This window comes from Dermacentor variabilis, chromosome 11 (assembly GCF_050947875.1).
Source record: "Dermacentor variabilis isolate Ectoservices chromosome 11, ASM5094787v1, whole genome shotgun sequence".
NCBI classification, from domain to species: domain Eukaryota; kingdom Metazoa; phylum Arthropoda; class Arachnida; order Ixodida; family Ixodidae; genus Dermacentor; species Dermacentor variabilis.
In genome coordinates this window covers 112,203,971-112,276,059 of record NC_134578.1, presented here as the reverse complement: position 1 = coordinate 112,276,059, position 72,089 = coordinate 112,203,971, and the positions used below count along the sequence as shown (strand labels likewise).

The following is a 72,089-nucleotide window of genomic DNA, read 5'->3' as shown; positions in this document are numbered from 1 at the left end:
CATTATCCCTCAAGAGAAAAGTGTATAATAGCTCTGTCTTACCAGTACTCACCTACGGGGCAGAAACCTGGAGGCCTACGAAAAGGGTTCTACTCAAATTGAGGACGACGCAACGAGCTATGGAAAGAAGAATGATAGGTGTAACGTTAAGGGATAAGAAAAGAGCAGATTGGGTGAAGGAACAAACGCGAGTTAATGACATCTTAGTTGAAATCAAGAAAAAGAAATGGGCATGGGCAGGACATGTAATGAGGAGGGAAGATAACCGATGGTCATTAAGGGTTACGGACTGGACCCCAAGGGAAGGGAAGCGTAGCAGGGGGCGGCAGAAAGTTAGGTGGGTAGATGAGATTAAGAAGTTTGCAGGGACGGCATGGCCGCAATTAGCACATGACCGGGGTTGTTGGAGAAGTATGGGAGAGGCCTTTGCCCTGCAGTGGGCGTAACCAGGCTGATGATGATGATGATGATGATGATGATGATGATGATGATGATGATGATGAATGTTTGGAAGGCGTACCGTGCGCGCGGCAGCGAGAATGGCAAGGCTGACAAGTGAGTGAAAGAACCTTATTGGAGTTCCGGTGAGGACGCGAACTCATCGCGCACCCGGCTAGTCCTACGTCGGCACTGGCAGGTCTAGCCCACCGCCCGGTGACGGGCACCGCGGACAGCCAGGATTTGCTTGCCTAGAGCGGGGCTACGCAAACGCGAGTACCACTCCTAGCTGAACTTGGGGTTTCTCGACCCGCACTCGAGCATCATGTGCGCTAATGTGGAGGTCTGACCACTGGACGGGCAGGCCTCGTCGCGATATACATCGGATCAAACCGAGTAGAACGGCAAGACACAGATATGTGCCGGTCTTTAAGAGTGTAATAGAATAGGCTGGCGCTTTATTACACTGAAAAGTGCAGCGCCTTCCAATGCAGTACTCCACTCACTCGGAGGAGAGAGTCGAGTACGGTCAAGCGCCTGCCAAATTGCCTCGGTCCTCAGCCACTAAGGCGCTGCGCATGCGCAATTCGACGTCGCAAAGTGCGGTTTGACCTTAATCATCTCGCTCACGTCGTGCGTGGGTAAGGTGGCGCAGCATGTCGTGCTCAACAGAGTCGGCCGGTATCTCGAAGGCCGGGACTGTTACACACACCACATGATCGGCTTCCGACCCGGGCTCTCGACTCAGGATACGATGCCTCTCCTGAAACACCAGATCATAGACGCCGGGGCTACTTGGGGCACCCGCGCCATACTCGACCTTGACCTGGAGAAGGCTTTCGATAACATCCAGCACTCGGCAATACTAAAGGCGATCGCGGCCTTAGGGCTCGGGCGCCGGTTCTACGAGTTCGTCCGCTCCTTCCGAACCCGTCGCAAGGCCGTGCTCCGTGCCGGAGACCTCACATCGGAAGAAGTCGAGCTCGGACAGCGTGACAACCCCCAATGCTCCGTCCTCTCGCCGACGCTGTTCAACCTGGTGATGATCGGACTCTCCGAACGCCTGTCGAAGATATAAGGCCTCAACCATACGGTATACGCGGACGACATCACCATCTGGTGCTCCGCGGGGTCGGACGGCTTTATCGAATCCACTCTGCAGGAGGCAGTCGAAACTTCCAGATCCTACCTCGACCACACGGGCCTCAAGTGCTCCTCCGCCAAATCGGAGCTGTTGTTGTGCAGCCCGAAACGACAAGGCAAAAGGCCTAAGGGATGGAAACCACCGACCGAGCGCAACATCACTGTCCGCACCAGAGACGGTCGCCCAATCCCCAGGGTCGACTGCATCCGAGTACTGGGAATGATTATCGAGGCGGGCGGATCAAACATCCGAACGGTCCACAAGCTGACGAAAAAGACGGACAACGCAATACGACTTGTACGCAGGGTGGCCAACCATCACCACGGCCTCAAAGAAGACAATCTGCTGCGTCTCGTACACGCGTTCGTCCTATGTCACTTCATCTACGTCACAGCAATGTATAAGTGGAAACAATCGGCGCGTGACAAGCTCAATACACTCATCCGAAAGGTAGTGAAGCGGGCCCTTGGGCTCCCGATCACGACGCCGACGTATCGACTCCTCGAGCTCGGAGTGCACAATACCGTCGAAGAGATCGCTGAGGCTCAAGAGAGAGCGCAGATGATACGACTGACGATGACGAAGACCGGGAGTCACATCTTGCGCGAGCTCGGGTACTTCCCACCGAACACCCACGATCCACCGGAGCTTACGCCGGTTCCCCGCGAGCTCCGCGACCTGATCATGATCGCACCCATTCCGCGAAACGTCCATCCGGAACACAATCGAGGCAGGCGCATAGCCCGGGCCACCATGTTCCTCAAACGAATAAACAAGAAAGCGGACGATGTCGCTTTCATGGACGCGACCGCCTACCGATGCAACCGAGCCTTCGCCGCGGTGGCGGTCTCGTGCTCGCAACGGACTTTAAACGCCGCCACGGTACGCACACTTAATCCCGAGGTGGCGAAGCAAGTGATCATAGCCCTGGAAATGCTCGGCGACAAACAAACGACAATATCCAGCGACTCGAGACCGGCCATCAAAGCGTTCGAGAGAAGAGTCGTCTCCGTCAAGGCGTTACGCGTCCTCCGCGGCGCTGATCCAAGCACCCTCAAACACCACACGGTCATCTGGTTTCCCGGCCACCTGGGTCGGATCCCGGGTGCCCCGCCCAACCTCAACGAGACAGCCCACGACGCTGCACGCGCGCTTACCGACCGCGCCGTCACCCCGGGCAACCACGTCTCGATGAGTTGGAGGCGAACAGGGACTCCCCAGTAACCTACAGTGAAATAACCAAACACCTTTACTCGTGACGACGTCTCTTTCCGCCCCCACATCCCAAACTAAACAGGCCGCAGGCGCTAAAGCTACGCTTATTACAGACAGATACCTATCCAAACCCCGCCACCTTACACATCATCTACCCGGACGTCTACCCAGACGATGCGTGTCCCTCGTGCGGGGTCACGGCGACAGTCGCACACGTGCTCTGGGAGTGCAGAAACGCTCCTCCCGACTCTACCTCCGACAAGTGGGAGAAGACCATACGAAGCCCGCTCCTACAAGACCAGCAATGGGCCGTCCAGCAGGCTCGCGCAGCGGCCGCCAGGTACTCCCTGCCAGTACCTGGGTGGGAGACGCCCACTGCGCGCTGACGTGCGTCCTGCAGGACTTTCATTAAAGTTTTTCCAATCCAATCCAATCCTTAATCAACCTACATCGGGACAATTTTTAATACCGTAACCGCAGGGTAAATATTGGGATACATCGTGTTCTGGAAAGCGAGAACGAACACTTCGTAATGAAGGAAAACAAAATTGCGAGACCAACTGCGCTTTCACTGCTGCACAAGAGTGACGTCGCGGCAATAAACAGACTTCCGGCTAAACAGACAGAACACGGGGCGTTATTATTCGTTTTGCTCGGCAGGAACTTCCCGATTCCTAGCGTGCAAACAAGAATCAACTATAGGACCATGAACACGTGTTTTTCTCTTAAAATATGGGACGACTATCATGCGCTATCTTATGAAAGCCTGCGGAATGGGCCCGGACCTAATTTTACGCATATGTCTGACATTCAAACAGTGATTCGCACTCAAAATGTATTGCTGCAAAGAAATAGTGGCCTTGCTGTGGCGATAGGTGACGACGGGTATCTGGTCAGTCTTGCAGCTTTGAAGTGAGAGCAGCATACGTCATATTAATCCATGCGTTGTGTCTACAAAAGCGTGATGGCGACCCTGGAATTCCAATTTTCTCGTGATTCTGCATCACTAATGAACCAGCGTCCACTTTCGATTTTTAATTTTAATGTGCGCAGTTTAGGCAATAAGTTCGACTAAGTAAGTTTCTATCTATAACAACTGAAACACTTTTTTGACCTACTTTGCTTTAGCGAAACATGGTTTATATCAGGGGATGAATGTGCTTCTATGATTAGGTATGGCTTAACCTCTCTTGATTCAACGAACAAAAACGGTGGGGGGATTGTTGTTTTGCGCGTTATGGTTTGCCGTATTATATTCCCGACCTGTTAACGAATGGTATGAATGCATTGGTCTTCAGTGCATGAACACTTTCATTTTGCTTGAGTATCGCCCGCCGTCAGGGTGCATGTGCAAGTTCTTGGTATTTACTGCAAAGTTATTTGAACTCAGCATTGCGCTCAAACTCGAAACAGTTTTCATGTGCGATTTGAATATAGATGCGTGCCAAGAAAACCAAGAATGCACGCGTTTTCAGAAAATTTTGGAGTCATATAGGTGCTGAAACGTTATTGACGTGCTTACTCGCTTTACGCCTACAGCGCAGGCAATGCTTGACCTCAATTCCGATTTTATTGATGTTGTTACGGTCCTTACAAAATGACGCACAAGCGCCTTGCACGGATTATATATGAAATCGATGTTCTTCTACAGTGTTCGCGGCGGCTGCATCAGCGCCAGATGCAGAATATACTCTTATCGTTAAAAGAAAGTTCTGCTCCTGGTGCATGTGCATGGATGGACGCAAAACTTTAACGAAGGTCCTGAGGTACGTGACTCAGCGCACTGCGGGCCGCTCCCACTTTGGGACAGTCAGGCCATGCCGCAGCGTGGGCCCTCTGGAAAGCCCATAGCAGCGCCCCGGCATCAGGGCTCTTGATAGCGGAGAGCCACTTGTCCTCATTTATTTGTCCCGTGCGTCGCAACGAGGGGCAACGCTATATGGTCTTGACTGGCGAAGTCATTGCAGCGCCTGCAAGAACTACTGGAATAAGTGTCAGGATAAAGTTTGTGGAATAAAGCCGCGCTGGCATAATCTGCGCGTCAATGCTGAGAACGAGGTCGCGGGATCGAATCGCTGCTACGGCGGCCGCATTTCGATGGGGGCGAAATGCGAAAACACCCGTGTGCTTAGACTTAGGTGCACGTTAAAGAATGAACCACAGGTGGTCGAAATTTCCGGAGCCCTCCACTACGACGTGCCTCATAATCAGAAAGTGGTTTTGGCACGTAAAACCCCATAATTTTTTTTACCCTCCCAGTGATGACATCTAGATATTCCGGGACGCCGCCTCAGCCGCCGGGGGATTATGCTAGATGCGTGTGGTATTTGACTGTTTGAACGAGGCGCGTGGGCGCCATCACTCAAGAAAAGAGGAGGAAGAAGGAACTGGGCTTGCGCTGTGAACATAACCGGTCAGCGCTGCAAACGCTGTTGTAAATATAACCTGTAAATAGTTGCTCGTCGTACTGACTTGTCCTTCGCGTAACAATATCAAGAATGGCCCCGCTGATAAGCGCTAAAGGTCAAAAAGGTTCAAATAACCCTGTTTCTGCGCATCACGAAACTTAGTTGTTATAGGTGGGAAGTGGCACTGATAGCTTTTCAATACTCTCCCTCTCAGAACTGTTTACTAACGTTAGAAGTGTGCTGAATAAGGGAGATCAACTGAACTCGGCGGCGTGCGCTTGTGGTTCCCACCTTATCATATACTAACGGAAACGTGGTTGAGCTCGCAAGTGTTAAATAACGAAATCTTTAACAATGGTGAAGTTTGCGGTGTGTATCGTAGTGATCGAAAGGGCAGATCATGTGGTCGAACGTTGATTGCTGTATTGAAACAACTTGCATCGTTTTAAGTACACGTAGTGTCGTATTTGGAAATAGTCTGTGTGGGCGTTTCTCAGAAATAAAAGGATGAAGCTAGGAGCATGGTACTGCCCTCCTAACGCCCCAGCTACATTTGTTGATGACTTGCATGACGTCACTGCTGATATTATTTTTCGGTATCTTTCCTGCCCAGTCATTCTGTTAGCTGACTTGAATTTTGCAGTTATGGCGTGGTCCGGAGTTTTTTCCTACAGTGGAGCCGAGCTTCAACCGAGTATAATCATTTCTTAGACATGTCCAATTGCTTCCACTTCACGCAGCTTGTGAGAGAACTGACAAAGACTACGCCTGAATCCTCGGATACATTGGACCTAATTTTTTCTACACACCCCGAATTGATATCTCTTATAACTTACCTCCCTGGTCTCAGTGATCATCCGCTCTTGCGCTTTAACATCAACATATCCTCTCATTGAGTCCAGCCCAAATATAAAAAAAATTCGGCACTATGAAAGCGCTAATCTTGGCCTTATCAATAATAAACTGAATAAGTTCCTGGACATTTAAACCTTCAGAACTTTGATCCTCGATATGTTCAAGAAAACTGGAATATATTTACTGCGAAAACAAACTAACTCATTGACAAGTATGTACCTTCTAGAGAAGTGGTATTGAACAGTAATGTACCATGGTTTACTAATACGCTTAAACGTCTCTGTAATAAAAAGCAGCAGCTGTTTCGTTTGGCAAAGCTGCGGAACACTGCTGAATGCTGGGAAGTCTACTTTAAAGCCGAACGAGATTACTTAAATTCTGTTCACCCTAATAAGATATCTTGCTATGACTCTACGACTCTATGACTCTACTTTTCCTAACTTACTGTGTAATAACCCTAAGAAATTCTGGAGGATTGTTAAAGACATTGAAAGTTACCTGATATCTGTTAATGATGATTGAGGCGAACCCATACCATCAGCTCATTGCCCTCACATATTTAATAGAGCTATCACTAGTAATCTTTAATCTCATTATCCAGACGAGGTTCGCACTTTTTCTCACAGCACTCTTGCCCCTATATGTCTTGTTACGATAGAATATGCTGGTATAGTAAAGGTACTCAACTCTCTAAAATGACCGTCCTCTTGTTGCGCAGATAGCATCAACTCAACATTTCTAAAACAAACAAAGGTATGCTCAGTTGTTTTCCTTACTAAGATTTTTTCAACAAATACTTGATCATGGTTTCTTACCGTCGGACTAGAAGATAGGAAAAGTGGTTCCTATTCTATAGTCTGGTAGCACCCCCTGCCCTCTTAACAACCGCGCACTTTAAATAACGAGCATTCCTTGCAAAATTATGGAGCATACTGTCTTCCTACATATTTAACTTCTTACACTCAAATAACTTTTTCACGTGTGCTTTATACGACTTCCGCCGATCTTACTCACGTGACATACAACTAGTACTATCCACACATCGCTTGCACACCATACAGGACAGAAGTTATCAAGCCGATTGCATATATTGAGACTTCGCCAAATCGTTCGATAAAGTTCGCCACACGCTTCTTATGGTAAAACTTTCAGCGTTGATCTTAGATCAAAAATTACTAACATGGCTAGAATACTTTCTTCCCAACCGACTTCAGTATGTCACGATTAACGATCATGATCGTTCACCATTATATTTTTCCATCTGGCCTGCCTCAGGGCTCAGTTTTCTGTCAATCGCTTTTCCTAATTTACATTAATGATCTGCCAAGTTGCGTTTCTTCTAATATTCACCTTTACGCCGATGATTGTGTTAAATATCGCGAAATTAGTAGTGAGCACGATGAACGCATATCAAAATCTGACTTAATTACAAAATGGCTTGCTGCGATAAGCGGCTTATGGAATTAAACATTAATAAATGCAAATAATGCGTGTCTCTCGACAAATGAACGCCGCTCAGTTTATAAACTCAAAATCACTATGATTAATTGAAAAAGTTTCATGCTATTGATACCTGGGATTCACTATAACGGCTGATCTTAGACGGGAAAATCACGTCACCGTAATAATTATTAACACAAATCAAATGCTAGGATACTTACGCAGCAATCTTAGTAAGTCTCCAACAGAACTAAAATTGCTTGTTTATAAGACCGCTGTGCACCCAAAATTAGAATATGCCGCTGCTCTTTGAAATCCTGACCCTGATAACTGTATTAATGCACTTGCTGTGATTCAGAATACCTCCACACGCTTCATACTAGCCAATTATTTTCGTACATCCAGCATAACAGCAGTGAAAGCCAGTTTAGCGTTGTCTCAGTTATCGCTACACGTAAAAGTGTTTCGCTTGTGCTTATTTTAGAAAGTCTATCATTATCATCCTCCTATATGAACACAACAATCAAACCCCGGCCCTCAGTCCCCAGCAGCTGCGAAGCAACTGACCACGGCGGCGGTCAGACCTGCGACGCAGCAGAGGGTGCTAAGAAACCCTGGCTCCTGACAGGCCGCCATTGGAATATGAACCTGGCAACGTTTAACGCTAGAACGTTATCTAGTGAGGCGAGTCTAGCAGTGCTATTAGAGGAATTAGAGGGCAGTAAATGGGATATAATAGGGCTCGGTCAAGTTAGGAGGACAAAAGAAGCATATAGAGTGCGCAAAAGCGGGCACATCCTGTGCTACCGGGGCTTATCTGAGAAACGAGAAGTAGGAGTCGCATTTCTGATTAATAAGAATATAGCTAGTAACATACAGGAATTCCATAGCATTAACGAGAGGGTGGCAGGTCTTGTTGTGAAACTTAATAAGAGGTACAAAATGAAGGTTGTACAGGTCTATGCCCCTACATCCAGTCATGATGAACAGGAAGTCGAAAGCTCCTATGAAGACGTGGAATCGGCGATGGGTAGAGTGAAAACAAAATACACTATACTAATGGGCGACTTTAATTCCAAAGTAGGCAAGAAGCAGGCTGCGGAAGAGGCAGTAGGGGATATGGCATAGGCAATAGGAATAGCAGGGGAGAGTTGTTAGTAGAGTTTGCGGAACAGAATAAAATGCGGATAATGAACACCTTCTTCCGCAAGCGGGATAGCAGAAAGTGGACGTGGAGGAGCCCGAACGGTGAGACTAGAAATGAAATAGACTTCATAATCTACGCTAACCCTGGTATCATACAAGATGTGGACGTGCTCAGCAAGGTGCGCTGCAGTGACCATAGGATGGTAAGAACTCGAATTAACCTAGGCTTGAGGAGGGAACGGAAGAAACTGGCACATAAGAAGCCGATCAATGAGTTAGCGGTAAGAGGGAAAATTGAGAAGTTCCAGATGAAGCTACAGAACAAGTATTCGGCTTTAACTCAGGAAGAGGACCTTAGTGTAGAAGCAATGAACGACAATCTTGTGGGCATCATTAAGGAGTGTGCAATGGAGGTTGGTGCTAACTCCGTTAGGCAGGATACCAGTAAACTATCGCAGGAGACGAAAGATCTGATCAAGAAACGCCAATGTATGAAAGCCTCTAACCCTACAGCTAGCTAGAATAGAACTGGCAGAACTTTCGAAGTTATTCAACAAGCGTAAGACAGCTGACATAAGGAAGTATAATATGGTTGGAATTGAACATGCTCTCAGGAACGGAGGAAGCCTAAAAGCAGTGAAGAAGAAAGAAGGAGTTGGCAAGTATCAGATGTATGCATTAAGAGACAAAGCCGGCAATATCATTACTAATATGGATGAGATAGTTCAAGTGGCTGAGGAGTTCTATAGAGATTTATACAGTACCAGTGGTACCCACGACGATAATGGAAGAGAAAATAGTCTAGAGGAATTCGAAATCCCACAGGTAACGCCGGAAGAAGTAAAGAAAGCCTTGGGAGATATGCAAAGGGGGAAGGCAGCTGGGGAGGATCAGGTAACACCAGATTTGTTGAAGGATGGTGGGCACATTGTTCTAGAGAAACTGGCCACACTGTATACGCATTGCCTCATGACCTCGAGCGTACCGGTATCTTGGAAGAACGCTAACATAATCCTAATCCATAAGAAAGGGGACACCAAAGACTTGAAAAATTATAGACCGATCAGCTTACTGTCAGTTGCCTACAAACTCTTTACTAAGGTAATCGCAAATAGAATCAGGAACACCTTAGACTTACGTCAACCAAAGGACCAGGCAGGATTCCGTAAAGGCTACTCTAGAATAGACCATATTCACACTATCAATCAGGTGATAGAGAAATGTGCGGTATATATATATATACATATAGCTTTCATTGGTTACGAGAAAGCATTTGATTCTGTCGAAACCTCAGCAGTCATGGAGGCATTACGGAATCAGGGTGTAGACGAGCCGTATGTAGAAATACTGAAAGATATATATAGCGGCTCCACAGCCACCATAGTCCTCCATAAGCAAACCAACAAAATCCCATTAAAGAAAGGTGTCAGGCAGGGAGATACGATCTCTCCAATGCTATTCACATCGTGTTTACAGGAGCTATTCAGAGACCTGGATTGGGAAGATTTGGGGATAAAAGTTAACGGGGAATACCTTAGTAACTTGAGATTCGCTGATGATATTGCCTTGCTTAGTAACTCAGGGGACCAATTGCAATGCATGCTCACTGACCCGGAGAGGCAAAGCAGAAGAGTGGGTCTAAAAATTAATCTGCAGAAAACTAAAGCAATGTTTAACAGTCTCGGAAGAGAACAGCAATTTCCAATAGGTAGCGAGGAACTGGAAGTGGTAAGGAAATACATCTACTTAGGGCAGGTAGTGACGGTGAATCCGGATCATGAGACGGAAATAATCAGAAGAATAAGAATGGGCTGGGGGGGCGTTTGGCAGGCATTCTCAGATCATGAACAGTAGGTTGCCATTATCCCTCAAGAGAAAAGTGTATAATAGCTGCGTCTTACCAGTACTCACGTACGGGGCAGAAACCTGGGGGCTTACGAGAGGGTTCTACTTAAATTGAGGACGACGCAACGAGCTATGGAAAGAAGAATGATGGGTGTAACGTTAAGGGATAAGAAAAGAGCAGATTGGGTGAGGGAACGAACGCGAGTTAACGACATCTTAGTTGAAATCAAGAAGAAGAAATGGGCGGGCATGGGCAGGACATGTAATGAGGAGGGAAGATAACCGATGGTCATTAACGGTTACGGACTGGATTCCAAGGGAAGGGAAGCGTAGCAGGGGGCGGCAGAAAGTTAGGTGGGCGGATGAGATTAAGAAGTTTGCAGGGACGACGTGGCCACAATTAGCACATGACCGGGGTTGTTGGAGAAGTATGGGAGAGGCCTTTGCCCTGCAGTGGGTGTAACCAGGCTGATGATGATGATTATGATGATGATGATGATCATTATCATCATCTACACGCTCAGCTCATGCCTCCACGCACGTACCTCTCATTGCGGGTTGACCATATTAGTAAAGTAGGGTGTGCATCCTCTCGAACAAACGCATTTCTACACTCTTTCTGTAATTGAAACTCAAACGGTGCTGTAGTAAGGCTATGTCATTTGAACGCAAGTCTTTAATTTATATAGCTATGCGCACGGCCTTGGTGCAATTATTTTCATTTCTCAATATGGTCTAGATTCCAGCCGGTTTAATGCTGTCCGAAGAGGTTCGCGCTCGACGTCATACTGGGCATGAGACAAAATGTGTTCAGTAGTTTCCGTTCTTCTGTCCCAGAGGACAAGGCATGGTTTATTGCACTTTGTCAGGCGGTTGGCTCGTCTCTTTGAGCGCTTCTAGGCTGGGTGCTTATATTCAAATGTGCGCGAAACTGGGCTCTCTCTTTCTTTGTCACCTCTCCTTCACTTTTCTTACTTCTTTATTCGCTTCCTTCTGTGCTGAGTAGTAAAGTGTACATGCGTCTGGTTAACCTTCGGACCTTTCCTCTCCTCTCATTGTCTCTCTCTCTCCTCAGTGTACAAGTCTCCACTCTCAGAATTCATTTTCAAGAAAATAAATTATTTACAGAATGCTTCGAATATATATAAATAACAGTAAGTGCAGCGTAATTATTTAACAGTATTTGTGAAACTTTTTCAATGCGGCGCTTGTACACTGCAGTTTGTTATTCATGCAGTGCACCCCTTTTCAAGTAGATAGAGTGAAGGAGCGAACTTCATTCAGCTGTGTGCGGAAAATGATTGGGCAGAATATTTCGCCAGACCCTTTCCCCACTTACTCAAATATAAAAGTAAATAGACGTGGCAATATACGTTAAGCCGGTTGTCAAATTCCAATATGAAATGAATGGATCCTGTAATAGCTACTACTTTGTGGGAACTTACGAGACAGGATATCTGTTGCGGCCAAGTCACCACTATAAGAGCACTACTACGGGCTTTTTACGGTAGCATGGCTTCCTGTGCATTTATTATATTTAACGGCAGAAATTTCAGAGTCATAATATGTATATCTGTTCCCCACTGAGCAAAGAACGAATAAAGCGTATGGGTCATTTCAACACCTCCAGGACGTGTTCAAACATTTATTTTTACAACAGAAGCAATGCACGTGTTCCTTTGTATTCATATTTTTCCATTGAATGCAAAGAGTAAGGGAAAAATTCTTTGGTCGGTTTGATAGAGAAGTGAGTGAGTGAGTGAAAACTTTTAATGAGTCTTTTAAGAGTTTGAACTTGATCGCTGTTTTTCAAGCACAATGTGTTGAGAATATTGAAGTGTGGTCGACATTAGTAGTTTGTCACAGCTGAAAAAAATTACCCATTCTTAATTATTTCTGCGTTCGTGACAGAGAGCTTATTCAATGTGATCACAAATGAATATAACTTTTCCTGATTTAGTAACAAAAATGCATGAGTATTGGAAACTCCGTGTGTGAACTACCTCCAATACATTTTTTCTTTCGTGAGCTGTCACACAGGCGTGCTCAAGTTTCAGCGCATTAGCGTAAAAAACACTCGTGATTAAGGCTTATTTCTCTCACGCGCGCTTGTCATGCCTTACGAGCAGAGTAACCATATCGCTCTTGCATTAGATGCTTGCCGTGGCGAAGCTGTCTCCTTTGTCGACTACTCCACAAAGTTTACAGCCTCCGAAGGGTTGAACGTCTCGTCTGGGCTGGGAGACTTGGTCGTCGAGAGCAAGTATTGCAACAAGCTTGCAGCACGTGCGCACCCGTCTTGCAGGAGAGGGTGATGTCCCTCTCTCGCACCGATTCTGCCGGCTTTCCCGAAGCAGTCGCTCATTTCCTCTTCAGACCTGCGGCGGTGAGCGACCGCGCCGCATAGCCTCGCCTTCCACGAGTTGACGCCACGAAAAGCAACATCCCTCGCAGAAAACGTTCTGCGGGGACGCAGTTTGTCAGTCCTTGTAGTCTGTAAAGCTGCCTGTAAAGTGTGACTTGTGTTTCGTCGGTCATCGGTGAGTCCTTCGGAACACGCCTACCAGGCATTCCTTGTTATTCATTAACGATAATGTTTTCCAGCGTGCCATGGTAATTATGTATTGCAAGCCCGCAGTGAATATTAGAATTGTCGCACAATCTCGTAGTTGTTCTTTATCGGCGCGAAATGCTTCTTTTGACTATTTTAGATTTCCTTACGACTGCAATAATAGTGCATCACGCAAAAAAAAAAAAGAAAAGACGCCCAGCCCGGCAGAAAATTTCGAGAGCTCAATAAACTGTGCTGCAGGTTTCTCCACACAGTCTTTCGAATGGCGAAAGCCCCAGGTGCCCGCTGAATCTCTTCAGCAAGAGGCTCCGGCGGCGCTCCGGTCCCGCTTTCTCGGTTGACGTAATGGCTTCATTTATAGCACTGCCGTTGAGTACTACTGGCGCGATTCATGACGTCAGAATCGCACTGGCATTTATATGGTTTCGCTTCAAATCTATGCAAATATTTCCTGACGCATTCTCGTTTTCCACCTGTTCAGCTCGGTAACAGAATTCGTCCACCACTGCTGATACCTCGAATGAATTAAACGTCTCTTTCTATGCATCAAGGTCGTGTGCATCGGCTGCTTATGTTGTGCAGGCTTGAACTTATTGATGGCGTACGATTACACCTATTAACGACAGAAAGCTGAGCTAGTTGGTAAGGATTCATTATGCAAAAAGGTGAGGCGTGCAGACAGGACACAATGGAAGAGAAGTGAACACGGCGTTCATGTTGTTCACTTCTCTTCTCTTGTGTTATGTCTGCACGCCCCACCTTTCTGCATAATGATTACACCTACTGTAAAGGTCGCAGATTTCTCCGGGCTGACTGAATTGAAGCGATGGTTTGATTTTATTGAAGAAAATCATAGCGAATATTTCGTTTTATGCCAAAGTCGTACTCGAGCGCCTAAAATTTGCAAGTTCCCTTTACATCGCGCACATGGAAATCAATATTATTCCCTCGAATCATAAGATATGATTCCCTGTGCATAAATGCGTCAAGAATTTTATTCCAGCAGACTGCACACTCCATAAAAGAAAGTCAATGTGGAAAGAGGGAGGGTTGAGGGCATTCGAGGGAGTCTTCGTAGGATAAATATCGATTTATGGTACCGTCAGAAGCGTTGCGTGTTCTCATAAAAAAAATCACCCGCAGCCAGCCCGCACCGAAGTTATTTATTGGCTTTGTTTTTCTAAAACGAGATAGAGAATATCAGTCGCAATTTAGCAGTAAACGGGAGAGAAATGCGTGTGCACTACGTCGCGCCTCTTTGAGCTTTGCAGTGACCTCGCCGATGCTTTGTTTGTCGTTTTCGACCACCACCTGGCTATGGCTGCGACCTCTGTTGTAGTTGTGTTACATGTTTCAGGACGATCATTGCCACGTGCGCTTTCTTTTTTTTTATTGGTGTCAGCGCTGTTCTCGCATGCGCGACGAATAGGAATTGCTCGCGAGCATGCCACCATTTTGCAAATAATTTTTATGCGATGCACGTGTGTGATACTATTCCGGTACCCTGTTGCTGGTTTTGTCTTCCGAAAAACGTGCACAGACGCCATCGCTCTCAGAGCTGTCGGGGGACACGAAACATTGCAGCAATGGCTCACCTCTTTTCTTTGATGATATTCGTAGGACCAGGACGCAGTTAAAACCTTCGTACAGAGAAAAACAGGGAGGTGCACTAGCCCGTGTGTTTTCTTAAAGAACAGCCTTGCGGTAGGTCTCTAGCTGACGAACACTGACACGCGCTGTGTAAACGAATAATAGATATAGAGTATGGCGAAATCATTGTTGAGGAGCCGACTCTAATAACTAAAGCGCTTTTCCAACATTATCAAGCACTGCTTAGGGGCCATAAGGCATTCGATATAGATGCGTCTGGGAGAAGATTTCTATCATCGTTGCCCAAGTTAGACCAGGATGATTATGCTCATACCAATGAAAACAGTGATTTCAATGAAGAAGCTGCATGCAGAGATTCGTTAGTAAAAGACAAGACGTCCTGCCCGGATGCCCTAGCTATCGCATGTTATCAGTGTTTTCTTTCTCTGCTATCACATTACTTGAGGCGTACCTAACTGCCATGAGTACCTAACCGCCACAATGCACAAAGGGCAACACAGTCCTTATGGACAAAAGCAAGCAGGCGGCTTAATTGCAGAAAGCGGATGAATATCATCCCACCTACTTATGCAATGTAGATTATTAACTTTTTTCCAAATGTATTATCTACCCATTTGCAAGTCGGGATAAAATCAGTGGTAAGTGATCCTAAAGCATGTCGCATGAGTGTCCTGTCGATTCAGACCAAGATTCATGTTCCGAGATCGACGCACGTGTGTGTAGCTGAGAGGATTGCCCAGATGGCAATGATAGTGTTCTATTTGGTTAAGGCGTTCGACAGGGTGAATCACTCGTTTCTCTTTAGTGTTTTAAGACAGGTGCAGAATACGTTATTCTAATGGCTCAAGAAGCTGATAGTCGATGATTATCTCTGCTATGTGATTACGCTTTTATCGTCAATAACACAAGGGCGCATATGTCACTGTTTATATTTTTCTTGTGCTCAGAACCGCTGTCTATGCTAATTCTGAAAGAGCAATATTTCCAAGGTTTTAAATAGCATATCTTCCAACGGTTCTTGCATATGTAGATAACGTGGCCTTTTATTTACTGATAAACAAAGCGTAGAGACTGCGCTTGCAGTTGCAGAAGAGCTTTCTGAGCCTTCTGATTCTGGCGTTAACTTTGAAAAAGTTCAGGTTTTTGAATTGCGCAATGGCTTTCAATGACATCACACAATGCAGGCATTCAATGCTCGTAAAAAAAAAAAAACTTCCGCTAATCATGATGCTGGACAAATCATTAGCGAAGTGGGCCGGCCTATGCCAAGGAACACTTAACGAACATAAACATCGTGCACCTTTCCCCATAACGCGCATCGTTATTACGACCTAGCAGCTGCTGCACAGTTTGTATTTCTAGTCTACTTACTCAAAGCACAGTGCGCGAGGGACCTTTAGGTTGAGAGAGTAAAGTTAGATCAGGTTTTGTGCCTTCATTTTCTCGAGTAGTAGATGCGGACATATGCGTCAACGGCAGGCACTTGCCCGTTTTATTGCGATAGGGAGCATATGTACACTCCAGGCGCATTTCTTCCGTCACCGTCGGCGTAGCCGTGATGTTCAATATAACAATCCAGGGGGATAAAACTGTCACCGCAAGTCGTATGCTGTATGTGCGAGTGAACGGATGCGAAGGAAGCCGCTGATCGCGGCCCAATCTGGCGCGCGCGAGGGAGAAAGCGGAGAGCAAACGCGCCATATTCCGTCTCGCGAAAGGCCGTGGGGAGATGGGAGAAATGAAGGAGGGGGTGTGGGGCTGCGGCGTTGTGCTCCAGCAGCAACTAGTGTTCATGTGTAAGCTCCGCAAGGAACTGAGTTGCACGCAGATCCGGCATTACGTTCCCGTTATGCAGTGAAGCCACTCCTCGCGCGCACGCATAAGGCAAGTTTCGCGCTGTGTTCCATTTGCTTTTTTGTCTCCTGGTCGCGAGCTACATGCGGAAATTGTTCGCAAGTGCAAGAAATGAGAAATGAGAACACTTTTTAATGCAGGCTTCGCTCGAACCATTGGCCTAGCCGCAGCGGGGTAGGGTTCTGACCACCCGAAATAAAATCCTCGCTACTCCCGTGGCTCTAACAGCTGAAAAGTTCGCCTACAAACACACAGTACCTTGCAACAAAAAGCAGCGCAATGTTTTTCAGCATGCATATGAAGTTTACTCGCCGAGGCTGGAAGGCAAGAAATGTTTAAAGGGCGTTTAAAAAAAAAAAAAACTTCGCACACCTAAGGTAGAAAATTAGGTGAGCACATTTTGGCGGCCGACAACAGCCGATTAATTATCGTCGCCAAGCGAACTAACGTGCCTGTGGTTATGTCAGTGAACGTTAACAGAGCGTCCTTTATCCCCAACCATCGTTGACGCGGATGCGTGTTTGCGTGTCTGCACCGCATATATCGAAGATTTAAACGCATTCGAATTGTTTACATACGCACACTTTATGCAACGCTGATTTTCTACGGTTAATTCATACCGAAGACGAATCTGCTCCTTGGTAGCGGCAAATCTGGAAGTGGAAAAAGATCCAAGATGCAAGAGCTTCTAGAACAAATCTATTTCGTATGTCGTGCTGGGAGTCTGTGTTGCTCAGCTCAGATCTGCGGTATCAATTCTGGGTCGTCCAGCAAGCCAAGAAAGCCGCCAAGGACCAAGAACACTTGGCCGAAACCTAGACGGGGTACAGGCCCACCTCACAAAATCGCAGGGCACTTAATAAAAAATGGGCTGAAGGCTTAGCTTTGTTAAGCCTGGATGATTGCGAAAGCAATACCTTTGGCTGCGCCTTGGTTCGGCTGATGGTGTGGACATGGTTGCCCTTTGTTAAAGTTATGGCTATACATCATCCGACTTAGCGCAAGGCAGCACACCGACCACTGCGAAGAGCCGAGCTGTAGCCCCATTTATCCTCCTAGCGTGACGTCACACCAGCGAGCGCCCTCTCTCGGTAGCGCCGCAGCAGCGGCGCGCAAGGTTTCCCTTCACCATCGCGGCCGCGAGCTGGGGCCCCATCTCTCGGTCTGGCGGGACGTCACACTGTCACGTGACGCCCAGCTCTGTAAGGAGGCGTCACGACCACCGATGGGCCGAAAGTGCAAGCAGTATTGCTTTCGCAATAAAAGTGGTTTGAATGAATGAAGGGAAGAGATGACGAATGGATGCTGGCAGCAGGGCAAGATTGCTGGTTCATGGAGCCTTGGGGCAGAATTCAAAGCAACTGGTAAGGCAACAAGCTAATAAGAGTTACAGGTTATTTTTGTTGCCCTAATCACATCCAGCCGGCAAACTTGCAAATTAGTTATTCACACATTGCAGACTGTAATATCTGAACGCATTTTTCTTGATCTCTTCATACCACACAGCTCAATTTAGTATCATGCAACGCTTATTAAGCATACAGGCAGAATTCTACATTCCTCGTGTTGATCATGGCCGATATAAGAAGCAAGATATTGCGGGCGGTAAATCTCGCATTTCGCATATCCCCGCCCCTTTTGGAGCTGGCCCGGTCCAAGCCCCTACGCAGTTCCCATACTAGTCGCTGTCGCACATCTGTCCGTCCGCACGGCAACACGTAAAAAACCTTGGCCACATTCCGTGCGGTTCGTGCAGTTTGGTGAGCGCTGTCATAATGGCATACAAGTGTCGATATGACGTGTTCCGTATCACTTCACAAAATTCTTTGACCTAATATCGTGGAATACCCTACGTGCAACCCGAAGCTCATGAATGCAACGCACGCTCGACGGTCCGCTGGTTGCAATGTCGATTAGACTAACTGAAACGACAAGTCAGCGTCGCTCCCGTAATGTTGGCTTCGAAGCCGCGCCGTTGAACACTTGACGTCATTTTACACCACGTGATAGCGTTCGGCGAATAGCGGAGCGAACGACGCCGGAAAAGTTATACGCAACTCTGCGCCCTTCGGGCGCATATGGAGGAACATTAGCAGCAACTGAGCATTTCGCGACCGGACGCAAGGGGAACTGAGAGTCGCGGCTCAGTCTCGCGAGCCATTATCGAGGAAAGCGGACAGGCAGCGCGTGAAAGAGTGGGTGACTTCGACTCCGCCAATCAGACAAACTTTGCAAGGACGCGCGCGGTTACGCGCACCGTGTCTTGGATGGGTTCTGAAGACGGCTCAGACCTTTGTACGCGTTGTGGTCTCGCCACTGTTGCATTGAAGCGATAGATCGCACGAAGGTCAGTTCGCTCGCTGCGGTTGCAGCTCTCATTCATACCAGCAGCGTCCAGCGTCTTGCATCGAGAGAGAGAGAAAAAAATTTATGGTGTCCTTTATGGGGTCCAGGGGTGGCTGGGGTTGGGAGACTAACCCCCAGTACCCCTTCCTTAGGTGGCGGGCAGTCCTTGCTTTCTGTCGGCGCCTTCGACCATCCGGACGGCCCAGAGCTGCTCCACTGCGTCTTAGCTGAGCAGCAAAGTTTCCCACCGCTCGGCCGTACTTGTGATGCGTGTAGTGTTAGTGCGGTGGGTGTTGGTGGGTGAGACATTGTGGCATGACCAGATAATGTGATCGAGGTCAGCACGGGCCTCGCGCGCTTTGCAGAGTGGGGAGTATACATTGGGGTAAATGCGGTTGTATAGCACGGGCTTCGGGAAAATTCTCGTCCGAAGTACTCACCAAGTGGTGGGTAGAGATTTGTTCAGTGTTTTGTGTACTGGGGGGAGCGTAACCGCTCTCTGCGGTAGTGGAGCAGGATGTCTCTTGACGTGGCCATTTGGTCCCGCGCGTGACTGTGATGCAGAACAGAGGGCTGGTCAGGATCGGAAGACTCAGGAGAATGATGATGCGCCCGGTGTGAGAGAGCTCGGGCGGCATCGTGGGTGGCTCCGTTTCGAGCCAGATCCGAGTGACCAGGGGTCCAGATGATCTGGACGTGGCGTTGCCTTGAGGGAGGAGTGCCAGATTGTATCTTCTGCGCTTGGAGCGCTATCAATCCTCCTGAGTAGTTGCGAATGGCCGTTTTTTAATCGCTGATGATGCAGTGCATTCGTAGCAGCGTAGGCGAAAACGATGGCCGTTTATTCTCCTTCTTCGGGTTGCCTGGTGAGTATTGATGCGGCGGCGGCGAGGCGACACTGCGAGCCTGCGACTGCGATGACCCCCATGGCGTTTTGGTTGGGGTATTCCGCTATTTCCACGTAGGCTACGTCAGCGGCTTGGTTGTAGTGCTTTTCTAGTCATTTAGCCTTTTCTGCATGTCGCTACGGATTGTGTTCCAGGTGCATATTGCGAGTTATGGGCGGGATAACTTGCTGAGCAAGAATGTCTGGAGGGACGGGCACTCTTCGTCCGAATCGGGTGGTGTACTTTAAGCCTAGGGTGCCTGTAATTTGCCGCCCGTGGTGGAAATGGCGAGTTGTTCGTACCGGCTAATACACTGAGCTTCAGTAAGCTCGTCTATGGCGTTGTGAACGCGAGGGCGTGCAGTTTCTCGTTAGAAGTGGATATGGGAAGATGTAGGGCTTGTTTAGAGGCCCTCTTGATCATGGTATTGAGTTTGAGCTTGTCAGTTGCCTTGAGGCTAAGGTACGGGGCGACATATGTGATGGTCCTGAAAGTGTAGGTGGTTACCAGGCGTATAAGGTTATTTCCTTTCATGCCGTGATGCCGATTTACAATTCGTTTAATGAGGCGCGTGGTTTGGTGCACATGAGTATCTAATTACTTGATTATCTACGTGTTTCTGCCGTTTTGTTGGATGTGTAAGCCAAGAATACGGATGCTAGGTACAGTAGGTCTGCGTTGTTGATGCACGTCGAGCTCACGGGGGGGGGGGAGGTGAGGGCCTGGAAGTTAACCTCCCCAATATGGCTTGTATTGAAGCAGCTCCGATTCCTGTGGGGAGCACTCCGGGCCGCGCGGTTCTACGTATGGAACTACCTCGTTGGCTTGCTGCAGCGTATCTTGAATGTCCCCGTCGCTGGCCCCGCTGACCCACATTGTGATATCACCAGCGTAGAGGCTATCCTTGAGGCTGGGGATGCTAGCTGATGCATGCGGTAGTGTGAGCAAGGCCACGTTAAACAGAAAAGGAGACAGAGCTGATCCTTGCGTGCATTTGCTGAAAAAGTGAATAATTGGCGACTGCAACCCTCCGATGGTGATGGTGGCCGTGCGATCTGTAAGGAAATTCTTGACGTAAATATAAGTTCGACGTCCAACCTGGAGTTGTGCCAGATGGTTCGGTATGTCGTCATGCGTGACGCTATCGAAGGTCTTAGTTAGGTCTGGCCCCAAGATGGCTCTGATGTCCAGCCTGGAGCTTTTATCGTCATCTATAATTTGGTGCTTGAGCTGAATCATGATACCTTGAGCAGAAAGTTTAGGGCGAAAGCCAACCATGGTCTTGGGGAAGAGGTCGTTGTCGTTCATATGTCCATGCAAGCGTGTGAGGATGACGTGTTCGAGGACCTTTCCGACACTTGAAGTAAGGGAGACAGGGCGGAGGTTTTAAGGAGGAAGTGCTTCCGTGCATGGAGTGTCCGCGCTCATCGAGTGTTGTGTGTTCATGATTCCGTGTGCGCGCTGACACCATGCTTGTCAACTCAGTTACGAAGCGGATGTTTGCAAGTTTATACGGACGACAAACTATTGTCCTTACTTCGTATAGCTGTGTACGAATTTGCTATCGCAATCGATGCATCTCTCCGCTGACGACACTACGACATCTTGCACATGTGATTCACCACTGAATAATCGCCATCCAAACTAATGGCGATTAAAGCTAATAAGATGCTTGGATATGGACGTTAGGATGGCCTCAGTTTATCGTACTCACTTCTGCGGGTAACATGTTTCAGTGTCATAGAGACGCGGTCGAAACGTTGCTGACCTGTGAGCCGGCCCCACGATAGAGCGACCCCGTGGGACGCGAACAAACGCAACTTCTCACCGTGCTGGCTCTCAAACATAACGGCAGCAAGGGCGTCAGTGCAAGAATCAGTACTAAATGATGTGTGGAATCATTGAATGTTTGATTGAAAAGTGTCCTTCCCTCCCCAGTAAAGGACAGCCCAGAGCAATGGTGTCGGCAGGAACTGTGCTCCTTCCCCTGCTGCTCGGTGGCGTGTTGAGTGCCGTGGCTGAAGAAATACACATCGACAGGGAGACAACAGAGGGTACAGTGCGTGGTAAATTGGTATACTCCCTGGGGAAACGTGTGGAGGAGTACCGCGGCATTCCGTTCGCCGAACCGCCCGTTGGAAACCTCCGGTTCCGGCCTCCGCAGCCTAAGAGTGCCTGGGAAGGCACTCTTGACGTCACTTCAAGGTCTACGGCTTGCCCTCAGGTGCGGGGTCATGCACTCGTATCTACAGTCAAACTAGAATACAACAAACCGACAGAATGCGAATTATTCAGGTTATCTAAAACACTCATGTTGAATAACTGGTGCTTACCAAAATGGACATTGAATATATGAAACTTGAGGGATTCGCTACCCCGAGTTCCATCAAGGCCTTGAGTGTAAACAGGCGCCTTTCTGCGATGGAGGTGCTGCACTGGTGCGGTGCTGATATGGAGGAAAGTGTGCAGGAGCAGATCCGCACAATATTGTGCATCGAGAACAGCATTGATAATGACATCGAGAGGCAGTTTAGATCGCAGACAAAAATAACTGCGAACTAGGCGTAGTTCCGTATTTAATTAATTGATTATTTCCTCCCTTCGTTCCTCCACAAAAGATACACATATGTAAAGAATGTATTTGAAAATAAGAAAGTAACTTTGTTGTAGGAGAGTTTGGATGTATGGAATTAACTCACATATATCATAACTATTTTTCATGCGTAAGCCTGTTGATTATACAAGGCGTGAACCTACATAAATCTCGCATTGTATGCGTGCCACTGTTACAGCCAGCGAAGCCGTTACATCTGGCATTCCAGTAGTCTTCTTTGGAAACCAAAGTCTCTATGTGGTTTACAGGCACGCTGCAGTGGCTCTTGACATTTGGCGATGTCTTGCTCATTACGAGGCCATCTATTGTGTTCCTGTTATGTGTCAACCATTAATGTATGCCGAACTCTAAAGCACCTCCTTACTGAGAACATTGTGCACGTTAATATGCTCCAACATATCAGAATTTCGTGTGTCCCGAAACTTCGCAGCGGCGTGTAAAGCCAAGTCAGATGTCATTATATTGTTTCTGCAGTTTTTACAAATTTATTCACGTGATATTTTCGTTGAGTGCCGTGCGCTGCAGCGACAGCACTGCACAAATTGGAGAGATAAAAATGCCTAGGGAAATTTTAGTTAGGGTCATTCTGTCTGCATTGTGGCTGTAAAAAACAAGGGAGTCACAGCTATGTAAACTGGTCACTAGGCACAGACGTGGTAAACATTTTATTATGGTCGCTGTATCCTGGAGTAAAGACACAGGTTGCAGCTATGATGGGGGCTGGCACAGCGTAGTGAGATCGCAGGGTGATCATCAGGCTGACACACTCAGACAAACACGGACAGTATGCGAAACCTACACATTTTCTACACACCTATTTCAATTTTCTACATATCTTAGCGAGTATAAATGAAATACTGCTTCCTTCTAGTCATGTGTACCCACCTCAAGTGGTAGCATGCATCAGAGTATAGCTTGTCATCCCATGGCCTTTCCTAACGCAGGTCGCGGTGCCTGGGTTCAAGCTGGGCGGCCTTACTATCACAGAGGATTGCCTGCATCTCAACGTCTGGGTCCCCGAAAGTGCCTCAAAAACTTCCTCTAGCCGACCTGTCCTAGTGTGGATCCATGGAGGAGGCTTCACTTTCGGCAGTGCTAATGAAGCAAATTACACTGGAGTAGTGCTCGCAGCGCTTACTGACATGCTTGTTGTCTCAATGAACTATAGACTTGGCATACTAGGCTTGATGAATGCGAACTCTCCCGAGGCACCTGGTAACGTTGGTGCCATGGATCAGAACATGGCCTTAAAATGGGTGCAGCGCAATATCAAATTTTTCGGAGGAGATTCAAAGCGAGTCACCTTGTTTGGGGAGAGTGCAGGCTCTGTCAGCACGCATGCACACATCTTGTCACCGATGAGCGCTGGTCTTTTCAGGAGAGCCGTGTTGCTGAGTGGCACAATGTACAGCTTTGACATTTGGGACAGTGTGGAAGAGAGCATGGTAAAAGGTGACGCAGTTGCAAAAGTTGTCGGCTGCTCCAGAGAAGGGACCATCAGCATCTCGTCCAATCCTGAGGAGGTCGTGAACTGCATGCGAAACAAGTCAGCGGATGAACTCTTGAAGGTTTCTCTTGCGGACATGGTGCCAAGGCTCGCTCCATTCGGTCTCACCTACCATAACGAGTTCCTTCCGCGGCATCCTCGGGTGGCCATAGAACGCGGATTCTTCTCATCGGTCGATGTAGTAGCCGGCGTAACCTCCGACGAAGCTGCTTTGTTTCTTCTCTTTCCGCCGAAATCACAGCTTTTGCTCGAAGATCTTAACGGTACTGCAACAGAGGGACTCACTGATTCTCTTCGTGCCGCACTATTAAGTTTTCTTAAAGGAGACCTACCAGACGTGCTAAAGCAGTACACGGATGTGGTCCCACAGGGCGACAACAACGCACTCCGGAGGCAGTACGTTGACTACGTATCTGACAGACTGTTCAACTGCCCGCTGCGATTCTTTGCAGAGAAGCACAGCGAAAGGAATAATAAGGTGTTCGCCTATGTGTTCGCCCATAAGTCGTCCAAGTATCCGCTCCCAGAATGGATGGGAGTGCCGCACGCCTCGGATATACAGTTTTTGTTCGGAGAACCCTACGCCGAAGACTCTGATTCTCTGGATGGCCACATGAGTGAGGTGTTCATTCGGATGCTGGCAAGTTTCAGCGAGAACGGGTACGCAAATTCTTTCTCTTTCTATTTCACTAGTGCAGTACTCAGAACCAAACCACATTTTTTTATTTTCTGGTTGCTCATTTCCCTGTATGTCTTAGTCGCGAACTGCAATAACTAGAATCATGTTGTTGTCCTGAAGCTTACCAGTTCGATAACCCGGCAACTCTACTTTCAGCCGCTCCAGCCATATGTACAAGAAACTTAGGCTTGCTTGCAGTATACACGATTGAATGGGAATGTGGCTTTTTACAATGGTTTGCACCCACAAAATAGTGTCATAGTCATCTACTGCGTTAAACAAGACTTCTTTTGGTCGGCTAGAAATTGACGCTAGTCCAGGTTAGCCGTATGAGAATTTTGTTCAACAATAATTAGCCGAGCAGAAGTACATAAAAATTCTTCGTTATGGAGCTGCAATACTCGATTAATTAAATTAAGCCCGAAGTATTGACATTTACTTGTGCACGGCTCACTCTGTTTTTGAACGCACTTTTTGCTCTCATGTTTCTTCCTTAATAGAAACGGCCTGAGCTACTCCAATGCGTAATACTACTTCAACTTGCGTTCCGGTTAATGGTCGATTAGCTACGCGTAGGCGGTAAACCCTACTACGCTAGAAATACTAATTGCGTGAAGCTCCCTTTAAAGCTGCTTCTCGAAAACAGCCAGCTACGTGTGAGACTCTGAAGAATAAATGCGCTACATGGTCGTTAACTGACTGCTCATTTTCATTGCTGCGCTGGAACAGTACATCAGCGTATTTCCGAAGAATGTGCAAAGGCACATCCGTGTCATTGTTATCAATGCGAAAACACTTATTTTGTTTTCTAAATTATGCGTTCTAAAAAAGGATCGTAGAGCAACAGAGAAATTTTTCTGCAATGCTATATGGTTAATGTCGCCAACACCCAGCGAAGCAGATGGAAGTGAATAAGTGTAGGTCACTAAGGAACGCGTTAAAATCATTCATTGTTGCTATCTGAATTCCTATAACTGGTACAATCAACCACTACAAGCCCATTCTGGAGTTCGGTTTCTTCGAGCTTGAGTTTTCATGCACAAGGTTTTTTTAAACGCCTTCTTGAGCATTTACTATACGCGTCGGGCACTGCAGCTCTGAACCAAGCTTGTATCTCCGCCAGTGGCGCGGCTCTGCAATAATCGCTGCCCACATCTTTCTGCAGAGCGGAAGGCGGCGGCAGCGTGGACGCGCCTAAAGAGTCCGTGTATATATTATCGCCATGAAATCGAGAAAGGTTGTTGGGCCGTGAATGCTGGGGCTATATTTATTTCCGTTATGCAGTATCACCACTGTACGGTGCATTTTTATTGTGAAGCAGAGATATTCGATACGTACAGCCTATCGCAAAAGTGTAAAGACCAGTGGCCGTGGCAAGTTAGGACCGGCCGATGATTTTTTTTTTCTTGTAACATTGCGCATACGCTAACTCTCGGGATGACTCTATTTCCAAGCATTTGGTTACGGACATTCCACTAGCCAAATCACCTTTATTTCTGCCACGAACGTTCACGGAAGTAACATGTTTCATTTCCTGTTTTCATACAGCACTCCTGAACTACCCGAGGCGCAGAAATGGCCACAGTACACATTTTCTACACCAACAGTGATTGTAATTGGCCAAGGACACTTCAACGAGACGCAGAGATTCCGCGCTACCCAGTGCGAACGCTGGAGGTCACTGTATCTAAATACGTCAGTATCTTGCTGAAATAAATAAAATTTCACCTCTACATCAGTGACTGTCTTCGTGTTTCAGTGACTATGGAGTTTAAGCTGAATAAGTGCGACTGAAGAGCCATTCTTGTAAGAATATCGCAATGACTTCTTTATTCGTTGTTTCTTTCTACCGCAGCACATTACGGGTCTCTACGCTGGAGAGGTGCGGGCCTAACCTGCATCTTCTGCATTAGACGTGCGGACATCTACCTGCCACCCACTAAGAAACAACAGTATATAGCCGTCCTCTCATCCAATTTCTTCAAAATTTCTGGGTAATTACAACTAGCCCACTGAATGTTGGCCCGCGCATACTCGGGGCGGCGGTTATATAGCCGCTTTTCACTGCTCTTCCTTGACGCTCCTCTTCCATCACGTGGTGACGCGTTTTATTGCCTGCTTCAGCCGGCCCCCACTGCCTGTGTTAGCATCGATGACGCACACAACTGGTGCGGTGCAGCCCGCCGCTGTTTCGGCGTTGGTCCGCGACATGATGGAACGGCACCGAACTTTGGACAAAGCTTCAGAAGACATGTACATGTCGCATACCTGTCCTTCGGAGCTCCTTACGCATTTGTCCAAGCTTACCAGCACTGAAATACGGTACACGTACTAGATGGCAAGCCTAGCAATTCTCCGGAGAGACAGTGGTACGCCCTTTCAGTGTAATATTAAGTCCGGTTTACTGTCATTCGTTTGATCACTAATGCGTGCTCTCTCTCTCTCTCTCTCTCTCTCTCTATATATATATATATATATATATATATATATATATATATATATATATATATATAGATATATATATATATATATATATATATATATATAACAGTGAGCTGCACATATTCGTTTTTAATTTCAACCTTCTGCGTGTACTTGAAGTATAGTAGGCATCCTAGTACCAAGCTTTTAGCCATCGGTGTCACAGAATGTACTTCTAAGAATAAATGTAGTTCTAAGAACAAACATGTTTATCACATAAATGAAGTTTTGCAGAGGCGACCTCATTCGAGAATGCCTTGAGCTTGGGCGGCGTCTTGGTGCGCGCGATCAGCCATTACTGAGGCTCGATGTTGGAGACGGCCAAGGCTCTTTCCCAAAGCTCGTTGGTTTTATAAAGATACGCGATTTATGTGTTCTTCGCAAAACCGTCATCTTCATTCTCTTTATTTGGATTCTTTTGTACTTTTGAAAGAATCCTGAGGTGGTGTACTTTAGCTGTTCTTTTGAATAGAGTGGTAAAAACTGCTAAGTGCTCATCCCGAACAGTTAAACTGTACGGGATGAGCACTTCAGTGAGGAGCACGGAACGGCATGAGCACTGTTGTAATACTTCCATTATCACTAAATCGATCAATCATTCAAATCAGTTTTATTTTCCAGTTTACATACTGGATGACTATTTCGGCCTAAAAGCTACTTACGTAGCTTGACGTAACCCAAAAGGCCAGACAAGGCAGTAGTACCACAAACAGTGTATTTAAATTTACAATAATTCCCATATAATTCCAGCGAAAGCAGGAATTCTTCGTGAACGGAAATAGTGAAAAATAATTTCCATCATGGCGAGTTACCAGCATTTGAAATCGTTTTAGTGCAATGAATTTCACACAACACTACCATAGCAGCACTAGATATACAAGACAATCTAACAGCAGCTGGACAACGCAGCATTGCTACCGCTATCTCGCTCTTCTTTTACTTCAGTGAAGGCAAGCGGCTAAACAATCCGCCTCGCTTCGCGGATGCGGTTGAGGCCGTGGAGCACGAGGTCGGGAAATCAAATCCGGGTCGCGGCGGCCGCATTTCGATGGGGGCGAAATGCAAAAATGGCCTTGTCGCGTGCATTGGGTGCTCGCTAAATATCGCCTAGTCGTCAAAATTGATACGGAGTGCCCCGCTACGGCGCCCCATAATCAAATCGTGATCTTGGCACGTAAGGCCCCGGACTTCAATTCACTTCTTGGACACGGCGTTTTAACATCCTCCTTCATATACAGCAACGAATGAAGACGTAGCATTCTAGAACGGTGCACGAGGTCCGAGTCTGTACACGATAAGTCATGGCAATCGTAATCGGTACAGTTCCACATCAGGGTTTAGTAAACACTTTATCATCACTGGCTAAGTAGTCTCAACAGAGTGAGTCAGAGCACAGCTCGTACAACCAACTGAAGCTTATGCGCCATTAAAACAAACTGAAGTGTTTTCTTTTTGTTTCTTGATGTGGCAGCCATCCATGTGATCATTTATTCCCGACACCTGCCGCATCTGCGTCTCCTTCTTAGGCTCCGTGAACAATCTTCCATTGTTACTTTATATGATAGAACACTAGCCTGTTCTCTGTGCATGTCTTCCGAAAGCCTGTAAGGCCGATTCGGTCATCGTATTGTTCACAACACTGACGCCTGCTGCTTGTGCCATGGGCTATGCGAATGTTGCAGCACACCGCGCTACCTTTACACTTGTCCCTTACAAATATCCTACCACCGCAATCCACACCGATGACATCGATTGCATGCTGATTCTGTCAGCACAGAGCTGGGCTTTTTCTCGGCGCACAGGTCTGCCTTCTAATTTTTTTCATTTAATCCAGCCGTGAATCTTCTTTCGCATCAGTTGCCTGCGTATTCATACTTCGCCAGATGACGCGATAATATGATGTTTACTCCTGCGTGCAATGTGAATCGATGACTGTAGCCTGCTCCCAGCACGCCAATCCTTCTACAAGCAATCCGTTCTGAAAGCACACTTGGCTATAGTACGTTATCACATGGTCTGCTTTAAGGAGGCGACGTTTATGTCTTGTCAGGTGTTCTTAGATTTCTAAATTTTCATTACCGGGAAGAAACATCCTTGGGGTCTTGAATGAACCGACTTGAGCTCTACTTTATCTTCTCGTACTGGTCGGTATTTTAGGTTGACTTCTATCTCTTCTGCTTGTTTTTTTCTTGAGAACCACAGAACATCGGTTCTCACAGATTTATTTAGAAAAGATTTGCACATCCGCACTCTGGGTCTGCTCTATGTGCCTGTCGTCTAATCGTCTCGACGCGCTAAAGTGTTATAGCAATTGATGCTGTTTAATCCAATGTCTCCATGACACCGTTACATTTTCTTGCAATGAATCGTCCTTACGTGCTTCTAACTACTGCATGTTTTCCATTTCTTGCTTTGACGTCACTCTGCAAGAAGTGAAGGATCCCATTGGATAGTGAATTCTTTCTACGAACTGGAACATTTCCCTCTTCGTAAGTAAACCCCTCATTGTCGGTAACTGCAGCACCCTAAAATGTAACTGAGCGTCTTTCACCATAAAGAAACACGTTTCACCCGAAATGTGAAACACTGATAACAATTGTGACATACTAGACAATTGTATAACGTAGGGCACATCATATTGACCGCAAATAAAGGAGGGGACAGCGGAAGAGAACACATAAACAACACGGGCGGTAACTTTCAATTGCTTTATTCACGGCAGCCCGTGGGCATATAGAGACAAACAGAACATGCGCAGAACCCAGCAAACAAGAACCGTCATCAGCCTAGCGGGGCTACCAATTGTCAAAAGATCGATTTCCGATTGAAACAACCGATTGGAAGTGTCACTAACACAGTCTTGGCCTTTATTTTTTATTTGATAAGCCTCCATCAGTTCGCGTGCAGTCTGGTCCTGGCTTCTCCCCACAATCTTTATCTGCTTAAAGAGAGGTGCACAGTGACAGGCATTGCAGTGCGCAGGCAAATGCGCGAATTCGTCTTTCGTTAACTTTCGTTCATGTTACCTGGCTCGTAACATTCAGGCACCGTCCTGCCTGCCCCATGTTGGACTTGCCACACGCCAGGGAAATTTCGTAGACAACTCCTACATTGCATTTTGCATACGGCTTGGTATGGTTCTTGCCACAGCCTTGCCTTCCTTTAGGATCATGGGAGGTGCGGGGGCAGAGCCGCTCCAGCTTCAAGGAAGGAAAAAGTAGAGAAGGAAAGGCAGGGAGGTTAACCAGTTTAGCGTAACCGGTTTGCTACCCTACACATGGGAGAGGGATGGGTGCGATGAAAGATGGGGAAGGGGGAGAGAGAGAGAGAGCACATAGTACAGCACACAAACATCGTCCGGTAGAGTCTATCAATCTGGCATTGTACGTGATAACACTGTCAGAACCGCTTGTCCAATCCCGTCTCTTTCAAAAACTGAAGTAGTCCCTTCGTCGCCTTCACCTGCGATGTCTTCTGTCGGCGGCATGTGAAAATCGTGTCGAGGGACAATGGTCTAGTGTCAAGGTGCGCGAGAACGGATGCCAGGGACTGTCGCTGAACATTATATTCAGGACAGTCGCACAGAATGTGTTGCAGCGTCTCCTCGCAAAGACAGGCATTGCAGAGAGCGTTGTCGGCCATTCCAATGCGGAATGAGTAAGATTTCGTGAAAGCCACCCCTAACCATAAGCGATAAAGCAGAGTCGCCTCGCTTCGGCGGAGTCCAGTTGGCATATAGAGATGCATCAAAGAGGGCAGGTGGTATTGACGGTTGCTCTGGTTGGTCTGGCTGTTTGGTGTGCACCATGAAGAGAGCGTCATATCCTGTGCAAGCACTCGAAGTCTGCTAGCTGCGTCGGATCGTGAAAGCGGTATGGCCTCTTCTTGTGCGTCTTCAAGAGCTGCCCGAGCTGCATTATCGGCGTCTTCGTTTCCAGTGACGCCGCAGTGACTTGGCAGCCACTGAAACGTCACGTGGTGTCCTTTCTCCTGTAATGTATGGAGTAGGCATCTAATATCGAATACGAGCTGTTCGAACGGCCCGCGACGCAGAGCTGATAGTACAGATTGTAGGGCTGCCTTTGAGTCGCTGAAGATGGACCATTGTCGAGGTGGCTCCCGACTGACGAAACGGAGTGCAGCGCGAAGAGCAGCTAGTTCAGCAGATGTCGATGTTGTCGGGTGGTCAGTCCTAAAGCTGATGGTAATAGCTTTTGCTGGGACAACCACAGCACCGGACGAACACTGGATGTTTGTGGAACCATCAGTATAAATGTGTTCACTGTCCGCGTACCTCTCGTGCAGAAGAAGCAGAGACAGTTGTTTGAGGACAGGCGACGACAGTTCAGACTTTTTTCCGATTCCTGGTACACTGAGATGCACTGTGGGGCTGATAAGACACCAAGGGGGTATCGATGGTTTAGATGCAGCGGTGAAGCCCGAGGGAAGTTTGTCGTTGTACTTGTTGATAGTTTTAGAGAATGATGATTGGTGCCTGTCTGAAGGTAGTGCTGCAAGGTGGTGATAGGGAGCACGTGCAAAATGTCTGATGTGCGTTCTCAGGGCTTCCACCGTAATGTGAGTTCGCATTGGATGGTCCCGAGCAATCGCAAGAGTCGCCTCTGTTGACGTACATCTGGGCAAACCAAGGCAGACTCTGAGTGCTTGAGCTTGTACTGCCTGCAGAACACGAATATTTGTCTTGCAGGTGTTGTTCAGTACAGGTAGACTGTATCTTAAAAAACCGAGAAAGAGAGCTCTGTAGAGTTTAAGCATTGCGTCTACTGACATCCCCCACGTCTTCCCTGTCAAGTATTTGAACAACTGGGAAGTAGCTGTCAGGCGCCGTTTCATGTAGCCCACGTGTGGGCTCCAACAGAGGTCTCGGTCAATAATGACGCCAAGGAATCTGTGGTTTCGGACATAGGAAATGGTCCGCCCATTGATTGAGATGATATAAGGCGTCATCGGTTTCCGAGTAAATGCGACTAGTGCGCATTTTTCAGGTGAAATGCTGAGACCCTGTTTACACAAGTAGTTCGCTGTCAAAGTGGCCGCTCTTTGAAGTCGCGCACGTATCTGAGGACGTGTGACTGCCGAAGTCCAGCCACAGATGTCGTCAGCGTATGTTGAAATCTTGATGGTAGTTGGCAAGCATTCAGCAAGTCCAACAAGAGCGAGGTTGAATAGCGTCGGGCTGAGAGCACCGCCTTGAGGAACGCCCCTGCTGGTATAGCGTCGCGTAGTTGGGCCATCGTCAGTTAACACATAGAATGATCTTGCAGACAGGTAACTTGCAATCCACAAAAAAACTCGACCACCTAGGCCAACCGTCGCAAGAGCGTCGAGAATGGCCTCATGTAATACGTTATCGTATGCCCCTTTCACATCTAAGAATAAAGCTGCAGATAAACGCTTACGGGACCTTTCGTGCTGGACATATGAAACGAGATCAACTACACTGTCGATGGAAGAGCGGTCACGTCGGAAACCAGCCATGGAAAGCGGATAAATCTTGTAAAATTCAAGGTACCATTCCAGGCGGCCAAGGATCATCCGTTCCATTATCTTTCCGACACAGCTGGCCAGTGCTATTGGGCGGTAAGAGGTGAGTTCTAATGGGGATTTGCCCTGCTTTAAGAGTGGCACCAGGCGGCTTACTTTCCATTCGTCAGGAACATTTCCCTCCTGCCATGAGGAGTTGTAAAGGCTCAACAATTCTATCCGAGCGGACTCTCCGAGATAGCACAAGGCCCGGTATGATATACCATCTGGACCCGGAGATGATGAGCGCCTGCAGAGAGCTAGTGCCGCTTCGAGCTCCTCCATTGTAAAAGGAAGGTCCATGCGGCAATCACGGGAATGGGGGACGTCAGCTCGGGCTGGAGGATCTGGACGAGCCGCTTGGTCTGCGATCCGCGCACAAAAGTCTTCTGCGACATCGATGTCTTGCCGCCCTTGGAAAAGCGCTAGCGCCTTGAATGGAAAACGCCGTTCCGGAAGGCAACGCAGACCTTGCACCGTTTTCCAAATGTGAGACAGTGGCTTGCGGGGGTCGAGTGTCTGGCAAAACGTTGCCCACCGTTCCGACGCTAATCTATCCATACGACGCTGAATCTTCTTTTGCATCCTCCTGGCTGCCCTAAGGTCATGGATTGATTTTGTACGTCGATATCGACGTTCCGCCCGGCGACGAAGCGCTCGAAGTCGCTCTAATTCTATGTCGAAGTCATTTCGCGTGGAAGAGATCGTCATCATGCGAGTGGCGTTTTGCATCGTCATTTTAATCGTTTGCTCTAACCCAGAGGGTAGGCCCTCGCGGCAGGCATCTTCCATCTCAGATTTGAAGTTGGCCCATTGAATCGTCCGAATGGTATTCCGTGAGCCTGATGTAGACGACATGCCTTTGATGTTCAGATAGGTGGGAATGTGGTCACTCCCATGTGTCTCAATGTCTGGAAACCACTTCACACATCTGGCGAGAGAGTTGGAGACGAAAGCAAGGTCGAGGCAGCTGCCGTATGTCACGCCTCGAAGAAAGGTGGGGCTACCATCGTTCAGGAGAGTAAGGCCATAGTTGTGGGCGATACTTGCTAATATTCGTCCTCTTGCATTTGTCCTTGTACTTCCCCATGCTGGATGGTGTGCATTGAAATCTCCTATGATGACCCATGGGGCGGGACAAACACTCAAGATATCCGCAAATCTTTTGGTATCGAAATTGCTGGAAGGCGATATATACACGCCTATGAGAGTAAACAAGAGTTTGTTCTTTTTAACTGTGATGCATATATATTGATTGTCGTCGTGGGGCGCAATTGGTTGCAAAACATAGGTGAGTTCACGACGAACAAAAACGACGATTTTGCTGCATGCACCGTTTGTTGATGAGATGATAAACTCGTATCCTGACAGTCTTATTGGTTTCGACAAGTTGGGCTCACAAATGACGATGAGTGGAAACCCATTGGTGTAGACAAACTGACGAAAATCTGAAATTCGTGATTTTAGCCCTCTGGCGTTCCACTGGATGACGGACGCTGCTTTGACTTCTTTCCGGAAGGATGGGGTAGGAGTATCCATCTGTCTAGTTGAGGGATGCAAGCACTGGGCTTAAGGCGTCCAACACTTTAAGTGCGCTTCGAGCAGATGGTGTCCTCATGTCCACTAAAAGCGTTCGAATGGCCTCCATGAGAGAACGTAGCACCGAGATGACTTGACGGTCTGTTTTAGGTGAATCATCCATGGCCGGAGAAGGATCAGGTGGGGCCCCGACCTTCTGAGGTTCTGTCGCAAGGGAGCGGCTCGGTAGCGTAGGCCATTCCTCTAAAGATAGAGTCTTTTCTGTTTCCTTCGTGGAAGTGGTGGGCCCTTTCGCGGCGCGGCTAACTGGCACCGCAGAGGAGTGGGTACTGTCACTTCGCGCATGCGTCTTCTTCGAAGACGTACGATGGTGCCGACGTCGACGCCGACGCCGGACTACTTTGGCTGCCTCCCTGTGGGCCGAATTGTCTCTGGCCATTTGCTTGAGAAGCGCGCGTTCCCTCTTGATGCGGGGACAGTCTTTCGACGAGGCCGCGTGAGGGCCGCTACAGTTAGCACACTTCAGGACCGTGGCACCGCAGGTCTGTTCTGCATGAGGTTCAGCGCAACGGGGACACAGTAGCGAGTTGGGACACACGCCCTTGACGTGTCCTAGCCTGAAACACTGATGGCATTGAAGCGGCTTCTGGATGAATGGTCGGACCGGATGTCGAAAATGTCCGACTTTAACGTGGGATGGGATACAATCCCCCTTGAATATTACTTTTACGCAGCGCGTATTCCCAAGGCGGCGCACTTGCGTAATGATCGTGCCTTCGTATGCCGGCTTGATGAGGCTAGGTAAGTCATCATTAGGAATGGCTATGTCGATGTCGTAAATCACACCGGCTATGGATGTGTCGTCGATCGGGATAAAGGGGCGCATTTTGATTCCGCCTAGCTCCGTGATCGCGTGAAGTTTTCCAAGCGCACTCGCGTTGTACACGTCTATGGCGAGTATATTCTTGCGTGGATTTATTCTTATATCTTTAATTTGATCCGGCACCGCACGTTCCAGAAAAATGGATAGGGCTTGCCTGTTCAGCAATCGTAGGTTGCTTGATGGCTCTTCCGGCATATAAATGATGACGTGTGGCCAGCGCGCAGGCCTTGACTTCATAGTCGTTGTGCTCGCAGGAGTTGACGGCGCTGTGTTGACGATTTTTCTTCTCGCCCTCTTACTCCGGACGGGTATGAAGCCGTCGTCGGATGAGTCGTCCGACATGGAGTACAGCTCGGTGTCTTCGGTGTCACTGGGGGAGCCAACTCGCTTCCTTGCGGTTGACGGCAGTGATGACGTCTGGCCAGGCGGGCCTCTAGCATGCTCCGCGTCCATGGCTGCAAGACGGGGAGGCGAGGCACCTCGAAAGCCGAAGATTTTACCAAAAATTCACAGAGCACAGAAACAAGCGTTCTGCCAAGAAGACACTTCGTCGTCTTCCTCCAGCTTCAAAGGGGCTGAAAAGACAAGGGGGACTCCAAATATGCCTGCCACCTTCCTTAGGTTGTGAGTCACCCTGTGAATATACGGTACCACTTCAGGTCTTACGGACACAGTAGTCGTCCTCACCCTTGCTTTGCTGCTAGATCCTTTTACTTTCTGCAGGAGGGTTTCCACCATTGACGTTACCATCGAGTCAGGGAACTCTGCCGTCTCAAGACGGGAAATCTGATTGTCAATGGCAAGCTACATTATGTGCACACACGACTTGCGGAGAGCCGATTCTAAGTAGAGCATCACGACTCCTCGTTTAACAATATTTGACTGGGAGGAGTCATATGACACCAAACTAGGGGTGTGCGAATATTCGAAATTTCGAATACGAATAAAATATTTTCCTTATTCGAAGAGTATTCGATTCGAGAAATCCATATTCGGAAATTCCCGAACAGTCAAAGACGGCCAAATAACGATAGAAACGGCGAATATTCTGACAGACGGAATAATTAAGCAAGGAACGAATTATATGCATGCTCTGCATTCTCCTAAGAACATGTTTATTGGCCGAGAACTTCGCATGACCAGCTCATTATTTTCATGCTCTGTTTAGTCTCTCTGCATGACGCCCGTGAGACACGATCAGTTTCAGTTTCTTTTTACCAAGCTCTGTTCTATGGCTTTTTCGTAACCATATATGATGTCCTTTAGGGCTCTGTAACTAAAATATGTATCCCAAAAGTTTTACCTGGACAATTTTCAGATGTTTGGAAATTAAAAAGGAAAAAGATATACGTCCGAGGAGAGCATTGCATCGCCACCGACGACTACCGCCTTGCGTTACCGCTTTTCTCATGTAATCGCCGGCTCTTTGCTACCTGCTGCGCTGCTGCTCCGTGAAACAAACGCAAAACACGCTAACTTCGCCACTGAGCTCTTTGCAACTGTATCAGTGCTGATAAAGCCCTCGATCGAGCGTGTTCTCCTAGAACGGCATCAACAGCAGATGACGAGCCACCGAGCAAGCAAAAAGAGAAAGCCAGAAGAAGTCTCCTTTGGCGGCACTACACAAAGCTCTCGCCGTCGACAGCTGGGTGCAAGTCGTGCGAACATGTTCTTAAAATGCCAACGGGAACAACCACTACTCTTCAAAATCTCATGAAACAGCACCCTTTGTGCTGTTTCAAAAAGATGCCACCTCAAACGCTCCGTTGGAGAATCAACTGACACAAGATGGTATACTTCAGCAGAGACAGCCGTCATTGTCTCAGAAGAAAGAAAACGCACTTCACCAGTATGTGGTAGGCATTCATCACTATTTCTGCCACATCAGTTCAAAGCACCGGTCGAAGCTGCTGTACAGTCGTGCTACAGTCGGCCATCTGGAACAACATTGTCGCGTGTGCCCGTCCCGCGCCTGTACAACGACACAAGTGCAAAGGTACGACACGAGCTGCGAAAAGCACTTGAACACGGAACAAGCACTTCCGCTTTTAGGAGTGACATCTGGACTTCGCGTGCCATCGGGGGTTTTGTAAGCCTGACGCGTCATTTTCCTGCGGTGAAGTTCGACATGAAGAAGTTCACTTTGAACACGCGACATATGCCGGAGAGTCACGCCACTGTGAACAAAGCTGCGTCATTGGAGCAGCTATGCACCGACTGGGAGATACCAGTCGACTGCGTGAAGTACATGGTGGCGGACAGCGGCCGCAATATCTGAGCGGCTGCCAGGAGACTGCCTTGGTTCCAGCGAGCCTGCTTTGCGCACACACTGCACCTGGTGATCAGCAATGAATTGTCGTGTACTCCGGCAATGAACAGACTCTGCAAGAAGGCGAAAGCGATTGTAGGGCACTACAAGCATAGCCCTAGTGCACAGAAAGGACTGAACGATCTGCAGACGTAGCTGAACAAAGACGTGCTCCATGTTGGGCAGGATGTTGACACAAGGTGGAACAGTCAGTACCTCATGCTCTCAAGGCTGCTTAAACTCTAAGAGTTCATCAGACTTGGGCTCACCACTTCGGACACGAGCATAGATACCTTTAATTCTGCAGAGTGAAGAGATGCAGTGGAATTTTTCGAGGCACTGAAGGCCTTATTTGACGCAACCGTGATCTTAAGTGCTGGAAAGTACCCCTCATTATCATGTAAAATTCCAATTATTTTTGGAATGCTGCATTGCCTCCATGATTGCAAAGGCAACTCAGCGTTTGCTAACAATCTCGGAAAATGTATCAAGACTCGTTTCACTTGCTGCGAATTTGACAAAGTGGCCAACCTGGCCATGTTTCTTGATCCGCGCTTTTAAGGGCACAGTTCATCAGGCGTCTGGTCAGATGACCTGGCTAGAAGACATTGTAACAAGGGAGCTCCACGCAGCTGCGTAGAACCCAGTGAGGACACTGCTGTGCCAGCGTCGAATTCTTGTCCACTGGTGCTATACACAGTATGGAAAGCTTTTGGCGGTCTAGTGATGAACGAGGAGACTACACATTTGGCATCTGCCTCTGAGAGAAAAGTTACAGAATATACAGAAAAGCTTCTTCTCGAAAGGGGCAAGGATCCTTGTAAGTAGTGGCAGTCCATTGGCCGCTTCACGTATCCGCGTTTAAGTACACTCGCCTAGAAGTACTTCGCCATCCCTGCACCTCAGTTCCAAGTGAAAGTATTTTCTACCATTGGAAATATTGTCATAGTGCATACAGAGCGTTTACTTTCCGAACATGTTGAGCAGTTAATTTTCCTTAACTTAATGCACTTTAACAAGTGCATTACTTGACTGAGGTCATTACCTGTCATTACCTGAGCGCATTATCTGTAATGAGAGTCTGTTTAACCTGCAGCAGCCTTGTAAATGCAATATTATTTTTTAAAAGAGTACTAAAGCTATTGTTAGCACGTTTTCATCTTTTAATACTACACATTCAATATTCGTTTCGATATTCGAAGACAGTTTTTTGTCTTATTTGTATTCGATTCGTATTGGAAAATTTCAATATTCGCACACCCCTACACCAGACCCTTCTGTGCCCGAGGGAAGTACTGCCAGCACGCGTGGCCTTTAGCAAAGAAAATGCTTAGGTTTAAAAAACGCAAGAAATTGTCGATGGAAGTTCGTGAGTAAAAGAAAGCCCTTTACCGTAAGGTATGGAGCTGTTCAGGCCGCGTAAATTGCCCACATTCGCTTATTAACTAAACCAGCATGGTCCCGCGCACACACAGACCTCAATCAATGACCGTGAGGGCTCACTGTCAGAATGTTGGCGTGCGCAGGTAGCAGGATACGAGCGTGATTTTCTCAAGCCGAACGTATTGCGTGGTCGCTAGCTTCACCATTTCAACCGCACTGTCCTGCAATAGTACGCTCGCAGGAAAAGGGTCTCACGAAGCCAGTAGGTATTTCGGCAAGCTGGTACATGCTCGCTCTCCGCGCCGGCACCCGCCGCAGATGAACAATACTGTGTGATGCATGGACCATTTATACGCTCGACCGTGCTGGCAGCCGCGGCTAGGTTAGAGCAGAAGATGCGCGCTCTCCTCTAGTAGCCTGATCGTGGGGCACCAGCGGCTCCATCACGCGACCTCCAGCGTAGGGCGCACGGGAAGACAGTGGGTACCACGCCGACATCCTGGGCTCGCTGTCGCATGCTTGCCCTCGCACCTGCCGCACATGACGTTGCCACTAGCATACTGCGCACGGATCGTCATTCTCCTTGTGCGTGGACTACATTCGAGACGGCAAGCCGACGGCGACTACAGCGGCAGACATGCGCTGGAGTGTTCGTATAACTGGTATTGAAATAAAAGCAAACCGCAGAAAAAAGATATGCGCTGACTTCTAACAGTGCAATTTGTTCTATGACGCCTTGTCACATATATAACGCTGCTTGAAACTCCCGAGTGTTGTTGGTACCTGATAAGACGTCGCGGTGTTTCGTGTGCCGATCCGCCGTCCATGGCAATGGCTCGTACGTGAATTTCTGTGAGGGAAATTTCAAATTTCGCTTTCGTTACTGTCCTGGTATAACGGAAGATGCTTTCACTGCAAAGCGGGTACTTCCAAGAAATCATTGAAATGCGAGTCATAAGTCGCGTGGTTGGGTTGGTGGCGGAGGCTGAAACTGAGTGGCAGAAGCCGCCGAAAGACATAGCAGTTCGACTTCTGGCAATTGAAACCAAGCTAGATGCCCTTTTTGGTTCCCCCAACAAAAGTGATGCACCTGGAATCGCCTATGCAGAAGTTTCTGATAAATTCAATGAATTTTGGATGAGTCTCAGACAAAGTTACCACGCGAGTCTCAAGCAGAGTTCACCACATTAAACGGGCTTATCGGAGCAGTCAACTGACCCATATCAAACTAGATCTCGACAACATTGAATACCGTAGCCTTAGGGGAAATATTTAGATGCAATGTGTCCCGGAGAGCGAAAACGTACACTTAATGAATAGGGTAAACAAAATAGGGAAACCAATTAAGCTTCCTCTACTGAACAAGGAAAACACAAGGAAGGCGGGTGATGCAAATTCAAGAAGATGAGCAAAACGAGAACAAGGTGAAAACAGGAGCCAACGTTTCTACAAGTGGACTTGTCTTCTTCAAGGCAATATCTGCTTTCCTCGCCGCAGTATATATAGGTGGGGTTCTGCTAAAGGGGAGAGGGTGTAAGGAGGGTGCGTTAGGTGCGGCAACGAGAAAAAGTATGTTAGCGGCGAGCGTGTAGAATTGAGAATAAAGGAGTGCTGGGGCACAATGCCAGTGACACGGCCGTCTGTTAATCACGTGTCAACGGCCATGTGTCAGCCGGCGTGTCAAAGGCGGGCACAGCAGCCCTCTATTACCTGTTTCGCTGGTGGTCATGGGCTATCGTGTCTCTGATAGAGATAATAGAAGGAGCAGCAGAAAGCGGTGCTCGTAAAAAAAAGGATCATGAGAACAATGAAAAATAAGAGGAAATTCTTAAATGGAATAAAAAAATAAATACACGGAAAAAAAGGGGAGAAAAGATCTAAGCAACCAAACTGAGTGTTGCCACCTATAGCTTAAAGTTTAGCATAGCGAATAGATTCTTAAGCTCCCTTTCAAACGTTTATGCCATTGGTTGCAATGTCTTGAACTTATAGATAAGGTATGATTCTATGTATTTGCTTTCTCGTTCAGAACGCAAATATCACGGTAAGATGTATAGCTTAAGTTCATCAAAGTTATGATATGGTTGGTTGAAATGCTCGGCGACGGCTTTATGAAGCATTTTAGCTGTGTCCGCGTGATGTCCGTTAAATCTGACGTTCATTGATTGTCCCGTTTCACCGATATATTATTTCTTACAGAAGGAACATTCAAACATATAAATCACATCCGAACTTGTACAATTGAAGCTAGATTTGACTTCGGGTGTATAACTATTTGCGATGCTTTTCATTTGTAAATTAAAAGCACCATTCAAGCACCAATAATTTTGTAATTTCTTGTATAACTTTAAAATGGCCCATTTAAATATATGAATGACTACAGGCCAGCCTCCCTACTTTCTGTCTTTGCTATAACCGCTGAGCGTGCTATTAACAAAAGACCTAATGGATCTTTAAACGCGTATATAATAATACCACAGCAGAAATATGGTTTCTTCAAAAGTAAATCTTCAGAAACCGCTTTACTAAAAATAAAGGAACAAATCCTTGACCACATAGAAAAGCGAATGCTAATTCTAGGTATCTTGCTTGATTTTACGAAGGCCTTTTCGTGCAGCATGAAGGTCTCTTCGGAAAGCTACCTCCTTGTGAAATTCGGGGTTTCGCATTATCCTTAATAATTAGCTATTTTACCTCAAGAACACAGTACACAATATTAAACGGAGTTAGCTCCAGAATTGAGTACATTAAATACAGAGTGTTACAAGGACCTGTTCTAGGGCCTCCTTTATTTTTACTGTACGTTGTTTATATTGTAAATATCCAAGAGTGTTCCAATATTACATCATACGCGTATGATACTAACATGTTCGTCGCAGGAAGAGGCATACCAAATGTTTTTGAGCAAAGCAACATCTCAATAGAGCAACTAAGTTTGTGGCTCAATGGAAATCAACTGAGATAAATTATAAGGCTAAATAAAATTAAGCGTTTAGTATACGAATGGAAAGGAACAATAACCCATCAACTACAACTCCAATTTCAGAAAGTCAACATCGGACAGGTCCCAACAGGGAAATTTTTAGGAATTCCATGACAATCTTGGTCATCGCATGTAGATGTTCTCAGAATGAGCATTGCTCGTGCTGTAGATGTTGAAAAGAGGTTGGGATATTTGCTACCAATAAATATGAAGCGTAATATTTGTAATGGGCTTATACATTCTTTAACTTATTGTTGCATGATTTGGTCCACATCTACACAATCTAACTTGAGATCCCTTCAAACACGTCTAAGCCTCGCACTGCCTGAAATAATAAATTTAGTGCGCACTGAACCACAGTACAGCACATATATAAAATGCTAACAACATCAAACCTTCACAATTTCATTTATTTATTTAAGTATCCTAAAAAGATTGTGGGGCTTAACGTGCCAAATCCAATTTGTGATTATAGGGCACGCTGTAGTGGGGGAAGCCGGAAATTTGGACCACCTGGGGTTCTTTAACATGCACCTAAATCTAAGTACACGGGTGTTTTCGCCTTTCGCCCCCATCAAAGTGCGGCCGCCGTGTCGGGGTTCGATCCCCCGACCTCGTGCTTAGCAGCCCAACACCATAGCCATTAAGCAACCACGGCGGGTGTTAAGTACCCAAAGGGCCCGTTATGGCATTACATAAAGGGGGATGAAAAAGGTCAAGCGTCGGTGCAATGTGTACTATGCAAACAATATCGGAAGACGTTATCAACAGGAAAAAAATGGATCTACACCAGCAACAGAAATAAAGAAAACAGAAAAAAAAGTAAAGAGAAATAGAGTTTGAACAATATTTGGTAGCGTGAAAATCAGATAAGAACTTAAAGCGCGATGGAGACAAACAGTACCCATCAGAACGCGAGTTTAAATATACAATCGAATGATGATTTAGTTAAACAACCTACAGAAATAGATATCAGATGAAACGAATTGAACGTTATACAATACCATGCACATTAAAACACTCTTTAAGTAAATAATTATGCATATGTGGGTTCAGACAGCTTGATTCGCTCTAAGAAGGTTAGCAGTGCTGCATGAAATGATGATTCCGTAAGCGACACAATGTTTGAAGTTAGCGAAGTCCATTCGGCAATAGATAAAACTAGAGGCGAACTTTGATAAGCGTTGGTCCTGGCAAATGTAGGTTTTACTTTAAGAACATGGTCTACGCGGGTCGAGATGTGGGAGGCGGGAAGAATGTGGGCTCAGACTAATGCAGTGTTGATATGGTAAAGATTATGGAAGAACGACAGGCGTGTTAATTTTCTGCGCATGTAAAGATACGTTGAGTGATTTCTTTAACGTGTATACGCTTTCATATCGAGAGTATGAAGACGAAATGAACCGCGCAGCTTTATTTTGGGCGGATTCGAGTAGATTCGTGAGATTAAAATAATGGGGGTGCCAAATTATGGACGCATATGCTAAAGAGGGCCGGATAAAGGATCTGTATGCGCAGAGTCTGGTATCTGTATTTCTAAGGTGTAAGCGCCATTTCAGGTAACTAAGTTTTTTACATGCTTTTGTGGTCGTGTGTTCAATGTGAACATTCCAGCTTAAATTGTAGGTAAACAGAACACCCAAGTACTTGATTATTATTCGTCGAAATATCGCGCAAATTCTGGGCAGACGAATGTTCCTTCTAAACTAAGCAGCATAGTAAAACGACAGGCTATAACTTCTGAAGAAGTCTCATTATGAAACCTCATTATAGAAGAAAATATGGAGATCAAGAACTGGCAATTCAACTTCCTAACCTTCTAAACGACTACCCCTTACTATTGGAAATCCTAAACTCTTTATTTTCAAATCAATCTTTTAAGAAGGCGGTAAAGATATTGTATCAGAAGACTAATAATAATGTTAAACTATAACTGCAAAATATTTAATATACATTTTTATTTGGTCTTTCAAGTACTTAGCAAGCTGCATATAACTAAACTTTTTCTTTTTTTCGGGAACTGTGTATTGAACTCAACAAAAATATGTATACTAGTTCAATTTCGTATATGCTTTCTTACGTGTCTGCCATTTTTGCCATACTGCGGCCACTCTACGGTTGACACGTCCGCCGTGGTTGCTTAGTGGCTATGGTGTTGGGCTGCTGAGCGCGAGTTTGCGGGATCGAATCCCGGCCACCTCGGCAGCATTTCGATGAAGGCGAAGTGCCAAAATGCCCGTTCACTTAGTTTTAGGTACACGTCAAAGAACCCCAGGTGGTCGAAATTATTCCGGAGTCCCCCATTGCTGCTTGCCTCACAATGAGACCGTGGTTTTAGCACTTAAAACCTGATAACTGATTTTTATTTTCTAACGGGAGGCAGGGTATAGTAAGCCAAATATTCGCCTTTAACCGTGTCCCCTTAGACAATATAAATATTGTGTAAATAGATCAAAGAAGATCAATGAACACAAAAAAAAACAATAAAACAATGCTCCCTTTCGCAATTTTACTTTTGTTCATCTTATAAAAGAGCCTTGACTCTTAAGTGAGGAGCTTGGCGAAGTCTCTTTTGGTAGAGCAGGACCACGAAGATTGCAGACGCCGTCTAGTGGGAAAATAATCATGACTTAAAGCTTCACGTTTAAGAACCTCACTCTGGAGACCTCGTCAGAATAAAATGTAAGGATCAGGGCTAGATTGTAGGTGGTTGGCCACCTCACGTAGGGTGCCATGTAAATGATCTTAATAGAGCTTTTTTTTACATTTATATTGAATGCTCGTCAAGTAGTTGAATAAGCAGTGACTCGAGATACCGATGTTCATGCAACCTTCTGTATTGAAAAAAAAAAAAAACACGAGCACGATACCAGCCTATGTCGAGAACCATGGAGTCGCCGTAACCAAAAAGGGTGGGGCTTCTCTGGCTTTGCGATTCTCATTTCCGACGTTCAGATGCTACCAGAGTTACCGCTTTCAGCGATGTCTTCTTGCAGTCGCACTGTGCACATGCGATAGCATATACGACATGAGCAAAACTTCTCACGTTGCAGATAGCGTTTGACGTTCTCGAAGGTGTCCTTGAACTTACGTGAGGCCATGGGGGCTACCTGTAACAAGTCTTAGTGAGGTATATTACGTATGTGCCACTTCCTGTATGATTCACGATGATCACGCGAACGTGTAGAACCAACATTCATTTCAGCTTCGCTATCCTTAAAGATGACCGATGAACTGATTGTCACTTCACATATGTAATAAATATACACTGCCTGGTTGATTCATTCGTTCATTCATTCATTGATGGATTGACGGATTGATTGGTTGTTTAATTTCATCTTTCGAAAGTGATGTTTGGTTTGTGTTAGACGCTGCATTGTAGGCCCACGGAATAATTTCGCTGACCTGGATCACTTTAAAGTGCGCCTAAATCCAAGTTCACGAGGATTTTGTCACTAAGTTCGAAATGTGGCCATTGCGACAACTACCACGTATCGAACCCGTCACCTTGCGCTAAGCAGCAAAACGGCATATCCACTACGACACTACGGCGAATTGCAATGAAAGAAGGGTAGCTACAAGCTGCACGGTCGCATCGCACTTCTCAGTGTCCTAGATACAGCTTTTTCAAGAGCGCACTTTTTTAACACGCCACAGCAGCGATGACACGACGGATTTCGTAGGCGTGGTTGAGTGAATGGCAATAACATGTAAGATGAATGCAGTGCGGGTAGGGTGGTAATCTTTGACAAGCAGAGAGGTGAGGATCTGCCGGCAACAACTGCAAGGCTAATCCCACCAGTAGCCTACAACCACTCAGCAACAATCAACTCATGCTGAGGTTGAGGTAGTGTGTTCTAGTGAGCTAGTGGCGAGAGCTTGGAACGTTTGCGTATGAGCACATCTGGTTTATGTCACGCAGAGATTAAAATACATTGTTTCTTGAACATGTAAAAATCCGCGCTGTGGGAAAACGCGTCAGTCGCAAACGTGTCCCGGGACCGCAAGGCCTTCCAAAAGCTAGGAAAGCACGCTGTGACGAACAAGCCTGCGTTTGGTATGCGTCCACGCTCATTTAATATTGTTACTTCTCCGCTACAGTAGCAACATCACATGCTTTCTTTGTGTGAAACGTTGAAACAAATTTGCTTTATCGTCGTAGACCATGCACCCTGGTGAATGTCTGCTTACGATCAAACGACAACTGTTGTGAAGTCCACATGCGATTGCGTGTGTAGTTTGCATATGATTTATTTAAACATTTCAAGAGAGATTCCGGTAGCATCGACTCCAACAGGGGCGTTCGATCTGTGGGCTTTTTAATGGACAGAAGCGCAGACATAAAGACCCTATCGCTAGATATTTCATTTCATTCATTTTAATTATTCATGTTTTCGACAATACAAGGCATTACCTGGGAGTCAAGACCAACGAAGTTGTATAACCTCCTGGCGGCATTCTGCTTGCACTAGGCGTAACAGCAGTAGTGCTCAATTCAAGAATGAGAATGACACATAAGCTTGCTTTTATTACCCTAATCAGACCTAAAACCGAGTACACTTCAGCCATATGGGACCCACATCAAGCGTGTATCGCAGATAACATTAAATACCTGCAGAACCGTGCTTCTCGTTTCATTTTTTTTTCCTTTTACTCATGTTTCACTAGCGTCACGGCGGTAAATGTCTCTGCAGGTCTTGATAACCTTTGCCATCGTCGCAAACTTTCTCGCTTACCTTTTTTTCACAAAGTTTATCATCATCCCTTGCTTCATGATGATTTCTTTGACTGGCCTTCAGCCGTCTTTTCACGCTGTGACCATCCTTTCAAGATGATGATGATGATGAAGCCTCAGGTAGATCAAGAGCATCACTTGTCCCACTTCATCTTTTGTCAAGTCGTTCATACCCACAACCAATATTGAGTTCTACCAACTGCCTCGTGGAATCGCAGCTGAAATCAATGCGACTAATTTTCATGAATTTCTCAAAAAAGAAAGCGATGCGCAGTCTTTTCTTCTAGTTGTGCACCGTTGACCGTAATGTGTTTGATTTTTTGCGAACTGTTTATTATGTTGCGTTTTATTCATTATGTTTCATTGAGTCTTGTTCCACCACGTTATGATTGTTGTTGCCTATTCATTTTCTACAGTTTGTTATGTATTTTTGCCACTCCGTTATGCAATACCCTCGTTGTGAGGGTTTTTAGGGGTTTTCTTAAATAGAAAAATTAAATAAAATCCAGATATATGAGGATGCAGTACACTTAGTTGGCCATATCTAAGGTGAACTGTATATCTTACAGGATTTCATAGAAATGCAGTAATATATGCTGCTACTGATAAGGATCTTCGTGCTACGAAGCAGCAGCACTGCCTCGGGCCCGTTCAATTATAACAGGGCGTTCGTTACACGAACTAATAATGTGATAGTTTATCGTTTGCTTCCAATAATTGGTGCGCCCTATTTTCACAACCACGTACATTTTACTCAAGTAGCAAAGAACGCTTCATGCTTACAGAGTAACGACAGCATGAAATGCAGTCCCTCGGTACTCGACCGTAACTGTACATTGATAACTTCAGCTTGCAAATAAGGAAAATATGTGCATTGATATGCTTATCGATCGATAGATCAACATAAATGAGTGTTTACTGAGTGTTTACTGAGTGTGTACTGAGAGTTTACTGAGTGTTTACTGAGTGTTTACTGAGAGTTTACTGAGTGTTTGACTGAAGATGGTCCTTCCATCCACAGAAAAGCACAACAGTAAACAATGATGCAAGCCACATCAGTACTGGTGCCCATTTTGTTTGCCGGCCTGCTGAGCGCCATGCCTCACGACATGCACGTCGAGAGGGTGACCACACTGGGAAGAGTTCGCGGGAAATTAGTGCGCTCTCTGGGCAAGGATGTTGAGGAGTACCGTGGCATTCCGTTCGCCGAACCACCAGTTGGCAACCTCCGGTTCCGGCCTCCAAAGCCTAAGGTGGCCTGGGAAGGCACTCTAGACGCCACTGCAAGGTCTACTGCTTGTCATCAGGTGGGAAATGATTCATCTGCGTTTGTGTTAAGCTCTCAATATTAATTAAGGAGTGTGAGAGACAGCCAGAAGCCTGACACTAATGTATTATATTAGCTTTTTAGTGAAACGAGACTTTAGCTGTCCTAAGTCAAGATGGGGGGCCACAGATGACAACACACTGTGGGCAAACGTTTGATGAACAAAGTCGAGGTGTCTCAGACAGGCTCGTCGTCGTTTTGATAAGTGGACCCATCATCGGTGAAGGTGATCTTGCCGTCCTTGGCATCCTGTATATAAACGAATTAGTCGAGCGACGTCACGTTTTGCTGTTGTAGTTGGCGGCTGTATACAAAAAACTAAAACTAACTAAAAAAATTTAGTGCTGTTATTGAATATGAAAAGGTCTCAGTTGTCGTTGGCATCGCAAGAAAGATAGAAGTCGACATGCATTCTGAATTATAAGAGTTTTATTAGGAATATGAAGTCATTTCGTTTTTAATTCTATGTACCGACACAAACATTTGGTATCAATCAGCGTAGCTGTCTGTATGCTTGTCGATTTCGCATCACACAGGTGACTGTACCTGGGATCACGCTAGACGGCGCTACTGTAACAGAGGACTGCCTGCACCTCAACGTCTGGGTCCCCCAAAGCACCGAGAACATTACCTCTGGCCGACCTGTCCTAGTCTGGATCCATGGAGGAGGCCTCACATTTGGCAGCGCCAATCAAGCCATCTACAATGGATCCGTGCTCGCTGCGCTTACTGATATGCTAGTCGTCTCAATGAACTATCGGCTTGGCATCCTGGGCTTCATGAACGCGAACTCTCCTGAAGCACCGGGTAACGTCGGCTACATGGATCAGAACATGGCTCTGAAATGGGTGTATAGAAATATCAGATGCTTCGGAGGAGATCGAAAGCGAGTTACTTTATTTGGTGAGAGCGCAGGGTCAACCAGCACGCATGCGCAAATCTTGTCGCCGATGAGCCAGGGCCTTTTCAAGAGGGCCGTGCTGTTGAGTGGCAGTATGTACAGTATCGATACGTTGGACACTGTCAAAGAAAGCATGGCAAAGGGCGACAAAGTGGCGAATGTTGTCGGCTGCTCCGTAGGAGCAAGGATCAGTATGTCGTCCCATCCAAAAGAGATTGTCAATTGCATGCGAAGCATGCCGGCAGATGTGCTCTTCAACGTTTCTGTGAACGTCGTAGCCCCAAAATTTGCTCCCTTCAGCCCCACCTACCACAACGAGTTCTTTCCCCGGAATCCTCTGGTGGCCGTGAGACGCGGTTTCTTCTCGCCAGTCGACGTAATAGCTGGCATAACCTCAGACGAAGCGGCTGGCCTCCTCCTGATTCCACCGAAACCAGAGCTCTTGGTTGAAGATCTCAACTGCTCAAAAACAAAAGGGCTCACTGATTCTCTTCGGGATGCACTATGGAAGTTTGTGAAAGCAGACCTACCGGTCGTGCTAAAGAAATACACGGATGAGGTGCCTGAAGGCGACAAGAACGCACTGAGGCGACAATACATTGACTACATATCTGACAGGCTGTTCAACTGCCCTGTGCAGTTCTTTGCAGAGCAACATAGCAAAAGGTGCAACAAGGTGTTCGCTTACGTGTTCGCCCATAGGCAGTCGAAGTACCCACTCCCGCGATGGATGAGGGCCCCGCATGGCTTTGATTTACCATTTGTATTCGGTCATCCCTACGCAGAAGACCCCGATTCAGTGGATGGGCGCTTAAGCAAGGCCTTTATAAGGATACTAGCAAGCTTCAGTGAAAATGGGTGCGTACATTTTTTGTTACAATATCCAGCACATAGCACGAACCCTAAACTACATTGCTGTTGCACAATCTTTTATATGGGTTCTTTCTTATTTGTATTTGTGTTTGCGTGTGCTCCAGTGGCCGTTTCAAATGAGATAGTTAATTATAGCACAGTACATTATTCTAAACATATACTTCTGCTTCGGTCACAACTGAAGTGAAGTAGCAAGAAGCTTGTAAGCTTCCACCGTTTAATCTCCGCTGATCCTGTCTCCAAACGTGCCACCTTTAAGGGAGGTGGACTAAGGGTAGTGTACGAAAATAAATGACGTAATGGTTGTCTGTATCCCTACCGTTGTTCTCACGCATGAAAGACAGCGCAGTAGATGTTTGCTTCGTGTAGCAACAGTCCACAAACTAACTATGTATTCATTATTTCTTGTGAAATGAGTAATTTAATGCCCGCTCAGTAATTCCCTTTGCTCCTTACGCGATGACAAGGAGTGCAGCCTTGGAGCTCTTTCTTAGCTGACCATCGATACCAAAGGAGTTGATGCAATTACGGCGGTCTTTGACAAGAACAAAAGGGACCGCTGGACTCTGTGTTTGCATTAACTGGCACACAGACCTGCTGATTTTGATAATTATTTTGTTTAGCGCAAAACAACGGACACAATAAAGACGACAGGACAAGGCTTTCTAGCAACAATCGCCCGCTATAGCATTTTGCTGCCGGTTTTGAGATCCGCGCCCCAACAGGTTATCGGTTACATTCCAATACGTACATTCTAAATACGTCGAGAGCGGCATCGCAAGACATGTCCTAGTTAAGAAATTGTGACAAAATTCAATTAGCATTAGTTTTGGGTTAATACTTGGACCGTCTATTTGAGTGTAGGTACGGAAATGACGTCGAGGATTAAGACGTAATCAAATGACATCAAGCCTTCATTGGGAGCGATTAAAAGCATATTTCGTATACACAGCGTATTTCCCATAGTCTTGAGAATGTAGCCTAGTGCAGTTCACAGGGGTTGGCTAAAATATAAATATGAGGATCTGAGAAAAAAAAAGACGAGAACGGCACGTGGGACTAGTTATATTGGTCAAACGGAACGATGTTCAAATACAGATTACGCGATCATAGCAGCAAAATAAAGAGTAGACAGAAAGTCATTTAGCGCTTTACTGTAATAAATGTGCATGCCGACCTCTCTTTCACGACAAAAGCGACCTTGGGAAAAAGTATGAATGGGCCGACGAGACTCATTGAAGCTGATGGGAGAATACGTCTTCAGCACGTCTTCAATCTTCGTGCGTGCGTGCGCGCGCGTGCGGGTGGTGGGTGGGTTTGTGCGGGTGTGCGTGCATGCGTGCGCGCGCGTGCGTTTGTCTTTAATTCTTGTGCTCTGTGTCGTAAGCTATGCACAAATATTATCCCCGCAGCCATTGTGACAAGCTCTTTACGACTAATGGTGCTTCTCTCCCCTCGCGGTTGCTATGGTAACGCCAGATGTTGCTGTCCATAATTGCTTCTTGGCTTGGTAAGTTTTCATACATTCATAAAACGTTCTCATTCAATAATATGATACACTGATATTCATTTTTCCTTTTTTCTGTTTTGTTAAACACCTTGCTGCTCTTCTATATGGAGGATTTCAGTTCTAGTCTTTGGTAACAGTAACTGCTAACGCCTAAAATAAATTTTTGTACCATGCCTCACTAAGCTTGTTGCCTCTTAATGTCATGCATTTGTATAAAGCGCAGAAAACAAAGATAAACACAGAAGTACACATAATACATGCGTATGCGGCTGATTGACGAAAAGGCCATGCTACCAGTTTGACGGTTCCATGTGCTTCACGGAGTCTCAGATACCAGTGCTGGACTAGGGGGGCGTCCGGTACTTACCTACGCTTCAATGCTACGCTATATTGTCAAACCGAAACAGAGACCATATAATGGTGGATTTTGAAAACTCTGCTACCCACGTTTTTCTTGTTGCTGTTGCTTCGACAATCGTACACTGGGCACCACAAACGGCAAGTATTACTGCACGTAGTAATTTTATAGGGTTTCTCGCTACGTTTATGATAAAAAAAAACGATAAGGCATTTTTTTCTCTGTCTTCCCGGTTTTACCCTGGCCCACACATCTCTATGGTCACCGTAGGCACAACAAACATATGCGCCGCCACAAGAAAGCAAAAAGTGTCAGTGTGCCACGAATTATAATGTCATTAAATAATAACTGTTAGGCGCTGTTCTTCCCAACGTGGTCATGATAGTCAATATGGGCATAAATCAGTGCTAACTATTTATGCTTCCAAAATATTTTTGTTACAAGGAAAATAGTGGTGCAGCAGTCATTACTCTAACAAATGTTTGTGCAAACAGAATGACAAAGTTTTTTTTTTCTGCAGCATTCCTGAACTACCGAAGAGAAAGAAATGGCCACAGTACACCAGTTCCTCGCCAACAATGATGCTGATCGACAAGGGACACTTCAATGTGACGCAAGGATTCCGATCTAAGTACTGCGAGCGCTGGAGGTCACTGTATTAAATAAAAAATATATCATCACAGATGTGTGCAAGTGCCAGCAATCTGTACTACACAAGCAAATAATCTTTATAAGGGGGGAGCCCCAAAGAGCCCGATTGCCAATGTGGAAAGGTTCCGTTGAAATCAGTGTAAATATCAACTCATTTACATATTTGAAAGCCTCGTCGAGCCCTACACTCTATCAATTTGAATTCACTGGCAGTACCTGCGGTCAGTGCACACGTTTCACTATACCGAGTGTACTCGTTCATTATACGCAAGGTCTCGTGTGCACTTAAAAGAGCTAGCTGAAATCCACTTTAATCTTAGCAAACGACCGTCTCCGTTCATCTGAAGCGAAGAGACTTCGCTCTGCAGTTATTTGCATACAACCCCATCCGAACTAAAAGGCCACCTACAGCAAAATTGTTCTTTGACTAAATTTGTCATAAATTAGCCTTATACTTTTCCAATTAACTATCGATAACTCAGTTATTATTGCACAAAATGCAACTGGCTGACAACTCGAGCCTGCACCATCTTTATGAGATATCCCTCGCATTACCTATAACTCCGACTGCCTCAGTTGAAATAATTGTTTGTTCTATTCTCTCTAATTACAGCCACATTGCAAGTGCAACTACAATGAATTCTAGCTTTAATTTTTTGCATTTCTCATATCGCAGTAGGATACGCTATTACTTCTTTTGGAAACATTTCATGAAGTATATCCCGCCTCCTCTCCTATTAAGCTATAGAAGCACCTGCGCGATGAACTAGTCTGCTCTCCCGATTACATTTCACAACGACTAGCCCATTATTGCTAAGTAGCCATCCACTATGCCGAACTCATATGCTTGGTTTTCTTGTTTCTTTTTGCAGTCATTCTCAGCCCCGCGAAAGAGTGGAAACATACCCTATTTATGAAACTTTGAGCTGGCATTAGGTATCTGGTATCTGCATTGTGCATAACCAAATTCCTTTTGTAATATCTACTTTACCACCATCTTCATCATCATCAGCCTGGCTGCGCCCACTGCAGGGCAAAGGCTTCTCCCATACTTCTCCAACTACCCTGGTCATGTGCTAACTGTGGCCATGTTGCCCCTGCAAACTCCTTAATCTCATCCACCCAACTAACTTTCTGCCGCCCTTCTCTTGGAATCCACTCCGTAACCCTTAATGACCATCGGTTATCTTTCTTCCTCATTACATGTCCTGCCCATGCTCCATTTCTTCCTCTTGATTTCAACTCAGATGTCTTTAACTCGCGTTTGTTCCCTCACCCAATCTGCTCTTTTCTTAACCATTAACGCTACACCCTTAATTTTTCTTTCCATAGCCTTTTGCGTCGTCCTCAATTTAAGTAGAACCCTTTTCGTAAGCCTCTAGGTTTCTGCCCCGCAGGTGAGTACTGGTAGGTGAGTACTGCTACTTTACCGCAATAATTATTAAATAAGTTTTCTGTTCGCATGGGTCGCCAAGATATCCGTCGGACGCCCTTGATGATAGCCTACGGCAACTTGCTCTTCTCTGTCGGAATGCCGACATAAAGAAACGTGAAGGTAAAAGATGACGCCGGCGTTTGTTTTTCGTGGCCTGCTGTCAAGACAAGTCGCCGCAGTCTTGATCCGGTGTTGTGAGCTCGCCGGGCTGCCACAAGCAGTCTACACTGAACATGTATGTTATGTTGCCTCCTTCTCCAACATGAATTTTCTAACTTTCGTCCAGTCAACGTATGTCTTGAGTGGCAGCCGAGACAATGACGGCGAGGATGCCTCTGTTTGACTAGGCGTGATGGCAGCCATTTAATCACATTCAAATTTTCGCTCGTGAGATAAAGGAAAAGCTGCTTTCTTGTACATTGATCTTTATCCGAAAACGAACAAATCGCACCTATCAGAATATTTTGTGGCAACGAGAGCTGACATTTAATTATGAATGTAAGCTTTAAGCAGCGCGTCCAAGACGGGGACAGTAAGGAAACATATGAAAAAAGGACCTGCGCCGGTCCTGTTTTCACATGTTTCCTACTTTACCAGCCTTGTTCGTGCACAAAACTTTCGTTCACGATGAACAAAATAGCCCATTCCTTGATTCTTCTGTCTTTCATGTATGTCACAAGAAAACTGTCTAGTGTGAACAGAAAGCATAGAATTCAGCGAGTACTCGCCTCGACAGTGTAAAGTAAGCTAACCACTGCGAGTTTCAACTGTAATTAAGTTTAGGCGGTCATTTACCTTCGATATACAGGACTGGCTTAATATTCGCCGCGATGCCTGGCATAACCGATGAAAGCAGCATTTCTAATCCCAGTGATACTGCAGAGCTCAATCTTAGCTTGTTACTGTAACTACTGTTATATGCAACGATATCTGGAGCCTGGATGTAGATGTAAATGCCCCTACATTAAACGCAAATTATGGAAATGCAGCTGTGTAGATTGTGATGTTGGCTTCACTAGGCTACCACGTACGCCAGTCAGGAATACCCTCAATCTTGGTTCAAATTAAGCAGAAACAAGTGTAATATATGACTGTGACGCAATATAGCCGCAACATGATCAAATCAACGATTTTATTAAGCATGGATATGTTACTATAATTATACGTTCAGGACGAAAATAACTACGTAGGACCGTGCACATTAGACAAATGTCACGAACTGGGGAATTCATGAGAGCCTAGCTGAACATACTTAAAGGTCACATGAACAATAAAGAAAATTATTCCGGTGTAGTTTCATGCCAAAACCACGACCTTATTATTGGGCACGTCATAGTGGGGCAGTACGGAATAATATTGAGCACCTGGGGTTCCTTAAGGTGCACTTAAACTAAAGGAAATAGATATCACTGAATTGTAAAAGCTGATAAACAAGAAGAAAGTAAGCTATATTGCAAATTATAACGTATGAAAGATTGATAAAGCATGAAAAAATTCATGGGTGATTATGATGCTCGTTAATGCTAAACTTGAGCGCAGCTGTATATGTGTTTTTATTTCGCGATATATTAGGTGGCACGGACAGCCTGTCTTGTGTGCCACGTTGCACACGAGTGAAGTGTGGCGCGGCTGCCTTGCTTATCTGGACAAAGCGAGAGGCAGCGCGCGGGTGACGCCTGGCGGCGATTCAAAGCAGCCGCCGCGGACAGACCTCCGCTCATGCAGCGCTTTGTTCATACAGCTCTAAGAAGAATCCAACCTCCTCAAAACGTTACCTTCAGCATTCTCGACGCAGTTATCCCCCATTTTCCAAAATTTGCTACACCACAGGGGCGCTCAACTTGTCCAAAATCATGCACCTCCATCGAATACTGCGGCCCGTCCGCGGGATCCAAGGAGCAAGAGCGTGCCGTGCGCAGCGCGCGGAGCTGGCACGCGAGGAGAGTTGAGGAGGAAAGAGCCGTAGGGAGGAGAGTGTCGCTGCTTTGAAATTATCCAAAGGCTTTAGGTAAACCGAGCATGGTGCCCCGCAGTGTTAAAATGCAGCTGCGGCAGAGCGGCCGCACCAACTGGCGGCGAACCGCTGCTGCAGCCACGTGACAACACGAAAGTCTCGCCTCCTCTCTGTAGGTGCGAGATGTCAGATGCTTATTGCTTCGTCTGTTTACAGGTCGGCGTTATGTTTACGTTCTTCGTCCTTCGTTTGAACGAGAGTCATGTTTTACGAAGATGACGACGTCGTTGCCACTGATCATAATCTTATTGGTGTGCTCTCTTCAGTTGCGGCATCGCCGTGTTCCTAAGTCAAGGGGAATGAGGTACTGGGTGTCCCCCCGCGTCCTTGTGTTCAAGGTTTGTCTTGTCGTATGGAAATGGAATTGCAGCACTGGGCCTCTTCGATTTTCGGAGTTCTGGCAGCCCGCTGGGAGCCAGACGGCAGCCAGCTAGTTCCGGTCCTGATAGGAAGTCACGTGGGCTTGGATCCGAAGACAACCCGAACCTGCTCGAAGTTTGTAAAATCGAACGCCGGGACAGATGGCCAAATGTAAACATGCTACCAGCATGGAAGCGCCCGGCGAGGCTTGCGCGCGCTCGGCGTAGTCGGCCCATTTACGCGTTGCCAGCTTGAAAATATATAGTTGCATTCAGGGATACGATCACTCTCGTGCGACTCGGAGCAGGACGCGCACTGGGCCAACCTCACTTTTCGCAGCGCAACAGATGGCCTCCGATCGACGCATCCGATGACAAGATGCGAAATCGCGCATGATTGTATACTCGAAAGCGACAGCTCGAGGATCCCTGCTCGCAGCGATCACGTCGCCCACCGGCGACATTGATGAGTTGGCGTTGTGTCATCACTTCACAAGACATGAAAAAGCAGGATATCGGGTACGTCTCATACGCATAATTTTTCGTGCCGACCTGCTTGGGCTAGCTTCAATTTCAGAAAGTTTGTTGTGGCTGGTGGCGCTTCTCATTTCGACCGTAAGGAGCTGAGTACACGGCTGGCGCATGAAAATGCACGCCGCCTGTGACCAGCGAAACGTTTCACACGAAAAAACAACAGTGGTCGCGGTCATGAGAGCATTAAGCCAATGTGCGTGTGTCTAATGTACATGTGCCTATTACTCATTCAGTGCATTCTTAGATCAACGGCCTGCATTTCGAACACATATCGGTTTCGAGCTACCACCCAAGCATACGACGGATAGACGGAGCAAACACGGGCTAGCTGCAAAGCTAGCCTGTGCGGAAAAAGGAGATATCTCCGCATACATACGCGGAATATGTGAAGAGAAACGCCACCAGAGAAAGGCGAACCAAAAGTGCATTGTGCGAGTGACCGTCTACAACTTGCGCGGAACACGATGCAGATAACATGCACGCATGAGAGCGCCGCGTGCTGAGCACCGCCGCGAAGAAGCCTTCAGGAGACACATACATACACAGAAGCTTCAAACGGTTCACCACTGCTCGTATCACACCGCTTCGTAATGCGGAACGGAGCGTTAGCACCTAAAAAGATAACGCTAGAAGTAAGGAAATCCGAAGATGACCATAGGCAGTTGGCTGAGCGAGGTAAATTTAAGTCCTGATGCGACCGCGTTGCAATCCGTGAAGTCCTCGCAAAGTTGGCGGCTAGCGCCCATCGCCTCTTTTCGTCGTCTGCTAGCCAGAGAACTTCCAGAGAGCAGCCAGACCAAAATCGTCCTGGCAGGTACTGGCAGCCCGCGGGTAGCCATAACCGTCCAGCCCGAGCAAAACGAACGCCCGGCGGAAGTGCGTGGCGCGGTGGGCGGAGCAACCTGAGAAAAACGAAGACAGGCCGGGTGCCAGGAGAAACTAGAAGTCTGAAGGGACGAGAAAATGAGCTTCATATGCAGCAACTTAGATGGCGAAAATCACAAGAGAGGTGTTAGCGCCTATAAATGACCACATCCCTGAAGGGGCCGCTCTCAGCCGTTCGCTCAGAGCGTCATTAATCTCCCGCTCCGCGTGAGCTAATTCTTCACTCTCGCTGTGATAAGAGCTGCGCTCTAAAAAAATGCACGCAGAAACTCCTCTGGGAGTTGTGTAAATATGCGTAAGCATTGTGCCTCTTCCTCATCTGTACGCAGCCTGATGGCATTATCAATGTTATGAAACCTGATCCGATCTGTGCAAACGTCAGCGCTGCGATGACACGAACTGTGACGGAAGCTGAACTGATGATTCAAGCTAACTACTGTGGGTTGCGGCGCTAGGTACGCTGATGTCTTTCTGATCATTATGAACCGTTATCGCTCTTTAGCGCCTTATCCATCTGCGTCGAACCATTATCAATTGTGATCAACGGTATTCCGCCGGAAGCTTCGTATGGCGCGGTCGTGCGTGCCCTACCTTGAAAGCTATCGGCGAGTGGGTACAGTGTGTCGACTTCTGATAGTTGAGTTGAATGGTTGTATGCTACTGGTGGGATTAGCCTTGCAGCTGCTGAGGCCAATAGCTACATCGTAGTGACGCTTAAAATAAATAAATCTCATAAATTAGACACAAACCTCATAATTAAAAATTGTCACTCCTAAGGTCATCATGTGGAGGCCAAATCCGTGTCCTGCAGGTAGCTTAAAAGAAGGCGAGAAGCCTCCTTCCTACACATCTGGTTAACGCGCGGGAAAACAATGTCCTGAAGAGAACTGTGAGGAACTACTGTCTTCTTGAGCGACCCGAATAACACACTCCTTTCTTCGTTATACAAAGTGCTGCACATAAGGTAATGTTCTATGTCACCGCACAACCCACACGTTGAACATAATGGTGACAATGCAAGGCCAGTCTTATAAATCCACGCAGGAGTATAACCAGAGCTCATGCGAATGCGGAGCAGTAGTATGGATTGGTTTCTTTTGAGGCCCTTAGTAACAGATGACTTGTGACGTAAGCTCCGCAAAGAACTGAAGTGGCACAACACCACTTTTATGAAGAGTCTCTTGTCCTCTTGAGGCACTTTTCTCAGTGGATTCCCAGACAGCGCTCTATGGGCGATGGCGTCCGCCATCTCGTTGCCTATGTGCGAGGGCAACCATTAGAATCGTATGGAGAAGCCTTTGATATGGAGATTGTGCACCGAGCGTAGGGAGCTAAGACATTAGGCATCAGTAGGGAACCCGTCCTCTAACCTTTGAAGGGCAGATTTTGAATCTGTAAGAATGACAACAGGTTGAGGCGTACAAAACCGTAGCTTCTTTAGAGCTGCCTCAATGGCAACGCTTTCGGCCGTTGTGGAGGACACGACTGCAGGGAAGCAAACAGACCAATCATACTTCAAAGAGGGAATGTGAAAAGCTGTTGCACTTGATCTTCTGACCTTGACCACAGAGCCAGCAGTAAAAATTTGAAGATGACGTGCCTATTGAGTCTCAAGATGTTCTAGTACGAGCGAACGCATTGCCGCCAAAGGAGAACTCCGCTTAGCGCGAACGTGAGGAACTGTCAACGAACAATCGAGGCTCACGCATGAACGAGGCTCACGAAAGTGGTTTCAACCTCTTAGTTCGACGTCTCGCGTCAAGACCAAGGTAACAAATAGTATTAAGGGCCAAGTACGCTCGGGACTCAGATCTCTTTCGATGGCGCTGTAGAAGGGCTCGCTCGGCTGCCATCTATTTGAGGCGCCCAATTTGCGCCACCTTTGTGAAGCGACTAGTTTAAGAGGTATCGATAGAGACTCGTAAAGTACTGCATTGTTAGAAGCAATCTGCGGAACGCCAAGAGCTCTCCGGCCCTTCCTGTGCAACACCTCAAGTCGTTCCAGCTATGATAGCGAGGTGGTAATTAAAGGGAGCTCGTACATTATTCGACTCGCCACCAGTGCCTCGTGCAGCCTGATCATTGAAGAAGGGTGATTTCCCCATTGCTCATTTGCAACTCTACGGATCTCATTCAGACGCGAAGAGAGTGATGTCACAATCGAGCCCAGAGCTCGTCACAACTGTAGACGGTATTCAATAATGACGCCCAAAAAGCGCTTGTGCTTCAATTGAAGAAGGCAAGATTGATCAAGGTCTATCTTCAGCCGCGCATACCGTCTTCCTCTACCTGGAAACATGATAAAGCCATATTTTTCCACCGAGAGAGTTAGCCCAACACCTTGAAGGTAATTTTGAACTGAAAGTAATGCCTATCGAGCTATCAGAGCTAAACGCTTGTGTTGATATCCGGTTAACCAAAGACAAATGTCGTCCGCATATATCGACATATGGACAGGCCTGCAATGTTTTGCACGTCAGTGTGAAGACCAGCCACTACAACATTAAACAGCGTTGGGGGGAAAAAATGCGCTGAGGTACACCTCGCGATACCGCCCTTTCGGTGCTTATGGTACTTCGTAACCGCACGTGGATTTTAGGATCACTGATAAATGAGTGAATGAATTGCAGAAGATAGCCCTGTACGCCTATGGCCAGCAAACTATTTAGTAGTGTACTCTGAAGGAAGCTATCATAAGCCTTTGAGACGTATAGGAAAATAGCTAGTGTTGAAAGGCCGAAAGCTCTATGATGTTCAATGCGGCTTATCAAGTCCAAGACGCTATCTTGCACACTTAACTCTGTGCGGAATCCAGTTATGCATGTCGGCAGAACCCTTCTATCTTCGAGCCACCAAGATAAACGCTTACTTGCAAGCTTCTCCATGAGCTTAGCCAGATACGACGTCAGTGATATAGGACGACACGAGGCCAAGTCTGTTATTTCTTTGCCGGGCTTCAGCACTGGGACCACACAAGCCATCTTCCATGAAGGAAAAACGTCCCCAGTCTCCCACACTCGAGTGAGATAGCTTAGGAGCATTTTCCGGTGTTCCAGAGGTAGGTTCTGAATCATCTGGTTGGTAATGCCGTCAGGACCTGTGTCACATCGACGCTGCTGGCTGCTGAGTGCTGTCTGTACTTTCGAAGTGTGAACGGGGGGTCCATAATAGACGTAGATGTTGCAGACAGAGCACAGGGATGAATTCCTGAACTTGCGCGTACAAACGCGTCTGCAAATTTTTCTTCCAAGCGCGCGAGAGGTTTCTGCTTGCGCAGTTCAAGCGCTTCGAAAGGCTTACTAGGATGAGGATCACCAGCAAGACTACCATGACTCGCCAAATTCTCGTCATCGGTGAGAAAACTGTCCAGCTAGCGCAGAAGGACGCCCACTGCGACCTAAATAGCTTGTTCGTATGGCGTCGAATGGCACAGTTAAGCCTATTGAAGGTCGTCTTCAAGGATCTGTCGTCCTACTTCCGCATCAGTTGTCGCTCCGCTGTTCTGCGCGCTGCGCAAAGGTTCCTGAGTTTTAAATCCGGAGTCGGAAAATGATTAGACAAGCAGCCATCTTACCAGAAATAATTTTGTCTATCACATTATCAGAAACACATGCAAATTGCTCCCTGTATTTGTCCCAATTAACAACGTGGCTCATTTTAGAGCCGCGCATATAGAAGTCGGCAGTAAAACTAAAATTGGATAGTGATCACTTCCCATGCGGTCAGGTGCAGTTGACCACTTCACACGGACGTCAGGTGAATGCAAGGTAAGGTCTATAGATGCGGCTGAGGCTGGAGGCCGGAAGAAAGTGAGACTTCCGTCATTGGCCACGCACAGGTCCAAACTGTCGATAACTTCTACAAGTTTGCGTCGGCGCGAATTTGTGTTCCTCTCACACCAGACAGAGTGATGGGCGTTGAAGTCTCCGCAGATAATTCGGGGCGCTGGGTAACGGTCACAAAGGTGCTGGAGAAACAAATCTATTGCTACCTTCTTCCGCGGAGACACGTATACGGATGCATCAGAAAGAGTTCGGAAGCTGAGCCGTATCCTCACAGCCGCTAACTCAATACTATTGGTGCAAAGATCGATGACGTTCAAAGCCACACGAGGAATCTGTCTTTGTATGTAAAGGGTGGCACTTCCTGCGGGAAATGAGTTTAAGCTGCAATTCTTGCGGGCGACATATCCACTCAAAGATCTCCCACTTGGTAGGCTAGCCTCCGAGAGGGCCAATACTGGAACACAAGCCTCTTTCAAAAATAATTTCAGTTCTGCTAACCGACTCATAATCCCAATGCAGCTTCATTGCATAATAAATGCACTTTACGGTGATTTTTAGTTGCACGAGGATGAACAAAACGAGCCATATTATAAGGTAAAGTTCGCTGCGAATGCGGTAATCACGAACTCAAAGGAAAGAACGAGCTGTAGAAAGTTTTTCAAGGTGCCAGTCTGCATCGCTTGAACATATGAACGCAGGATTTCAAACAAAGCTCGCAGAAGGTCGGACAGATCCCGATTTTTGAGCTCCTTATTTTGCAGTAGGCGCTGCCTCACAACTTCAACAAAAGATGCGGAGTGGGACTCGCTTTTGGCCTCTGGAGCTGGTTTCTTCAGCTCTTTTGAGGCAAGGGAATGTCCTCCATGTCGTCGAGTCTGGCTGCGATCTGGTCGCTAAGGAACATGGACGCTTTTTGCTGAAGCAGATCGAACAACCGAGTCACCCACAGAGGACTTTGCCGTCTGGCTAGGGAGAAGTCGCTCACTGACGTTGCTTGTTACCACGCCACCAACTTCCGACTCTAAAGCAGGCAGCTCAACTTCCGACTCTAACGCAGGGAACTCGTCACTTCCAAGTATCGACTTCTCAGTAGGCTGTGATTTGGGACCGCTAATGAAGGACACTCGACGATGTGAGGCACGGAAGGGGCAGCCACCGAAACTCGCTGGGTGGCCACCCCCACAATTAGCGCGAGCAAAATCTGCCTTGCAGGCTTTGTAATTGTGGGCGTCACCGCATTGTTTGCAACGTTCATCATTGATGCAAACTTTGGCTACATGCCCAAAGCGTTGGCGCCTAAAGCATCGGGGAGGAGTTCCAACGAATTCTTTGACTGTATGCTTGGTAAAACCGAGGTCAATTTTTTCGGGCCGCTTGGTGTTGGGAGCAAGCGTTAGCACAACAGAGTTAGTAGGTTTCGCTGCCCATTCTTTTTCTTGAGTTTCCAACAGGCGCATCAGATGTTTCACATGCAGAACACCTTGCGGTTTGAAGTAGCCATAAATGTCGCTTTCCGAATACGACACTGGTACTCCCCTAATAAGACGCGTGTTATTCATGTAGGAGTGGGGCAACCGGGCCTTAACTCTTATATCACCAATCTGAGAGCATCGGAGGAGAATGTCAACTTGCTCTTCCGTTGCGATATCTAGATGAAGAACACCTTCCGTTGTGAAGTGATTACGAATCGGAGCAGATCCCGGCAGTACTTTAATCGCTTCGAAGAGCCTGACATGGTTCCGCTCTCTCAAATGAACACCTTTCTCTGTTGACAAAACTACCACTGGGATTCCGACCGTTCTTTGCTTCCGATGACTCACCACCTTGAAGCCGTCGCTGTCCACTTCCGCCTTATCAGCCACTTCCTCGTCAGGGTCGACGATAGTTTAGACGGCCCTACTGAGCGATGATGACGCACTGGACTGTTGACCGTCCCTGATGGCTGGCAGCTCCACTCCTTTCGAGGTCATGGCCATAGCTTCATGTGCACTGCGTCCTCGTCACTTAGTTGACGTTGAAACGAGGGGCAGCAGGAAAGCCTTATTCGCTTGCTGCTGCAGGCCCTATCTTGAAAGCGATTGTCTTACCTGACCAGCAGAAGGACGAACGGCTTTGGTCATTGGGTATAGCATACAAATGCTTACGCATTTAAAATGGCCGCAGCGTGCAATCAGCGAGTAGAAAAATTGGAGGACCCTTAAGCTTCGCCTTCAAGAGTGGAACGCGATGACGTTCCCGTCTACCCGCCAAGGGGTGTAAGACATTGCGCTACGGCGCAGCGATCACGTCAGGCGCGTCCCGCATCGGACGCTGCACCTAGGAATCTCGCTGTGAGCGGAAAGAGGAGCAACGTCGCCAAAACGCGAGGGGGCGAGTGACGAGTGAAGTTGGAAGGGGAGAGAGCGAGAAAACTTATGAAACGCAAGGGTAGTGGGGCATCCTCGCACCGGTCCCCACACGGGCAGAAGGGGAGAAGCAGGCGAGTGGCGCGCCACGTGTGGGGGCAGCGCCGCACATTGCGAGGAGGGAGTCTGCGACTTCTGTAAACTTCTGTGTAACTTCTTCTGTGTAACTGCGACTTCTGTAAGTTACATGCTCATATACCGAATACACCGCAGTATAACTTTCTACGGCACGTTTCTAAGGCAACACCGCATTCACTAGAGGCGCTTTTGCACCGCTCTAAAGCATCGAACTCGTGGCTGAGTGGTAGCGTCTCCGTCTCACACTCCGGACCCTGGTTCGATTCCCACCCAGTCCATCTTGCAAGTTGCTTTTTATTCATGAAGTGCTTCCCGGGATTTATCGCTCACGGCCAATGCCACCTACGCCGACGACACCGGCTTTTCTGCGACACGAACTCCTTAACGCTATCGCGTTAAAACTGAGCATGAACAGGGCACGGAGTAAGAAACAGGAGCGCGACGCACCTGATACGAGGTTTCAACTTGTGTCCCGGCGACCATGCTGCTTTGTGACGCAAAACGTTGATGGCACGAAAATTTGTCACTCGCAAACAGAGCTCCGTCGCCAAGAGCGGGCTGAGAAGGACGTCGCGCGTAACGAAGCATAGTGGGCTTTCTGTTTGTTGACGAATTTTATATGCACGCACATCCGCTGTCACTGGCATGGCGCTGTATGTGCGCGCGCTAGCTACTACCGTTGGTCGCTTGTAGAATCTCGCGGGATATTAATTCGCTACACCAATTCCCAGTGTCAACGCCGCGGCTGTTCAACAATGGGATTTTGTAAGCTGGCATGCGTTTTCTAAAGTCTCATTTCCTACAGAAAAACTGTATGAAAAGCTGTTAGTTGCCATGCGTCTGAGGACATTCAGAATATCACTACTCACTATCAAATTTATATATAAATGTCAATATTACTGTCAGTTTACGGCGTGTTTCGAAGGTCGATCCAAACAGGTCGCGAAGCTTCGTGCGAGAAGCGGTTCAGTACAAATTGTCACCGACATCAGGAAGGGCGCTTATGGGAGCAGCGATTGAAGCTCGACTTTGGAGGGAACAAGCATTGGGAATTAAAAAGACGTTTCTTTAAATTCAAGTGAGACACACTTAGATTCAATCAACGAAAATAAAATGTCTGTTCAATTCTATATATTCGTGACGAATTTCAGTAAGACTTCATTTGGGCTTAGCTGCTAAATAATTCTGAACTTAACGTTACAGCGCAAACACCTAAGACGATCCACAAAAAGAAAGACACGACACACACTGGCGCTCACTAACAACTTCTTTTTCTCCTTTCGTCGTCGATGCATATATAGAGCAAGGCCACACAACCGCGCAGGTGCAGAAAATACATTACTGACATCTGCCAACTTATCGTATACGCAAACGTAGGAATTCTGATGGGTGCAGGGACAAAGATGTGTCACTATTGCAATTATTGCCTTGTCTTTTGACCCACAAGAGATTCACCATTCAGGACCATTATTAGTGAATCTGGTTGTTGGCAAAATAATGTAAGCTATTTCCTGCAAAGGAATTTAAAGTTATAACAGTGAACGACCCTTTCCGAACAAAGAATTCGAATGACGTGGTACAGTTCTTGCTTGGGAATAAGGATGTGGGCTATCGTTTTTTCTCTGTTGACGTTGAAGATTTATTTTCTTCAGTTCAACAGCGTGAAGTCCTGTCTTCGGTACATGAATGTATTAGGGACTTTTAGCGGTGCTATGGAAAGTACGGTATACGGTACGGTAAGGGCGTAATACCGTACCGGTCGAGGAGTGCGCATGTGCGAACTTTACCGTACGGAATGACTTTTCGTACGGCATACTAGATGGTAAGGAGTCGGTAAGGCTCGGCTAGCACCGTGTGTCGCGAGCCGAGCTGCACCAAGCCAAAACAGTGAGACGCTGATGTCGGCCACGGAGTCCACGTCTCGCGTGCTTTTTTTTACCATGATAATACCCCCCCCACGCCCCCCCTAGGCAAGAGGTTACTTTCAACCACCTTCTGCGGAGCGACGAAATGACAAATAAACAGTGGCATAAAAACAACCAGGTAGGTGGCGCCATCTAGTGATGCAGCGTTTACTTGGAGGGGACGCAGAGTTTTTATTGCGGTATTTCTACTTCTCTGCTGGTGTAAATTGTCAGCAGCGGTGCAATTTACAAGCAACAAACCCTTTTTTTTTATATATCTAGATAAGAACACCTATGTAGCAAAAGGTTTCGCGTGTTGCAGGACGAAGTGTCACAAGATGTCGCTACCGGCCTTGTGACTGGCGTCTAAGTGTGCCGTATCCGGGCCCTTCTGTAAATAATAATGCGTGTATGGACAAGCTAAAGCTTTCTAGTATTAGTCGAAATGAATATTTCGCGCTCAACGCATAGTTATTGTATTCTGCAAAGCCCCAATGTTAGCCGCTATCATCATTATCACATTGCCGTACGCATCGAGCGGCACACGCAGCTAAAAAGTCTTCGGTCATCGCGGTAAGTTAGAACAGAACGGTAACACCGTACCGTATACCGCACTTACCGTACCGTAATATGGCACTGCTAAAACTCTAGACACTATCGAGCCACTCTAGACACTATCAATCAAGTGATAGAGAAATGTGCAGAATATAACCAACCCTTATATATAGCTTTCATTGATTATGAGAAAGCGTTTGATTCAGTCGAAACCTCAGCAGTCATGGAGGCATTACGGAATCAGGGTGTAGATGAGCCATATGTAAAAATACTGGAAGATATCTATAGCGGCTCCACAGCCACCGTAGTCCTCCATAAAGCAAGCAACAAAATCCCAATAAAGAAAGGAGCCAGGCAGGGAGATACGATATCTCCAATGCTATTCACAGCGTGTTTACAGGAGGTATTCAGAGACCTGGATTGGGAAGAATTGGGGATAAAAGTTCATGGAGAATACCTTAGTAACTTGCGATTCGCTGATGATATTGCCTTGCTTAGTAACTCAGGGGACCAATTGCAGTGCATGCTCACTGACCTGGAGAGGCAAAGCAGAAGAGTGGGTCTAAAAATTAATCTGCAGAAAACTAAAGTAATGCTTAACAATCTCGGGAGAGAACAGCAATTTACAATAGAATTTACTGGAAGTCGTAAGGGAATACATCTACTTAGGGCAGGTAGTGACGGCGGATCCGGATCATGAGACGGAAATAATCAGAAGAATAAGAATGGGCTGGAGTGCGTTTGGCAGGCATTCCCAAATCATGAACAGCAGGTTGCCATTATCCTTCAAGAGAAAAGTATATAATAGCTTTGTCTTACCAGTACTCACCTACGGGGCAGAAACCTGGAGGCTTACTAAAAGGGTTCTACTCAAATTGAGGACGACACAACGAGCTATGGAAAGAAGAATGATAGGTGTAACGTTAAGGGATAAGAAAAGAGCAGATTGGGTGAGGGAACAAACGCGAGTTAATGACATCTTAGTTGAAATCAAGAAAAAGAAATAGGCATGGGCAGGACATGTAATGAGGAGGGACGATAACCGATGGTCATTAAGGGTTACGGACTGGATCCCAAGGGAAGGGAAGCGTAGCAGGGGGCGGCAGAAAGTTAGGTGGGCGGATGAGATTAAGAAGTTTGCAGGGACGGCATGGCCACAATTAGTACATGACCGGGGTTGTTGAGAAGTATGGGAGAGGCCTTTGCCCTGCAGTGGGCGTAACCAGGCTGATGATGATGATGATGATGATGATGATGATGATGATGATGATGAAAACTTTCTATTGAGTATAGTGGTACGATCCCGTTCCAGAATCATGGCGGACTTTCAGTGGGTAATTTTTTAAGTCATTTAGAATATCACCTTCGAGCTACTTTTATTGTTTTTAATGGCCAACAGTATTTACAATTGAATGGTATTTGTATTGGATCATGTGTTCCTCCCGTCCTTGAGATGTTTTTGTCTAATGTGGATCATTCTTTAGACCATGCTTTTATTGAGCGGAAAGTTTTAAAAGTTTTTGGGTATGTCGTTGATTTTTTGGTATTTTTATCGCTTGACTCGTCCTACCAGGATACGATCAATCAGGTTTTAGAGGATATTAAGGTACATGGACAAGGTCTTGTGTTTACCCACGAGGGTTCACAAAACAATGTATTGCAGTTCTTTGAACTGAAGCTTGAATTATGCGAACGCCATGTGTGTTGGGCGTATCAACCCCGTGCGAAAAAGGAACTGTTGTCCTTCAGGTCTGCGCACTCGAAGATTTTGAAAAGAGGTATTGCGTCGTCATGTATAGAATTGGCTCTTAATAGTTCGTCTGTGCACAAGATGCAAGAAAGTTTTGATAATCAGATCAGCCGACTTTTGGCAGCTGGGTTCCCTATGTCGCTTTTGACTGCCGTGGTTTAAGCTCTGATCGAGAGAAGAAAAACCACAAGAAGGCCGGCCGCCGAACGTGAAAAGCGTAGGCCTGCGGTGGTCCCTTATATGCGTAAGGTGACCCATCAACTCAAGAAATTTGCTTGCAGGCATGGTGTTGGTTTGCCAATTTCTGCGCCAAACGAGCTTTCAAAGCTACGTTCCCGCACCTACGGAGAGAGCAGAGGAGGATGCCAAATTCGGCATGGTGCCTCATACGTGTTGTGCGCTGGCTGCGTGGTTTATGGCATTCCACTCTCAAGTGGTAAGACATACGTTGGCCAGACAGGGCGTTGCACCAATGAGCGACTCAGGGGACATGCGCAAAAAGTAAACAAAAATGTAGAAAATGGAGCGTACCTTGTTGCGCATATAAACTATTGCAGCAATTGTGAGGCGCGACTTGATTGGACGTTAATTCTTGGAAAAAGCAAGAATGAACATACGCGGCTTGCCTTAGAGGCCTATACCACATAAAAAGACAAGGCAATTATTGCATTAGTGACACATCTTTGTCCCTGCACCCATCAGAATTTGAATTCCTACGTTTGCGTATACGATAAGTTGGCAGATGTCACTAATGTATTCTCTGCGCCTGCGCGGTTGTGTGGCCTAGGTATATATATGCATCGACGACGAAAGGAAAAAAAGTTGTTAGTTAGCGCCAGTGTGTCTCGTGTCTTTGTTTTTGTGGATCGTCTTAGGTGTTTGCTCTGTAACGTTAAGTTCAGAATTCGTGACGAGTTAAGAAAATACAAGTTTATGAAAATTTATGATTAATAATAAATACGTTTCTATCAAGCGCCATCGTTACAGGGGGCGTTGACGCCGCTATAACTCACAATGCAACGCAGCTCTTGAAATGTTCAGAAATGCGCGCTCGTAAAGTTCACCTATTGAAATGCGCCCCCCTCACACGTTGTGCTTTTTGCTTGAAACATTTGTCTGAATTTGGCGACGCGGGTAGTTTCATCGCTTCTTAACCTGTTCAGTTAAAAGTAGTGAGTTACGACCGCCAGATAATTGTTTAGTTTTTTTGTGCGTCAATGCTTGCCGACGGGCTTGGCGTCCGACGATAGGACCAGCAATCCGCACCTAAAGCTTTCAACGGCCTCCAAAGAAAGTACGTTCGTTGCAGGGGTGCGATTTCGACAACCGTACAGCTGCCCTTTTCCTGCATCGCTTACCGCGCAGAAAGCTCAAAATGGCCATCAAGTCGAATGGCGGGGCATTTGAATATATAGCTCAAAAGACAGCCCTGCAATACAAATTTAGCGCCTTCGAAAACAAAATGACGTCACTTCTGTTTTTAACGGATTTAGCGTCACATTATTTTTTCTTCTGCCGCAAGTGTTCCCTACACATGCAGATGGCGCTAAGCCCCATGAACCACAGATGAACCGCCATGTTTTGAATGTATGGGCTCCTATGGAAGCTTCGCTACCAGGTACATTTATTTACCTTGATGTTTCCGCCTGTGCCATGGCATAGTTCAGTCTGCATATCATACATCCTATGTGTCCTGTCACCAGGCTGACACACCCAGCCACAACTAAAGCTTTCAGGTGTACTTGCCATACGCCAAATGACTTAGTTTGGTAACTGGCACGAGCCAGTGTTGCGGAGTGGGCGCCCCCATTCCATTCCACTTCCATTCCGGGGAACTAGAACTTGTCCTATTTCTATTCCTTTGAATTCCTCGAAATGAAAAAAAAAAAACTTAGCCCATTCCCACTTCGGCAATGGCCAGGCAGTTCAATTCCATTCCTGTAATTCCTCAATGTAATGAATGTACATGTTGGTAGTTTTATCGAGGTACGGATTAGGACACCATAAAGCTGATATCATCAGACGCGTTAATGACTGTAAAACTACGCAAAACACATTACCAAGGTCGAGGGGTAGTAGCTTGGTGACATATCTCATGCAATACAAACACCCTACTAATTCCCAAAGGGGCAGTTGTCCCGCTACCTATAGTATTTGTGTGATCAGCATGTTTTAACGACGTGCGATGTTTCAATATCAATAAGTTTAAATGTGTTAAGGCTAAAATGACGACATAGCCTATTTTTGCTTAGGTGTCCTCGTGATTTTGAAACGCTGTATTTATGGTCACAATCAGTGCAAGGTGCAAAAAGAAGCTTTATTGTGGTTTTATTCATCGAAATTTCGGCACAAAATGTCAGGAGCTAAACAGGCGCTTCGCCGTTTAGTTTTGAAAACCCGAAGTGTGAATGACGGCTGCTTCAACGGTTCTAAAAAGAAGTAAGACAAAACAATTGCCTTCTACTTCATTATGGGTTGCGCTTCACAAACATGACATGCTCGAAAGAGGTGCTTGAAAGCCGATTTCGCTTCGCCGTCATTATCAGGGATGCCGTAAAAAACACGTTTCACGTCAGCTGATCTCGTCGCATTCAGAGTGAAAATTGCTTTTGCGAGGCGGGAAAGCAAACGAAAGCGGATAGCGTCCGCTTTCCGATAGATCAGGGGCTTAACCATGGCTGCGCAAGGTAAAGACAAATTTCCCCCACAACGGATCCAGCCATATTGTCTTGATAGGCATTTTCATTTTGCCTGATGTTTTTGAACATCAGGCTGCTTGGCCCGGGTTCAGGGTCTGCATTCGCAGCGCTGGCGACCGTCGCGAATGTTAGGGCAGGACAGTGCCAGCTCATAACAAAAGAGGCTTCCTTCCCAGCACAGCAGAACGCATCTGCTTGGCTGTTGCAGCTGATCACCAAGAAGACTTGGTGGATCTAGGAGGGTACCCATTAAAAAAACAAAGTTAGTCCACGTGCTTGCGAACCGCTTCTCCAGGCTACGCTATAGGCCTTTAGCCGCCTCTTTGCAAAGAAGTGTGCCTTTCCTTCAGATTTCCGCAAGGGAAACTTTGATATTTCGCAACGCGGGAAGCTAAAGTACGGCTGTCTCGTGCCTTTTCTGCAGCAACTTCGTGGCTTCCTCTACACGGGACAGAGTCTCAGTCAAGTATGTCGCCAGCCTCAGTTCATATTTAGACAGGTTAGCCTTCTTGCACGCGTGTAGTGTTTCTGTCCGGCCAGGATGACTAGAAAAAGTGGTCACGAGCTCTCCCATCATTCACAGCTGCGAGTTCTACCTCGTCGCGTCATGAAACTCCGCATGCACACTAGCCACATTCAATACTTACATGTTGGAGGTGCTGTTGTGTATTGATGCAGCGATGGCTCCGCATTTTTGTACTACTTGCTTGGCATTTGGCTTCTAAAATAAAGAAAGAACGACAATTAGTGAATATTGACACTGCTAGTACAGGTAGCGCTAACGGCAAACATACAATGCAATATACTTTAAGAAAAGAATAATGACATATGAAATCGTACGGTATTGCACTCGAGGAGACGTTAGACAAAATAAAGTTGAGACAGACGCAGTCGTTTTCTCCAGCCCTAGAATAAATTGAGTGCACATTAATGCACCGCTGCACCTTCCTGTTCTTTAGGAATAAATCTCGTGCACGTAGTTCCATGGATACGGCACCACGGATGGTATTATCGTAATGAAATGGGCTTCGTAATTCAAATAAATATACTGACAGCAGCCTAAAGCTTCGCTGACTGGTCTTATATGCCAGGCAACTGTGTTTACGGGCAGAGCGATTTGTACTAGAAGGAGTGACGTACGCAGGCATTCATTTTCCCGGGCAGGGGGGTTATTATAAAGAAAGAACAATTAGAGGGAGGTCACGAAAGGAGACAAATAGCAAGGAGCACAAAATACAATAAGACAAAAATCACCAGACAGAAAATCACAATGAATCAACCAAATCGAAATCTTTTAAAATATAACTTCGGGCCGCCGTGGCAGTTCTTTACATGATGTGCCAGTTTTTTTTTTCGTCTTTAGAGGTATTTCAGAACGGTTGATTGACGTGTTGAGAGCAGACCTCGAAGTCACTTAAGCTTGATGACTGGCAAGCGGCAGAAATAGTGATCCACAACCAATATTTGATATCAAGCAGAGTTCGCGACCTCCGCCATGGCTGCAAGTGCACCACGAATCCCTAAGATAAAAAGCGAAGCATGGTCTAAAATTCGGCTAAACATTCCGCTCCGCTCCCGCTAAAGACGATGATATTTTGGTCTGTACCACTGATACTTTTCCGGGCGCGAACTTCCGAGGTAATCTTCGA

The 72,089-nt window shown here is 46.6% G+C and overlaps 1 protein-coding gene across 2 annotated transcripts; it reads left to right on the top strand.

The window, feature by feature from the left end:
- Positions 1-12,868: 12,868 nt before the first annotated feature.
- Positions 12,869-52,059, top strand: LOC142564059 (cholinesterase-like). Of its 2 annotated transcripts, none has more exons than XM_075674880.1 (4): positions 12,869-13,031; positions 47,439-47,724; positions 48,281-49,503; positions 51,907-52,059. In XM_075674880.1, the coding sequence occupies exons 2-4, from the start codon at positions 47,458-47,460 to the stop codon at positions 52,046-52,048; spliced, it is 1,632 nt and encodes a 543-aa protein (XP_075530995.1). In that variant the 5' UTR covers positions 12,869-13,031; positions 47,439-47,457; the 3' UTR covers positions 52,049-52,059. The 2 variants fall into 2 exon arrangements, with proteins under 2 accessions (XP_075530995.1, XP_075530994.1); XM_075674879.1 differs by lacking the exons at positions 47,439-47,724; positions 48,281-49,503; positions 51,907-52,059 and adding exons at positions 21,700-21,985; positions 23,320-24,542; positions 26,110-26,294.
- The last annotated feature ends 20,030 nt before the right edge of the window (positions 52,060-72,089 follow it).

What these genes read in the sequence shown, in the direction of transcription:
- LOC142564059 (XM_075674879.1), top strand. Translation starts at nt 21,719, where the DNA reads ATGGTGTCGGCAGGAACTGTGCTCCTTCCCCTGCTGCTCGGTGGCGTG. An exon ending in GGTCTACGGCTTGCCCTCAG is followed by an intron (nt 21,986 to 23,319) that starts GTGCGGGGTCAT and finishes TTCCTAACGCAG; the next exon opens with GTCGCGGTGCCTGGGTTCAA. An exon ending in GCAAGTTTCAGCGAGAACGG is followed by an intron (nt 24,543 to 26,109) that starts GTACGCAAATTC and finishes GTTTTCATACAG; the next exon opens with CACTCCTGAACTACCCGAGG.